Consider the following 72,089-nt stretch of genomic DNA (forward strand, 5'->3'; position numbering starts at 1 on the left):
TAAGAATTATAAATGGATATGTCATTTATTTCACATAAGAACTCTGTAAGATAGGTACTATTAATATTACTAATATATAAATGAGGAAACCAGGATTCGGAGGGGTTAGGATAGTTGCCCAAGCACACCTAGATAATAAATGGTGTGGCTAGGATATGAATCCACCCCGCTTGGTTGCTTGGACACTCTTTTAAATAGTCATAAACCCTTAAAGGGTTTTTAGTGTCAGAGAAAATAGGCATGGAAAAATTTCTTTAAGACTATTGCAGTAACGGAGAGAGATTGAACTCAACTCCACTCGGGGGAAAGCAGAGGATTTTTAAGTGCTGGTGTAAGTCAGTGAAAAAAATTTCTGAGGGATAATAGAGAGAATGTTGGTTAATGTGAGTAGGTAATCTGTGTTTTTAAATTGTTGCATATTGAAGTTATGCTCCACCTTCTCACTAAGGATGGGATATAGAGGTGCTACATCCTTTGATGCTTACATTTCGATGTGTTGGCTCTCAGGTCCTTGAGAAAGACATTCCTGTGTTGTAAAATTGGTAAAAGTCTGGAGGAAGTTTTATATCTTGAAAAGGCAGAAAAAGAACTGAGAATTTCGTTTGTGAAACTCAATGCTCTAAGAGAAAGGATGTCAGAAAACCTAGAGTCAAGAAGAAGCCTGTCTAAAGATCTATAGTCTGAAAACTATAGAACTCTTCTGAAAGAAGTTGAAGAAGACACAAAGAAATGGAAAAACATTCCATGCTCATGGATTGGAAGAGCAAATATTGTTAAAATGTCTATATTACCCAAAGCAATCTACACAATCAATGCAATCCCTATCAAAAATTTTCACAGAGCTAGAATAAATAATCCTAAAATTTGTATGGAACCAGAAAAGAGCCAAAGTAATGTTGACAAAGCAAAGCAGGAAGCATCACAATTCCAGACTTCAAGCTGTATTACAAAGCTGTAATCATCAAGACTGTATGGTACTGGCACAAAAACAGACACATAGATCAATGGAACAGAACAGAGAACCCAAAAATGGACCCACACCTGTATGGCCAACTCATCTTTAACCAAGCAAGAAAGAATATGAAATGGAAAAAAGTCTCTTCAACAAATGGTGCTGGGAAAACTGGATGGTGACATGGAAAAGAATGAAACTGGGCCACCTTCTTACACCACACACAAAAATAAATTCAAAATAGATGAAAGACCTAAGTGTGAGACAGGAAACCATCAAAATGCCAAAGGAAAACACAGGCAGCAACCTCTTTGACCTCAGCAGTAGCAACTTCTTACTAGACATGTCTCTGGAGGCAAGGGAAACAAAAACAAAATTGAACTATTGGGACCTCATCAAAATAAAAAGCTTCTGCAAAGTTGAAGGAAACAATCAACAAAAGTAAAAGGCAGCCTATGGAATAGAAGAAGATATGTGCAAATGGCATATTGGATAAAGGGCTACTATCTAAAATCTATAAAGATCTTACTAAACTCAACACCCAAAAATAAATAATCCAGTTAATAAATGGGCAGAAGACTTGAAAAGACATTTCTCCAAAGAAAACATACAAATGGGTTGACAGACATGAAAAAAATGCTCAACATCGTTCATCATTAGGGAAATACAAATCAAAACCACAATGAGATACTGCCTCACACCTGTCAGAATGGCTAAAATTAATAACTTGGCAAATTAAAGATGCTGGCAAGGATGTGGAGAAAGGGGAATCCTCTTACACTATTGATGGAAATGCAAACTGGTACAGACACTCTGGAAAACAGTATGGAGTTTCCTCAAAAAGTAAAAAAACAGGACTACCCTATGACTTAGCTATTTCATTATTACACATTTATCTAAAAGATACAAAAATACTGATTCAAAGGGGTACATGCACCACAATGTTTACAGTAGCTCTATCAACAATAGCCAAATTATGGAAAGAGTCCAAATATCCATCGGCTAATGAATGGATAAAGAAGATGTGGTATATATACACAATAGACTATTACTCAACCATCAAAAAGAATGAAATCTTGCCCTTTGCAATGATGTGGATAGAGCTAGAATGTATTATGCTAAGTGAAATAAGTCAGTCAGAGAAAGATAGCATATGATTTCACACATATGTGGAATTTAAGAAACAAAACAGATGAACTTTGGGGAAGGGAAGGAAAAATGAAGGTAAAATGAAGAAGGAAACAAACCATAAAAGACTTAACTATAGTGAACAAACTGAAGGTTACTGGAAGAGAGGTGGGCAAGGGTATGGGTTAAATGGGTGATGAGTATTAAGAGCAGCCCTTGTTGGGGTGGGCACTGGGTGTTACATGTTAAGTGAGGAATCACTAAACTCTACTCCTGCAACCAATATGACACTATATGTTATATCTTAACCAACTTGAATTTAAATACAATCTTGGAAGAAAAAAAAGATAAAAATGTGGGGTCCCCTGTTCAACAATTATTGAGCCTTCAAGAGGCAAAAGAAGAGCATTAAAACAAACATAGGACCCTCTAAGTGCAGGGCACTGTGTGACTGCATAGGTTGTCAGTGCTCATGAAGCTGGCCCTGCCCTTAAGTTCATGCTTTCAACCTTTAGGTGGGCTATATTCCCTCTCTCCTGAATACGTTATTAAATAAGGAGGTCCCTGGGGGTAGCCAGAGTTCTTAAGTGGTTATCAATTGACCTTTTTTAATGCTCGGAAAAAAGAAACTTTCTCACAGACAGGATTTGGATATTTAATCCTACCTGTATCACACAGCTTCTCAGTGGGATATCAAAGTATTAGAAGACTTGAAACTCCCTACTGAGTTTCTGTCTGAAAATAGTAAATGCTGGGAACAAAGCAGATTCTTACATACAAATGGGAACTACAGCTAAATACTAGCCTATGTAGTGTGGCTCCTTTCACAATGTATTTAATAGCAAGTATCACTGCATCCAATTAGAACTGAACTTGGGATGACCTAGTACAATATGTAGATGACAAAGAACATTAGCAATACAAACAAACAAAGTGTTTTTTTTTCATCATTAAAGAGAAAGATACATGATAGTACTGAAGCTACTACCGGAAAAGGGGTAGATTAGTACTGAATAAAAAAGTGTCCCCATTCTGAAGCACAGCATGGTTGAGCATTAAATGAAGACATTTTCTAGAGTACAATTCCATTGTTCATGGAGGTGAGTATGGTCCAAAGTGACTATTATCGCTACATGATGCCTTACCGGGGCTTGGGTAACTTAACACTGTAAACAGCAATGACTGAGAGTGGCAGATTCAGATTTCATTATAAAGGAGGTTAGTTTTCATTGTAAAAGTCCATTTTGCTTTTTAATAGAGGTAGAACTAAAATGAAGCTAACCATGGACCAAATATAATATCCAATGTGAACTGAGGTAAAGCTTATCAATGTAGTTTTTTTTTTCATTTGTATATCTCTAAGATCAGCTACCTGAAACAATTATATGAATTTTATAATTGAAATTTGGCATTAGGGGAGTGCCTGGGTGGCTCAGTTGGTTGAGCATCCGACTCTTGATTTGGTTCAGGTCATGATCCCAGCATCCTGGCATAAAGCCCCATGTTGGGCTCCATGCTGAGTGTGGAGCCTACTTGAGACTCTCTCTCTGTTTGTCTCAACCCCTAATCCCTCTCTCCCTCTCTCTCTTTGAAAAAAAAATGGTATTAGAGAAAGAGAAGAGAATATTGTCAGAGTGACATATATTCACATATTCAGTTGTTTGGCATTTTGCATCATTTTTTGAAAAGTAGTATTCTGAATATATTAACTAAATGCTAAGAAGACTTCTTGAATATTACTATGAGCCTTGACTTAAGTATAAATATTTTTGTTCAAAACGAAGCAGCTCTATTATGTAAGGTAGTTTGTTATTAACTTCATTAAGATATAATGGACATAGGGGAAGATGGAGGTGTAGGAGGATGCTGGGCTCACCGCGCATCCTGCTGATCACTTAGAGTCCACCTACACCTGCCTAAATAACCCAGAAAACCGCCAGAGGATTAGCAGAACGGAGTCTCCGGAGCCAAGCACAGACGAGAGGCCCACGGAAGAGGGTAGGAAGGGCAGAGAGGCGGTGCGCGATCCATGGACTGGCGGAAGGGAGCCGGGGCAGAGGGGCAGCCTGCTGGACAAGCAGAGCCCCCGAGTCTGGCTTGCAAAAGTGGAGGGGTCGGACGGAGTGTGTTCTGACAGCAAGCAGGACTTAGCATCTGGGAGGTCATAAGTGAACAGCTCTGCTAAGAAAGCAGGAAGGCTGGAGGACAAAGGGAGGGAGAGTTGCTGAACCCTGGGACGACAGAGCTCAGTTTGGTGGAGAACTTGCCAGGGAAGTTCCTGCCAGGGAACTTGCTTGCTCAGTGCAAACACCCAACGCTGTGCTTCTGCGGAGCCTCCCTTCCGGCAGCGGGTCTGACTCCCTCCCGCTGCCACAGGGCCCCTTCTGAAGTGGATCACCTAAGGAGAAGCGAGCTAAGCCTGCCCCTCCTGCCCCCGTGCACCTTGCCTACCCACCTTGCCTACCCCAGCTAATACGCCAGATCCCCAGCACCACAAGCCTGACAGTGTGCAAGTAGCCCAGACGGGCCACGCCACCCCACAGTGAATCCCGCCCCTAGGAGAGAAGAGAAGGCACATACCAGTCTGACTGTGGCCCAGTGGTGGGCTGGGGGCAGACATCAGGGCTGACTGCGGCTCCGCCCACCAACTCCAGTTATACACCACAGCACAGGGGAAGTGCCCTGCAGGCCTGCACCACTCCAGGGACTATCCAAAATGACCAAACGGAAGAATTCCCCTCAGAAGAATCTCCAGAAAATAACAACAGCTAATGAACTGATCAAAAAGGATTTAAATAATATAACAGAAAGTGAATTTAGAATAATAGTCATAAAATTAATCGCTGGGCTTGAAAACAGTATAGAGGACAGCAGAGAATCTCTTGCTACAGAGATCAAGGGACTAAGGAACAGTCATGAGGAGCTGAAAAACGCTTTAAACGAGATGCAAAATAAAATGGAAATGACCATGGCTCGGATTGAAGAGGCAGAGGAAAGAATAGGTGAACTAGAAGATAAAGTTATGGAAAAAGAGGAAGCTGAGAAAAAGAGAGATAAAAAAAATCCAGGAGTAGAGGGGAAAATTAGAGAACTAAGTGATACACTAAAGAGAAATAATATACGCATAATTGGTATCCCAGAGGAGGAAGAGAGAGGGAAAGGTGCTGAAGGTGTACTTGAAGAAATAATAGCTGAGAACTTCCCTGAACTGGGGAAGGAAAAAAGCATTGAAATCCAAGAGGCACAGAGAACTCCCTTCAGACGTAACTTGAATCGATCTTCTGCATGACATATCATAGTGAGACTGGCAAAATACAAGGATAAAGAGAAAATTCTGAAAGCAGCAAGGGATAAATGTACCCTAACATATAAAGGGAGACCTATAAGACTCGTGACTGATCTCTCTTTTGAAACTTGGCAGGCCAGAAATGATTGGCAGGAGATCTTCAATGTGATGAACAGAAAAAAATATGCAGTCGAGAATCCTTTATCCAGCAAGTCTGTCATTTAGAATAGAAGGAGAGATAAAGGTCTTCCCAAACAAAAACTGAAGGAATTTGTCACCACTAAACCAGCCCTACAAGAGATCCTAAGGGGGATCCTGTGAGACAAAGTACCAGAGACATCGCTACAAGCATAAAACATATAGACATCACAATGACTCTAAACCCGTATCTTTCTATAATAACACTGAATGTAAATGGATTAAATGCGCCAACCAAAAGACACAGGTATCAGAATGGATAAAAAAAACAAGACCCATCTATTTGCTGTCTACAAGAGACTCATTTTAGACCTGAGGACACCTTTAGATTGAGAGTGAGGAGATGGAGAAGTATTTATCATGCTACTGGAAGCCAAAAGAAAGCTGGAGTAGCCATACTTATATCAGACAAACTAGACTTTAAATTAAAGGCTGTAACAAGAGATGAAGAAGGGCATTATATAATAATTACAGGGTCTATCCATCAGGAAGAGCTAACAGTTATAAATGTCTATGTGCCGAATACGGGAGCCCCCAAATATATAAAACAATTACTCATAAACATAAGCAACCTTATTGATAAGAATGTGGTAATTTCAGGGGACTTTAACACTCCACTTACAGAAATGGATAGATCATCTAGACACATGGTCAATAAAGAAACAAGGGCCCTGAATGATACATTGGATCAGATGGACTTGACAGATAGATTTAGAACTCTGTATCCCAAAGCAACAGAATATACTTTCTTCTCGAGTGCACATGGAACATTCTCCAAGATAGATCATATACTGGGTCACAAAACAGCCCTTCATAAGTATACAAGAATTGAAATCATACCATGCATAGTTCCAGACCACAATGCTATGAAGCTTGAAATCAACCACAGGAAAAAGTCTGGAAAACCTCCAAAAGCATGGAGGTTAAAGAACACCCTACTAACGAATGAGTGGGTCAACCAGGCAATTAGAGAAGAAATTAAAAAATATATGGAAACAAACGAAAATGAAAATACAACAATCCAAACACTTTGGGACGCAGCGAAGGCAGTCCTGAGAGGAAAATACATTGCCATCCAGGCCTATCTCAAGAAACAAGAAAAATCCCAAATACAAAATCTAACAGCACACCTAAAGGAAATAGAAGCAGAACAGCAAAGACACCCCAAACCCAGCAGAAGAAGAGAAATAATAAAGATCAGAGCAGAAATAAACAATATAGAATCTAAAAAAACTGTAGAGCAGATCAACGAAACCAAGAGTTGGTTTTTTGAAAAAATAAACAAAATTGACAAACCTCTAGCCAGGCTTCTCAAAAAGAAAAGGGAGATGACCCAAATAGATAAAATCATGAATGAAAAGGGAATTATTACAACCAATCCCTCAGAGATACAAACAATTATCAGGAAATACTATGAAAAATTATATGCCAACAAATTGGACAACCTGGAAGAAATGGACAAATTCCTAAACACCCACACTCTTCCAAAACTCAATCAGGAGGGAATAGAAAGCTTGAACAGACCCATAACCAGCGAAGAAATTGAATCGGTTATCAAAAATCTCCCAACAAATAAGAGTCCAGGACCAGATGGCTTCCCAGGGGAGTTCTACCAGACGTTTAAAGCAGAGATAATACCTATCCTTCTCAAGCTATTCCAAGAAATGGAAAGGGAAGGAAAACTTCCAGACTCATTCTATGAAGCCAGTATTCCTTTGATTCCTAAACCAGACAGAGACCCAGTAAAAAAAGAGAACTACAGGCCAATATCCCTGATGAATATGGATGCAAAAATTCTCAATAAGATACTAGCAAATCGAATTCAACAGCATATAAAAAGAATTATTCACCATGATCAAGTGGGATTCATTCCTGGGATGCAGGGCTGGTTCAACATTCGAAAATCAATCACCGTGACACATCACATTAATAAAAGAAATGATAAGAACCATATGATCCTTTCAATTGATGCAGAAAAGGCCTTTGACAAAATTCAGCACCCTTTCTTGATAAAAACCCTTGAGAAAGTCGGGATAGAAGGAATATACTTAAACATCATAAAAGCCATTTATGAAAAGCCCACAGCTAACATCATCCTCAATGGGGAAAAACTGAGAGCTTTTTCCCTGAGATCAGGAACATGACAGGGATGTCCACTCTCACTGCTGTTGTTTAACATAGTGTTGGAAGTTCTAGCATCAGCAATCAGACAACAAAAGGGAATCAAAGGCATCAAAATTGGCAAAGATGAAGTCAAGCTTTCACTTTTTGCAGATGACATGATACTATACATGGAAAATCCGATAGACTCCACCAAAAGTCTGCTAGAACTGATACATGAATTCAGCAAAGTTGCAGGATACAAAATCAATGTACAGAAATCATTGCATTCTTATACACTAACAATGAAGCCACAGAAAGACAAATAAAGAAACTGATCCCATTCACAATTGCACCAAGAAGCATAAAATACCTAGGAATAAATCTAACCAAAGATGTAAAAGATCTGTATGCTGAAAACCATAGAAAGCTTATGAAGGTAATTGAAGAGGATATAAAGAAATGGAAAGACATTCCCTGCTCATGGATTGGAAGAATAAATATTGTCAAAATGTCACTACTACCCAAAGCTATCTACACATTCAATGCAATCCCAATCAAAATTGCACCAGCATTCTTCTCGAAACTAGAACAAGCAATCCTAAAATTCATATGGAACCACAAAAGGCCCCGAATAGCCAAAGTAATTTTGAAGAAGACCAAAGCAGGAGACATCACAATCCTAGACTTAAGCCTCTACTACAAAGCTGTCATTATCAAGACAGCATGGAATTGGCACAAAAACAGACACATAGACCAATGGAATAGAATAGAAACCCCAGAACTAGACCCACAAACGTATGGCCAACTAATCTTTGACAAAGCAGGAAGGAACATCCAATGGAAAAAAGACAGTCTCTTTAACAAATGGTGCTGGCGCCACTCAGAGTGGCCAAAATGAACAAATCAGGAGACTATAGATGCTGGAGAGGATGTGGAGAAACGGGAACCCTCTTGCACTGTTGGTGGGAATGCAAATTGGTGCAGCCACTCTGGAAAGCAGTGTGGAGGTTCCTCAGAAAATTAAAAATAGACCTACCCTATGACCCAGCAATAGCACTGCTAGGAATTTATCCAAGGGATACAGGAGTACTGATGCATAGGGGCACTTGTACCCCAATATTTATAGCAGCACTCTCAACAATAGCCAAATTATGGAAAGAGCCTAAATGTCCATCAACTGATGAATGGATAAAGAAATTGTGGTTTATATACACAATGGAATACTACGTGGCAATGAGAAAGAATGAAATATGGCCTTGTGTAGCAACATGGATGGAACTGGAGAGTGTGATGCTAAGTGAAATAAGGCATACAGAGAAAGACAGATACCATATGGTTTCACTCTTATGTGGATCCTGAGAAAGTTAACAGAAACCCATGAGGGAGGGGAAGGAAAAAAACAAAAGAGGTTAGAGTGGGAGAGAGCCAAAGCATAAGAGACTGTTAAAAACTGAGAACAAACTGAGGGTTGATGGGGGATGGGAGGGAGGGGAGGGTGGGTGATGGGTATTTAGGAGGGCACCTTTTGGGATGAGCACTGGGTGTTGTATGGAAACCAATTTGACAATAAATTTCATATATTGAAAAAAAAAATGAACATATAATAAACTGTACATATTAGAAGAGTAGAATATAAGTTTTGAAATATATATTAACCCATTAAAATATCACCAAAACGAAGATCATGAACATATCCCTCACTCCTCAAAATTTCCTTGGGTTACTTGGTAATCCCTCCTTTTCCCCACCTGGTTACCCAGGCAACCATTGATCTGCTTTCTGCCACTATAAATTAGTTTGCATATTTTTTCTCATTTCATAAAACTGTAATCCTACAGTATGTACTGCTTTCGCTAAGCATAATTTTGGGATTCACCCAGATTGTAGCACACATCAATAATTCATTCCTTTTAATTGTTGAATAGTATTTCATAATATGCATCTACCACATTTGTTTATCTCTTCACCTGTGGATGGACATTTGTGTTGTTTCCAGTTTGGGGCTATAAAAAATGAAGCTGCTATGAACACTTGCGTATAAATCTTTGACAGATGGGTATGTTTACACCCTGAGTGCATAGTCAGGGTGGAATGAATGGATCATTTGGTAGATGTATATTTAAAATTTTAAGAAACTTCAAAACTATTTACCAAAGTGGTTGAACCATTTTATATTTCTTCCAACAGTGTAAGCAAGTTCTAGTTCCTGCACATCCCTGCCAATGTTGGTAGTAAATGCAGTTTATATTTCTTCTGTAAATGCTCATATTTTAATATTCATGTCAGATAATATGCATTGATAATGAAGATATAAAGCACAATTTATCTGAAGTTGAAGGGCAGAGGCAAATATATTTCATAGCATCTTGAGATATATTTCAGATTTCTTTTAATTTTCTTGTCACTATCAGTAGCCATAATACCTGAAATTTAAGTAGATATTATTTAATGGTAGAACTATAGCTTCTATTTATGTATGAATGTAACAGTTACAAATAAATTGATCAGAACTATTGGCGAAGGTCAAAATGTAAACAAATTAGATAAAGTACAACTTCTCAAGAGATAGGAATATAACTGGTATGGTTCTAATGCATCAGCTGAATGAGAAGTATCTATGTGGTAAGGACATTTGTGGTTAGATTAGAGTAGCATTTTTTTTCTCTCTTAAATAAATTTGTATTGGATTCAAAATAATCCAGAGTACCTTGAGTCACTAGCCAGGCCAATTTTGTTTGGCTAATTACTAGCCAGGTAATTTCACATCAGTTTCCTTCAGAAGACAGAGTATGCTTTTGTGAAGATGCGAAGTAAATATCAGATCTCTATTTGAAAAGTTGGAGAAGATAAGGTTGGCAGTTGTGACCCCACAAAACTCTGGTGCATTTTTCTCTTACTGGTTGATGTGGACAAAACATGAATCAATCCATGTGTAGCTCCCTGTGGCTGGTACTCACAATCCGACTCTGGTGTCTTCCCTTATTGCCCTGCAAGGCAACTAAAGATGAACAGCATCCGTCTGGTGTAGTCGCACAGTGGTGAAGGGGTTACGGGCCCATCTTTCCTTGCCTTCCCTGGGTGCTGTTAAGAGTGATACATACCTACCTGAGTCTTTTGTTATAATACATTGAATTGCATGATAAAAATCCCATTCTTAATTTATTTTATCATGATTATAGAATATCATAGTAGACTCATATGATCTTGCAGCCGGAAGAGATCTCCTGAGAAAATCTGTTTTGCTTGAAGAGTGTTTAATAGATAGAAGGTGCTTCCTTCTTAGGAGCTGAAATTTACCTTCTAACCATTCCTTTCAGTCCAATGAAGATTCCCTACTGCAAGAAGGGTGTAGGAATACCACAAAAAGGGTGACTGTAAATCACTGTTCCAGCATTTACTTCTCTTTACAAGTCCCAGATAATATTTATCTTTTTGAATCTCTGTTTCTTTATCTTATGAAAAGGAGATAATAATCACATCTTAAAGTTGTTCAAATGCTAAATGAAATTATTATAATGCACAGTCCCTAATTGGTAACTACTAGTTCCAACGACAAGTTCCATTATTCTCTCCAGTGCACCTGATAACCTAGCTTAAGTTAGAAAGGTCAGGCTTTATCTTGGCAAAAACTGTTACTGCTGATATCATTTGATCTTGATTTACTTTTAGAAGTTTCCCACATTGAGACTTTTAATGAGAATTGAGTGTTAAAATTTGAGTGCTTCCAAAATGATTTCTATGAAGTTATTTTGTTCATCAGTTCCTTTTTGGTTTTTAATGTCTAAAATTGAAAAGACTGTCTAAGTAAGAGCCATTGTATAAAAATAAACTGAGAATTTTACACAAGGGCATAGAAAATATTTTCACCTTCTTTGGATACAACATTCTGACCACAATGGTCCCAGTGCCTGTCTACCTACCTACCTGCCTACCTATCCATCACCGGTGGATTCACCTCTCACTGTGATCTGTCACAAATCAGCTATATTCCAGATAGGTTGGATTCCAGATTCCCAGTGGAATCAACAATAAATACCGTTAAATCCTAGTAGTGTTGACTATAGCGGAAATGGAGTAAACTCATCAAACTCAGTGAGCAAAATAGTTGATTTGTGTTTATCTGTGTGGTGCAAAAGTGCCAGTGTGTGAAATACCCAAAGTCTCACTGCATGCCTACTGTCAGAAGCTATTGACAACACACTTAATCACCGAGTTCTCTACATTTGGGAGGTTTCACTCCTTTTCTCTGGTATTCTTTAAAACATATCTTTCTCCTACCTTTCAAGCCATTCGCAAAGCTGTCAATTTTCTGGTATGTGCTCCTTCCTCTGAATGTCTATCTTTTTGATGGTACCCTATAACTCAAAAATAAAATATACCTAGCATCCTACTGAGCACTTTCAACTTATCCAATCTGGTTTTATACATTTTTAAGTTGTCAATTTTTAAAAAAAATTTTCTTACTATAATTAAAATTGCCAGTTGCCAGAGGACAAAGTGAAGGTCTGAGGCAAAATAAAAGTAGCAATATTCGACATTTATAATTTAGAATCCAGATCGTTTACATTGTTTACAAAATAATGATCATCCTATAAGTTATCATTCTTTATTTTTTCTCCCTCTACCTCCTGATTAGCCACTTAAAAGAAATACTCGCCACCAATAAGAATTCTTAATAGTATTCTCTGACTCCCTTTATCCAGTGACAGTTGAAAGGCAAAATCTTTTAAGGAAAGCTTTGTTCTCTCTGGATGAAATGAGAACATTTTATTGAGTACCTCAGTGCGTTATATTGTCACTCTGGATTTCATCTGCTCTATATGTTGACTCTAACCAAAATATTGCCACCACATCGCCTACATCAGCAAGTCTTCTCAGTTCTCCTAGCTGAGTATTTGCTGAATGTCGCCCCTTTTGACTTCTCAACACTACTCTCCTTAGTCCACTCCACATTCTTTCTTCCTTCGTCATCTACTACCTGGTCTCTCAGTTTCCTTTCAGCATCTCAAACACTCTGCCCTTTATCTTGTAGCCAGAAGAACAATTTAATATGTAAATCTGATAATGCATTGCCCTGATTAAAACTTTCTGGTCACTTACCATTACCTTTGGAGTACAATGCAAACTCTTACTTTCACCCCCGAAATCTTGATCAATCTGTTCCCTGCCTCTCTCTGGGTGCCCCTCCCCTAGCACTACGCTTCACTCATGGCTGTCCAGACATACTATACTAGACTTCTGGCTATTTCTGGGATAAACCCAGGGCATCTCTAACTGGGGACCTGCAAGCCATTTTCCAGAGCTTCGTTTGGTTGGCTTTGCTACCTCCACGTGGAAAAATAGTTCTTCCTATCATTTTCTTTTCTAGCATTCTGCTTTAAATTATTTCGAGAACTTTTTGTTCTCATGATATAGAATTATATTATACATTCGAAATACTTGTTTGTAGTCTGCTTTTCCAGTTAGAATAGTTCTTTGTGATGCACTTTTTGCCTTACTACCATCCCACCCATCTCACCCCTCCCCTCCCCTCCAGGTTAGATCAATGCTTGTTGGGTAGAGGGTCCTCAAGAAAGATCTGCTGAATGAAAGAATGGAAGAGCAGCCTATTGACTATTATCACTAAACTTGTCACTGAGGTGTCCCCGCAAGACATTCTTCTAAAAATGCTCTTGTAGGTTGTAACAAGAGATGAAACTTTTATGTGTTTTCAGAAAACATTTATCTTGGGGCACCCGGGTGGCTCAGTGGGTTAAGTGTCTGACTTCAGCTGAGGTCATGATCTCACAGTTCATGTGTTCCAGCCCTGCATCGGGCTCTGTGCTGACAGCTCAGAGCCTGGAGCCTGCTTCAGGTTATGTGTCTCCCTCTCTCTCTGCCCCTGCCCTGCTCAGGCTCTGTCTCTGTCTCTCTCTCTCTCTCTCTAAAAAAGAAATAAATATTTTAAAAAAGAAAACATATGTCTTATAAGAAGTGCTCATATAAATACCTTTTAACATTTTTAAAAAGTTTATTTTATTTATTTTGAGAGAGAGGGATAGAGTGTGCACATGTGCATGTGTGGAGTGTGGGGGGAGAGAGAGAAAGAGAGAGAGAGAGAGAGAGAGAGAGAGAGAGAATCCCAAGCAGGCTTTGTACCACCAGTGTGGAACCAAGCACAAGGCCTGATCTCACAAACCATGAGATCATGACCTGAGCCGAAACCAAGAATCAGAGGCTTAACTGCCTGAGCCACCCAGGTTTTCCCCAAGCACCCTTTAAAAACAAAACAAAACAAAGAAACCTTAGATATTCCAAATCAAAATACCATGTTTCATTCACTAAACAAGGATCTCTGGGTCATACGATCACCTAGTTAATACTTGAATAGCTTGTCCTAGTCTCAGCCTGGTGGCTAACATAACATGAAGAGATACTGTTCTTCTTTGCAAGGGTAATTTTACTGAAGAGAGAAGATACCCATAAACAATGACAATTAACTAAAAGGTGGTTAATTCAACAATGAATTTGATGACATAGAAGATATTCTTTAAGAATTTAGAAAATGGTAGAACTGAAATCAAAGCAAATGTAGAAGATGTCATAACAGGAGTAGCTTGTCTTGAACTTCAGTGGGTAAGGGGCTCCTCCTCTTGACTAGTTTATCCCTTCTGAATACCAAAAATTGCATAGAATGGCCAACCAGTTTCTCTAGTGGGCATCTTTCCTCAAAACATTTCAAGCAGTCTTTCAACAGAAAAACTTTTAAAGCTGGAATGGCAGGGGTTTGTGGAAGTTTTGACTGAAAATAAACAAGTCCACATTTGGAATAACATCTCATTATATGTGTATAAATTTGTGTTTGTGTTAGAATTTATGTCTTTTGTACATATACATATATATACACATATACATATATATGTATATTTGGGTATCTATCATAATTAGAAAGAATGGCATATTTTTAAAAACTGAAATAATTTAAGTAAGAAGCACATACGACTTTATTTTTCATGTAGCGGAAATTCATAGGCAGGCTTTCCTGAACTTTGGCCCCTCTGAGATTTCACCCATAAATCAGGCTCCTTTGATTTTTTTCCCCTCTACATTTTTAGAATATTGTTTCCATGTTCAAGTTGTCTCATGGTTTTAAAATAACTGCTTCAGCTCCAGCTATCATATCCATGTTCCATATAGTAGGAAGGAAGAAGGACAAAGTGCACAAGGATGTAGCCCTCAGTTAAAGAAGTTTGCTGGGAAACTCATCCATTGACCTTTGCTTACATTTTGTTGGATAACTCTCTTTTAAAGGAAAGATGGGAAATGTTTTGTCTGTCTACATTGGCACCCTCAATAACAGAGATTTCTTTATGTAAAAAAAAATTTTAATGTTTATTTATTATTGAGAGACAGAGAGAGACAGCATGAGCAGGGGAGGGGCAGAGAGAGAGGGAGACACAGAATCCGAAGCAGGCTCCAGTCTCCGAGCTGTCAGCACAGAGCCCAATGCAGGGCTCGAACTCACAAACCGTGAGATCATGACCTGAGCTGAAGTCAGACACTCAACCGACTAAGCCACCCAGGCACCCCAAATTTCTTTAAAAGGAAAAAAGGGTTCAGTGGATATGGGGTAGGTAGCAAAGAGTCTCTACCTCTATACTAATATTACCAAACTATGAAAAATATACATAAATAACTAAGGTGTGAGTTCTGAGGAGGAGATTCTGTGGTTTTTGTTCACTGTTGTATCTCTAAAACCTATCACAGCGTATAGATATTAATAAATTATGCAATCCAAATGAGGGAAGGAAGGAAGGAAGGAAGGAAATAAGGAGGGAAAGAGGGAAGGAGTGCCTGGTGTAATAATCATCTTTAGTTAAGGTGTAACTAGGCACGATGTCTCTGGGGCTGTTCCGGTGTAACTGTTTCCTTTTTACTCATACGGCTCTGTGTCATTCCATGAGCATCATCCATGTCCCTTAGCACGTTGATCCAATCCAGTTCATGTCAACTGCTTACTCAAGTGAAACTTGATAAGCTAATAGCATGCTGTTCAAAGTTTTGATTTTAAAAGTTTAGAATATTCGCCAATTATAATTCTAGATAATAAGCTGTTTCTATTTCTGTGTTCTAATGCACAGAGATAGGCAAGTGCTGCAATTTCAGGCTAAGCTTTCCAATTCTGCAAGTAAGTCTACTACTAGGAACATGTTTTTAAACATGTTTTAAACATCTTTCTTTGATGCCGTGGCTCTGGCAAGAAGAAAACAACTCCAGCTCTTATACCCACAAGTCGTGGGATCAAAGTTTCCTTTCTGTGCCAATTACCCACAACCAGAAAAGGTTAAATAAATTCTGCTTTCTACCTAATAACAGTTTTTCTATTTTCATGCTCATCTGTGTTTACCTTAAAGAAAAAGCATTTATATAGCTTTCTTGGAAATTATCTCCCCCCCATTTTTTTTCTGAACTTCCTGCTTTCGACTAGGGTGGGTATAATATTTGTACTTTGTGGGGCAATGTCCTCTAATTTTCTGTACTTTTCCATCTTGTTAAACTGTTCAAGTAATCGGAGAATGAAGGCAACCGGTTTATATATGTAATGATGAATTTTAAGGACTGAGTGAAACTTGTAACAGATTAATATATATCCTGAAACATCACATTATTATATGATAGCATTGTAACCACAGAAACAAGTCTCCTTCACACACATAACAACTTTGAAACTTTTCATTCCATGCATTCAGATGCAAGAAAATAATGGAGAAACGGAGAAATGTCACTAGGAATAGAAAAAAAAAAGAATGAATGTAAGAAGGTACGAGATAACCCCCATATAAAGCGGGTGTGTTAGGCCTTAGGCATAGAGGTAAGGATAAGAAAGCAAAGGAATATAAGAGAGAGGACTGCCAAAAACAATTAAAAGAAGCTCAATAATATAGCCACCTACTCAGTCTCAGAATTTGCTGTTGATGTTATTTGTTGACTGAAGGGAAGTCTGTTTCAGGTAAACATATGAGCACTTTATTCTAATGATTTTCTTGAAATTAAAAAAAAAAAAAAGCCAAAGGAAGAAACTGTTTTACCAATTGGCAGATTAAGATACAATTTAAGTTTGATGTTTTGATGATCCTGAACTCTTGAATCAAACTAATGGTAGGTGAAGATTATCAAATAGGCATAGTACCTGTAACTAATATTTTTCCAGGTAGTGTATGAGTTGGTTCTAGAGATAAAATTCGGTAGAATGTAAGTTCTATAGGGGCAGATGTTTCTATTTCCATCTCCAGCACCTAGAAGGGTACCTGGCCTATTATATGTATGCAATGAAAATTTGGTAAGTAAATAAATCTAACAAAAAAAAGGGGGGGTCGCAATTATTGATATCTAAAAGCAAAACAGGGGCTTCTGGGTGACTCAGTCAGTTAAGCATCCAACTTCAGCTTAGGTCATGATCTAGCAGTTCATGAGTTTGAGCCCCACGCTGGGCTCTGTGCTGACAGCTCAGAGCCCAGAGCCTGCTTCAGATTCTGTGTCTACCTCTCTCTCTGTCCCTCCCCCACTCAAGCACGCACACTCTCTTGCTCTCTCTCTCAAAAATAAATAAACCTTAAAAATTTTTTTTTTAAAATAAAAGCAAAACATCCATTATCTATAATGTTTACCTGAGGTCGAAAAAAATCTATTATCCACCTAATTAAGAAAAATATGGATTATATTAACTAGAAATGAAGTCTAGAATTCATAATTCCAACCATACCTGTTATATTTACAATAGAAATAATCTAAGTTTTATTTTAGGGATTCAGTACAAAGCATTTGAAAGTATCTTACACAATGTTTATCACATAATAAAAAGTCAGAAAAAGTTTTTTTAAAAAACAGTTTTTCTTCCTTTTGCCTTTTCTTTTTAAAAAGCAAAGTGAATTTTTAATCTTTCCAATTTAAAAATAACTGTATTCATGTGAAGGGCTATGAAGGGCTGGAGTTCACATGATATAACACAAAACATCGGCTTTTGCGTTAGACTAACCCAAATCTCAATTTATAAGTGGGTGGTCTTGGATAAACTGTTTGGCCCTTCCTTTTTTTTTTTTTGTAATTTTTTATAAGTCTATTTATTTATTTTTTGAGAGAAAGAGAGAGGGAGAGGGGCAGAGTGAGAGGGAGAGAGTATGAAAACCCCAAGCAGGCTCTGCACTGTCAGCACAGAGCTTGATGTGGGGCTCAAACTCACACACTGTGAGATCCTGATCTGTGACTATCACCTTCTCAACTGTAAAATGTAGCTGATATGCATTCTCATAAATCAGTGTAATTGGGGAGATAAAGTGAGATGATATATGATATATCTGAAAATTTTAACATTGTCTCAGACACATAAATCTTCAGTAGATATTTTTTAACTGCATCTTGTGACCAGAGCAACATGAAGTCATCAAATCTCACCTGATATTTCAGCTCATCTGTTGTTAAAACCATAGAAAACATATACACTGTTGCTGCAATGCAAAGGTGTGATGTTTTGTAACTATACATAGTTCAACAAATAGTTGGTTCTTTATTTTAGAAAGAAGGAATTTTGAAGGCTAAAGCCCCAACTTTGACCCAGACTCCACAGTAATTCTCCCATAGGCAAATAATGAACAACTTGAGAAATTCAGCACTATTTTACACGGTCACAAAGCAAAGGATGATCAAATAGTGACAACAGAAAAAATGGTGTGTGGTGAATAGCTTTACTGCAGAAAATGTTCTCAAGGCATTTGACTTTCTAGAGAACGTATGACCTATCAGATTCGTTCAACCAGTCAATGACTGCCTTATTTCAGATCAATCAAAAGTGATGTGTTTATGGTGCCAGAAATTATACCTAGAAAGTATTAGGCATTTCATATTGAGTCATTCATGTTTTCCCTGGCATATATTCACATTGGTAAACCGATTACACGAAATACACACATATACTTAACGAAACTTTTTCAGAGACTGAATGGTTCAGTGAAGCATTTCTGTTAATTTGACACTTTACACTTAACCCGTGTTTTCCATTTTAAGCCAAAATAAGGCGAGAGAGTAATAAAATATTCATTAACTCCATTGAAGCCCATTTATAGCAGATGGTCTCTGGAGGGTAAATTTCAAAACATTTGCTAGAGAGCACTGTGGAAAATGTGCAGTTGTCCCGACACTGCAACTAGTGTGAAGAACAGCAAACGCGGTGGCAGCTACGTTTTGTCACGCGGACTGAGAAAAGGAGGAGTCACGTTTGCTGTTGCTTACCATTGGGGGATTTGATAGGTACGTACAAGATGTGTCCATAGTCTTATCAATATGATGGTAACTCCTAAAAATTCTTTGAGACCTTCCTTCAACATTCTTTAAGTTCTTAGAGAATTAAAATGTTTAGGCACATAGGGCCATGGTAAGCACCTACAGGTATTGCAGGGTGGAAGGAAGGCGAGGAAGGAGGAAAATTACATATGCGTGGATGGGTGAATGGATGGGTGCTTGGAAAGTTAAAGGCAGCTGGAGAGCTAGATAATTAAAAATACCAGAAGCACACGTGTGCTTACCGCCCACCTCGGCGTCTGCCAGGCATCAGTACACTTAGTCCACTTTTCACGCCTTTACGCCAGCCCTGCTTCCACGAGAGCCTGTTTGTTCTTAGGGTCCTGCACACACACCTTGCAGGCAAAGGTGCCATGAGTCTGACTTCTACGTACGAGTTGAATAGATCACAACAGGTACCGTTGCTCCTGACACAGCTGCGATTGATTATCTAGCCTACAAAAGGTTTAATGTTAGAAATCATCACAACAAATCTATGGTAAAACCTCACATCCAGAAAGACAGCCGCAAGATAGTAAACACGCTTTTGACATGGAGGCTTTGGGAGATAAAGCTGTGTTTTGCCATTGTTGGAGGTCCAAAAAGTTCCCGTCCTGTAATGGATCTCACACAAAACACGATGAGGAGGCAGGCGAAAACATGAGGCCTCTGATCATTAAGAAAAAGGACTTAAATGGACAGTTTTGATGCTGCAAACCAACTTGTCGTGATGTTACCTGATTGTTTGATTAGAATAATGACCACTTCTGTCTAATTCATTTGTTCTGGGTTCTAGATGTGGTATATTACAAACTGCAGCTTTTATAGTCGCAGCATTTGTCTTATTTATTGAACCATTGTGGGGCACATTTGTTTAAACAGAAACAAAAGCAAAAAAAAAAAAAAAACAGGAAAAAGTAAAAATATCAGAAACAAAAGATGATAAAAATTTTAATCAGACTGTACAACAAAAGATGACTGTGCTCTAACTCTCCAGGAACCAAATATAAGTAGATATATCTTAGAATAAAGTGGGCATTTTCCAGTTTGCTCAATTACCTATACCCAGATTTTTCAAACTTTAATTTCATGTATGTTACTGACTTCCTCTGTTAAACACTTTGAAATTATACTGTTCTTTCAGAAATTTGTTAATACTTAATTTTTTAACACATTTGAAACCATTTTTTAATGTTTATTTAGTTTTGAGAGAGAGAGATTGACAGAGCACAAGTGGGGGAGGTACAGAGAGAGAGGGCGACATAGAACTTGAAGCAGGCTCCAGGCTCTGAGCTCTCAGCACAGAGCCTGATGTGGGGCTTGAACTTGTGAACTGAGAGATCATGACCTGAGCTGAAGTCAGATGCTTAACTGAGTTACCCAGGCGCCCCAAACCATTCTTTCTTAATAATGAAAAGTTTGGCATAATTTGGGTTGAGTTATTAAAACTCTTGAAAATTTTTAATTGCAGTAAAAACAAAAAACAAAAAACACGTGACATAAAATTGACCATCTTAACCATTTTTAAGTGTACAGCTCAGTAGTGTTAAGTCTATTCACATTACTGCGCAGTGCAACGGAGCTCTAGAACCCTATCCTCTTGCAAAACTGACACTATTCCTGTTGAACAAAAATGCCCGTTTCTTCCTCTCCATAGCCACAGAGGACTACCATTCTACTTTTTGTTTCTATGAATTTGATGACTTTAGATGCCTTGTATTAGTGGAGTCGTGTAGTATAGTCTTTTTTTGTGATTAGCTTATTTCACGTAGTGTAATGTCCTCAAGGTTTATCCATGTTGCAACATGTAAAAGGGTATCTATTCTTTTTAAGTCTAAATAACATTCCATTGTGTATGTATATACATAGGTTATATGTATAGATGTGTGTGGGTACATATATATGTGTATATACCACATTTTGTCTGTCTCTTCATCCAGTGATAGAGTTTGGATTTGGATTGCTTCTGTGAATAACGTTGCTATGAACGTAGATATACAAATATCTCTTTGTGACCCTGCTTTCACTTCTTTTAGAAATGTAAGGATTTCTGGATCACATGGTAATTTTAATTTTTTAAGAAACTGCCTTATTGTTTTCTATAGAGGTTGCACTTTTTACAATCCTACCAACAGTGCACAAGTGCTCCTCTATTTCCACATCTTCTCCAGAATTTGTTATTTTCTGTTCTTCTGATATTAGCCATCCTAATGGGTGTGAGGTATTATCTTATTGTCAATTTGGTTGGCATTTCTTCAATGATTAGTGATATTAAGGATCCCTTCATACGTTTGTTAACCATTTGTTTATTTTATGTAAAGAAATGTCTATTCAAGTTTTTTGTCCATTTTAAAATCAGATTATTTGTTTTTTGTTTTTGAGTTGTAGCGGCTTTTTATATATTCTGGGTATTAAATCCTTATAAGATATCTGATCTCAAATATTTTCTCCCATTCCATAGGTTTCTTTTTCAGTTGGTTGATTATCCTCCGATGTGCATGAAGGTTTTAAGGTTGATGTAGTGTTGTTTATGTTGAATTTGTTACCTGTGCTTTTGGTGTCATATCAAAGAAATATTTGTAAAATCCAATGTCATCAAGTTTTATCCCTATGTTTTCTTCTAAGAGTTTTATAGTTTTTGGTCTTACATTTAGGTTTTTAATCCATTTGAGTTAATTTTTGTAAGATAATATCCACTTCATTATTTTGCATGTAGATAATGCAATATTCTTTCCTTTCTCTCTCCCCACACCCTCCCCTAGGCATTTAGATGAAAGGGATGTTTTTTGATTTTTTAAAAATTCATCATCTGCTATTGCTTCATATTCTCTTCTCATGCTTGCATCTATTTTTTCGCATATTATAATCAGCCTCAGTAAAATTTATTTTATACAATTATCAAAGACTAACCTATTAGGTGGACAAGAACAGAAGAAGCAGATGAACGCTTAATACAAGATTCTTCTATGTTTCTGGTAACATAAAGAGAAAAAACCTACAAATTTTGACATAAAGAGGAAAGTATTTCTAAGCAATGTTTTTATTATTATTTTTTTTATTGTGACTGCCCTTTAACAGATTGCCTCACGTGAGGCTCAGTACTTAGAGAAAGTTATTTATTGTTTATTTTTCAAAGAAAAAAACCAGGAAGATAGAAGACATTCTATGCTTTATTTATAAAATATAAATACTGGTAATATAATACTGCATTGTACTTATAAAAGAATGAGAACTCTTTTCCAGGAGAGTCCTTATATAATTGCAAGATTTGGTATGGGATTTGACTCTCTTCCCAGCTTGTTCCACTATGTCACACAAATCTGCCATCAAGTAAAAATCCTATCAGGTTGCACAAAGGTATGGTAAGTTAATTATAAGTAAAAACTCCCAAAATCTTGATATTACTACTTTTAAAACATCATTTATTGTCTCAGAGATATCAAGAAACAACCACTATTGAGACTTTATTCTCTGTTCTGTGTGAAATCAGATTCTCTCCAGGGTACTTTATGTGACTTATTAAAATAGTCTGTTGGTAGGCAAAATTCTTCTCACTGTAACCAGAAGACTTCAAAATTGGTGGCAAAGGAATTTGGGTAGTCTCAGAGAAAAAGAATCACTGAGTTGGGTATTTGAAGTTAGGTTTAATGGTCTAATTTAATGTGAAAATATAGGTGCAAGCTCAGACATATTTTGATACAAATATCTGGGAACGAGATATTGAACTAAACAATTTACAGACCTTGAAATAAGTAGAAAGTTGCTCTTGAAATCATGTTAAGAAGGAAATGTAAAATTGATCACATTGGAATGAAAATAATCATGGCTAAAACATATCTCAGTAATGTATGATTTGTATTTAAAATAAAGTTTTTCCTACATGTTTGACCACTTGTATATAGCACTAGCATTTGAATAATTATTTTCCTCTCCTCAAATTTACTTACATTTTAAAAGCAGATAAATTAATCAGAGCCTTTTTAAAAAATTAACTAAAGTAGGTCAAATTCATATACTATAAATTTTAAAAAGTGTAAGGAGGCTATAACTGATGACAAAATTCTAATGTCATAGCTGTCAGTCAAGGTTACCATATTCCACAAGGTTACTATATTCTATAAAACACCTTTTCTCCAGAAAGTTCTTATTTTCTTTTTGGAATTTATTTCATTATATTTCTGTAGTTGGGGCACCTGGGTGGCTCAGTCCGTTAAGTATCTGCCTTCGGCTCAGGTCATGATCTTAATGGTTTGTGAGTTCAAGCCCCACACTGGGCTCTCTGCTGATAGTACAGGGCCTGCTTCCAATTCTCTGTCCCCCTTTCTCTCTTCCCTTGCCTCTCTCTCTTAAAAATAAATAAACTTAAAAATTAAAAAATAAATGGGTATGGAACTTAAAATATTTCCAACATGTAGCTTTGACTGCAGCATTTGTTTAGACCAAATGACTTATCATGTTACCAGGCTTAGAGGGAAGAATAAACGTTGGTATTCATACCAGTTCATTCTAGAAGAATTTTTGAACAGGCAACTAAACAATCACATAAGCGAACAAAACCAACTCTTGAAACAAGTAAAAATTCAGTCTGTGATTTTTATGTGTGTCTATTTATTAACTGAGAATTTAACTTAACTTAATGTTAAAATACCAAGGGCATGAATTGGATTTTACTAAGAAAATACTATCAAAGCAAGCAGAGTAGAATACTGATGCACTTTTTCATTAGCTTTATCTGATTTTAAGATAATTTTGTGTTAGTGGTCCACTCACAAAATGGAGAAAGTAAAACACAAAATCCCAAGTAGATTAGTGATCTCTGTGAGTCTAAAACAATTGTGTGTTGCAAGGGCGCCTGGATGACTCAGTTGGTTGGGTGTCCAACTTCAGCTTGGGTCGTGAACTCACAGTTTGTGGGTTCGAGGCTCGCATCACATTGGGCTCTGTGCTGACAGCTCAGAGCCTGGAGCCTGCTTCAGATTCTGTGTTTCCCTTCTCTCTGCCCCTCCCCTGCTCATACTCTGTCTCTTTCTCTCTCTCAAAACTAAATAAATGTTATTGTAAAAATTAAAAATAAATAAAATGTGTATTGCATTGTGAACTTTTCACAAATACTTTCTAAGAAATTAGGGTAATTGTGTTTAATTGTGAGCACAACATATTTCAAATACTATTTTGTGGACTATTTGAGCTCTTGTCAAAATGAAATGATACAGTTTTTAAAAAGTCACTAAGAAAAATCATGTTATCAGGATAGCAGAATAGGCGTCTTTCCAAGTAGATTGCCTCCAAGGCTAAAGTCTACTGATAGCCCTATGAAATGGTCTGGTTGTGATTATTTAGGATAAAAGGTTTCTACATAAAAAATAAGTTCACCAAATTAATAATAGCATCCCACTCCATTTTCTGTTTATATGAGTGTTCCATTGGCTTCTAAACATAGGATAACTTTTTATAGAACCACAGAATTTTGAAGCTAGAGCAAAGCTTTGCAACAATTTCTCAGGAACTAAAGGCCACACAGCTATAAAAATAGAAATGAATGAAATTAAAGAGAAGGAAATGATATAGATGACCCCAAACTACTTCTTGAAAGTATTGATAACAGATAAACCGCTTACTTGCAAGAGTGACCAAGGGAAAAAAATAGAATATCACAAATAGATAAAATACAAAATGTAAAAAGGGACATGTCACACATATAGTAGACATTTTATAAATCATAAGAAAATGCAATGAAAAAGTTCATGTTAATGAAGTTGAAAGTTAGGTGCAAAGAACCTTTTTCTAGAAAAAATATAAATGATCGAAATACACACAGGAAGAAATAACCCAATTGATCACTACCACTCCAGAACTTGAATCAAGAAGAAAAAAACATTCCCCTCAAAAGATGCCTGGCCCAGTTAGATTTATAGGCATTTTTGCAAAATTTGAAGAAAGAGATAATTCATATACAACCTGTGTCAGAGAAAAGAGGAAATCTGCTCAACACATTTTACAAGGTTAATATAATTTTGATACTAAAACTTGACAAAAAAAAACAGTTTTTTTTAACCAGCCTCACTTAAAATTAGAAATGCAAGAACACTGCATATAGTACTCTTTGAATCCAGAGTAATTTGTTCAAGAGTCACGATAAAAAAAAATTTATAAATGTAATACACTATGCTAACAAATAAGAGAACACATGATAATCCTAAAAGAGCCTCTTGTTAAAATTTCTCCTTACAGCTCTATTTTAAGTAGTCATCCCAGGAAGATTCTCAATATATCATATATGTCCTTCATAAATGGTATGATAGAAGACTGAAAATGTTTTAGTTCCCTCAAAAATAACCTTTAAAATAGAATTTTAGTTATAAATACTTTTTGCTCTCCTCACCACTAAGTTCAGAGTGCCACTGGGTCAGTGGTACTTAGGAAATTGCAAACAAAGTCTGAACTTAAAATTTAATAAAAATATATACTACCTAAGCCAGTAGCATCTTTACTGATATTGGCTGATAACCTAAATATGACAAGGACTATATTGTAAGAATAGCTATGAATTCATTACCCAATAACTTTGCAAACGCTACCCATTAAAATATTGAGTATACAAATTCTAACCAATAGAGTCAAGCCCCCAGAGTAGTTGAGGGGAACTCCAATCAGAATAAGAGAACTCAAAAGTAAGCCAATCTGTCATCTCCTTTCCTCCTCCTTGGCCTCCTCTATACTAAGAAACTTAATGGGATAACTCACACACAGTGTTATTAAACAAGACTTGGTCTCTTCTGTCTAGATTTAAACAGTATTATTTCAGGAAAATGAAAAGAAAATTTCAAGTATATTTGCCAATGTGAATGATTGGGTTCCTTGGAGAAGAGTGACACTGGGTGGAGAGATTTGTATATGGGTCATGTCAATTAGACTAAGAACTCCTAAAGGACATCCTAGATTTATTGAGAACATTCAGTCTTTTATAAGGATGCATGAACTTGCTAGGGGATCTGTAAAAGATAATTGATATCTCTTGCCTTAAGGTGATATTCAGTTCTAAAACTTGTGTATAGCCAAGTGTTCCTTGTACAGATAAGTTTAAGGCTTCAACTTAAGTAGACCAATCCAGGTTTTATTTTATATAGATCAAAGCACTGGTTGGTTGCAATTTTCCTTAACTACCAATTGATTTAGTAATGACATATACACAGCTTTAATAGCTTAAATCCCATGAAAACAATCTTTGGACAATTTTCTGACAATTTTAATCAGAAGATTACATTGAGGATGGAAACATTACAGATAATAGTATCTGAATGTTTATTTTTTATCCACCAAATACAGAGTGATCAGATGTTAAAAAATCTTTTTTTAATGAAAAATGTCTTTTAAATGACAGTATAAACATATACCTAACTGCTTTTCTTCTTAGATGTCTAAAAATATAAAAGCACTACATGAAATGAGACTATTTGAAAGATACAAATTATTTTTCTTCCTTAGGAATGTAATGTGTCATAATTTTAATTATATTTTTGTGATGATTACTTTCCAAAATTTAAAACAAATGCTTTGTTTTCTTTATACAAAGCTTATGCAATACAAGATGACTGCTGCCCTTCTAGGAAGAATCTCTTACTGAAATGAAAGGTAAATTTTGTGGTCATTCACTATCTTGGTGGTTTCCAACTTCATTTAAAATATGTTGTCTTCAAAAGAGCTTCAGTTATTATTCCAAATAATATAAAGGGTAAAAGCACAAAATTATATGTACCTAAAATAGAATTATAAACATGCTGTCATAGATCTAAAGAAGGGTAAGATCTCTTCTGAAATTATAACTATTAATTTCTTGTTTAGAAAATACTTTTGACTGTTTTGAAACAAGTGAAAGGACTAAATATTGAAGAAATGTAAGTTTAGCTGATTTCACATGAAAAGTATTCGGTAGAATGAGCATCACTTGAATGAGAATGTTTGGTTAATTAGTTCCAAATCTATAATCTCTATATAGTATAGTAAAGATTGCTTGCTCTTTATTATAGCTGTAAACATTTAATGGCTGATAATTAAATAAACAGCATCCATACTGAATCCTGCAAGATTTAATTAAATATAGCACACTGTAGATGTGAGATTAATATTATTATTTATAATTAAATGTAAAACAAAATTGCTAATATAAGTACATGGAATTCTGAGAGATATTTGCAATTTTATCTCATTTTAAACAATTTTTGTTTTGAATTCCTTTTTCCATATCATTTATTATAAAGTATTTTGTCAACAGGTAAAATAATAAATATGTCAAATTTGCTTATGAAAGTTGATTCTGATTGAAGGAATATTATCTCAAAAATATTTTTTTAGTGTATTGATTCTAAAGATATAGAGAAGGAAAGAAAGAGAGAGAAAGGGAGGGAGGAAGGGAGAGAAAAAAAGGAAGGAAGAGAGAGAGGAAAGAAGAAGGGAAGGAAGCAGGGAGTGAAGGAAGGAAAGAAGGAAGGAAGAGAGAGAGAGAAAAGAAAGAAAGACCCTCATCTAACTACAAATAATTCAAATAAAGGGAAATGGAAACTAGTCCAACACTATCATTAGCTTTATAGAGAGCTAGAAAAGGAAATGAAAAGGTTTTCATTTTTCTTCAGCTTCAGCATCATATGAAGCTCATATTTGAATACTGTTTATAAAAAGACTGAAAAATAATACAGTGTAATATTGATTTAGAGTAAACTTAAAAAATTATGTGGCAAACCTATGAAATACTGAGAAATTATCAGCCTTTTTTGTTAGTTGTTAAGGATGCCTTTGGTATTTTTATCCATATAATATATAGAAAATACAATGAACTTGAAGTACTTTTTAGTTGATTACACAGACTGATTTTACATGTCATTCACTATACCTTTCATAACAGTAATTGTTCAACATCTTATTTGTGATACATTCCTGTATGAAGTAGGAAAACAAAAATGGAATGTGCCAAAGAGCAAATTCAATTTATACCATCCCCCAATCCCCTATTTCTGTAATGTTTCAAGATCACAAATGCTTACAGTGAGAATCTTGTCAGTGAGGACTCTGAGACCAGAAATGCAAATGGCTAATGTTCAAGTAACTAACAAAGAATGGTGTAAACCTGCGTGTTCCTCATCTCCACAAGCATAAAGGCATAATTTATTTTTAGTAAATCGTGGGAGTGAGTTACACCCTAATATCTTAATTAATTAGCTGGTCATTCTTAATTAACAGTTTTCCTGTCACTATCGTATGGCAAGGAACTACTAAATTTAAAAATCTGTAGGTGGGCTGAGAGGAAACTATAAATTAAATATTACACAAGAAATAATTTGTCAGATCATATATGCATACTATATGCATATACAGTGCCATAATTGTCCATGGCATTTTAAAATTGATAAAAGAGCCTCAAAGTTATCTATTCAGAGAATATTCTGATAAAGAGAAATAGATGGATCCTAGTGATGGAGCTGTTCAGGGCTCCATATGCATGTGACAGTTTCTTATTTACATGTCGCTCATGTTTATGCATGTTTAGAAGAATACAGCTGCTACCCCATTCTCCAGAAATCATAGATACCGGTCAAGTCTACAAACGGTAGCCACATTTGAGCTTGTAATGTATTATCATGAAAAGCTACAAGTTCTAATGTTAGGGAGGGAGAGAAGAGCACAATTTGCTTTGAAAAGATAACAGACATTTTTCAAAAAACAAATACTGTATATTCAATTCAGCCCCTTTAGGTGCTTTCATGTTATAGGAATTCTGCTGGTGATGAAAACAGCATTCAGCCAATCAAATGGCGGTACCCTAGTGCCATCCAAAGTAGAAGCCTAGTGTTTAAAATAACCCTGATGAATTATTCATAGATCTGATGTTTATGCAAATTAGAGAATCATGCACCCACCTGACCACCAAGGGAAGAAAAAAACACAGGGAAAAAAAACCCCACCATGCTTTTAGCATTCTCCAGAACCTATGTAATCAAATGATAATATTCTTTCATTAAATGCATCAAGGAATTACAATCCTTACCTGGTTAGTTTGTAGGGCCTTCAGATTTTCTGGATGAAATAACTGACTGTGCGTGCAACCAATAAAACTGAACTGAAAAGCTGATTAAGGGCACTTACTTAATGCAAAGCCACTCACTGAATATTCATATGATGCCTGTGTTTATGCAAATTAAAGCAAAAGCAAGCCCAAGGGGATTGGTTGCCATAGCCCACAAATAGTGTGTACAGCAGAAAATATAGAGAGTAGTGACAAATAAATCTTAAAATTCATAGCTTTGGAGCAACAAAGAAGAAATAGTAAAATATTAAAAAGGCTAGGTGAATTACAGTTTTAAAGTGCTTTATTTAATCATATTACTTTGGGGCTATTGACTATTCCTACCATGTAATGATCTATAATTATCTTAATGCCAAAAGATACAGTCACTTGTGTTTGTCAGCTTTATTTATCTTGCAGTCATTTATATGAGCATATCCCTTAAGCATAGAAGAGTAAAGAAGAAACAATTAGAATAAAAACATAATTCAGTACATTAATAACTAAACCCAGGGCCATATGTGGCCCTTTGTTAAGTCTCATGTGATCATCCTTCAGTGGTTATATCTTACTAGGGAGTGACGTGTCAGTGGGAGATCTCCAACATTAGGCTCAGCTCTTTGCTTTCTTAATATTGATATGTATCTGCTTTATTTGAAATGGAGATTATTTTATATTAAACATATTTTATATATTTCACAATGGATATTGTGAATCTTTTGACCAAGATGATTTTGGCATATGCAGTTTCAAATTCCAAGGATTTTCACTTTTGGAGCCCAAATGCAATAATGTTTTCCGAAATGCATGCTAATATGTAGTGTTCTAATCATGAAACGATGTGAATCCTCACGTATGTATGTGAGAACTGATTACAGGCATTGACAGGATTCATAATATTTAAGTGATACAATGCATGTCAGGCATAAAATGCTTTCTGTTGTCAAGGATATTCTCCACTTTTCACTTTTTTTAATAAGTAAGAATGGAGATGGCTAAAAATGCTGGAATACATCTGATAGGCATTTTTGTTTGCTTTTGATTTTCTCTTTGTTTTCTGGAACATACTTTGCAAACTTCACAAATAAGAGGTCAATGTTCTTCACTGCACTTGCCACTGACTGAAGAGTATTTATCATTTCCAATATTTTCCTAATAATTGTCACATCTTCACTCTGGTCACTCTGATCTCCCTCACATAATGTAATAAATTTTCCAATACTCTTAAGACATAAAAATATTTAAAGCAACTTAAGCTTTTCTACAAAGCTGCCTATCCTTATCAAAGATGCTACAAACACTAGATCCAATGGTTATTATCTTTATTGTGGTGATGGTATCACAAGTGTATGCATGTGTCTAAACTCATAAAATTGTATGCCTTAAATGTGCGTGCAGTTTTTTTATCTGTTAGTTAGACCTCAAGAAAGCCAGGGCAGGGAAAGAAGATCGGATCTAATTCCTGGACACTGTTTTCCTAGAAGGCATGTAGAAAAAAAGAGATTTCTTTGTGGTGCCTTATGGTTGCCTAAGTATGGCTTTCATGCTTTCAAATAATTTCCTTTCTTTCATAGTTGCTCATTGGCTTTCCATGAAAGTAATCCTCATAAGTGTACATTTATCAACATCCACATGGATTTTCCATAAGTGATATTATATGTATATGTTAATTCTAATCAATGTCTCCTTAAAATTCCCCTAAGTTTCAGAACTGTCTTGGGAAATGATGCAATTGGCATATCAAATATTTAGAATAAAGTTGGTGAAATTTTGGAAGCCATGACCTTCCATTATTTGTTTATTGGCAACTCCTTTCCTTTAATTTATTAATTTTTAATTTCATATCTGTTCCAAAGTACAGAATAAAAATTAATGGATAACTGATAGTACACTTGCTTTTGATATCATGCAATTCTTTTTCTTCTACTGATTTAAGAATATATTGTTCAGAAGGTAGACCGGTAATTTCTTAGCTTCTAATTAAAGAATCCTAAATTTAAAACTTCTACTAAGAATATTTAGGTTAATCAGTAACAGTTGCCTTTTATTAAGCTTCTCTATCTCCATAAAGATTATTTTTAAAAAATCAGAGCACATAGTTAATTAACTGGTACCAGATCTTTCTCTAAAAAACATTTCTTCATGTAACTTAATCCCAATAGAAACATTTGCAGACAAAATACTTCATTGGTTAATAATAATAACGATTGCAGTAATAATTATTGTTTTCAATATAAGAACCCCAATTTGAAGTTCTGGAAGAAGTCCTCATGTTGGTAAATTCATATTTTTCTTTTAAACATCAGAATTTTCCAACTTTCTAATTAAAATTCAAACACGTTTTTACCAACACCAATTATTGCTTATTTAAGCTGCATTAGCTATGCTTTGGTCGTAAAAAAACTAAGCCTTCCTTCAGAAAGATATTTCTATTTTCAAATAAATACATTACACACACACACACACACACACACACACACACACATCTCAAATGAACTGTCAGAGCAAAATATAAGTGGGTATCATTAATGTCATCCTTTGTCCAATTCCTCATATCATTAGTGGGATTTCTTTTTTCTTTTCTTAGATTGAATCTCTTAATCTCTGGCCCTTGCACAACTCTGGGGTATTTCTGACATCTTTAAAATATTTGTAAACCAAATCCAAACTGCCCTAGGCCACGGTCTCTTCAGACCTTTATCTTGTACCTATGTAGAGCAAGAGTAGTTTATATTCAGTGAACTAGGTTCTACAGAAAACCAAAATAGTGTGTTCCACATGAAATAATCAGATGCTTTTGAGACTAAGTTAACTGGTTTAAATGATGGATTCACAATGTCCAGTTTCATAATTCACTCCATTGTTTACTCTGTGAACAAAATTAAATCCTAAATTACCTATTTAAAGTTCTTCTAAAGGTTCCATAAAGAGATAAAGTTCAGCTCATTTGCCGATTACCTAAAAATTCTGAGCCTCTCTTTTGAAGCCACCCGTTGGGCTTTATATAATGAATCCAAAGAAAGTAAATGAATATATGGATGCAACTAAATCTCAATCAGTAAATCAATCAGATGAAATTGATAGTCCATTGGCCCAGATATAAAATTGGGCCAGAGACTGGCTTCTCCCTGAAAAACATAAACACATAAAACTTGTTTGGTCTATAAATGTTTTAAAATTAAAATAAGCCGACAAGATTAAAAATTACATGATTTTACATACAAACCTAATTTCCTGATTTTCTTGGAAAATCAGAAAGTGTGTCGTTCTGGGCTGACATCCCCCTGAAGTAATGAACCTCTGGAGCCAGGTAGAACTGCTTCTTCCAAGCAGGTCCCAGTTATCCATCTGCCAGGAGTTCTTGCCAAGATAGTTTGTTCTTTTATACTATCCCTGGAGGCATGAATTTGTGACCTGAGGCATTTGAGTTGAGTTGTGAATTTGGGGTAGCACTGTTTTCAATCTACACATGTCTTATTTTTATATTTTTGATAGTTGTATGTTTATACATTTGTTGTCCAAGGAGTCATTTAGAAGAAAAATAATCCACATGAAGGGTAGGTTACCACTGGCTTGCCAGGCTGTTTCCATGGCTACACATTGACATTTCTGCTTATGTTAGATATGATCATGCTATCCTTTTTATAACACCATCATCAAGAACATCTGTAATAGAAAAATAAAATAAAACATCAATGCTATTTTACAGATCTCTATTTATCGTGGGGAATCAATCTCTCTGCTCTATAATCTCACCTACAGTAACAAACAACCTTTAGGTTTTGGTTGAGGTTAATCGAAAGCAACATTTCTTTCCTGCTTGACTCCTTAGTAAGCATTGCCGGCATTATGAGCAAGTCCACCAAAGTTAGATATGTACCATGCTTTAGTAAGATCATTTGGTAGACTTTTTTTTTCCTAAAAAAATGTTCTGTCTCCACACGGGAAAATATTTTAAATCAATTCAGGGAGCTTAACTGCTTACTGAACATTATAGTTTTGTTATACATAAGATGGGAAGCTCATACATAGACAACTGGGTCTTCTCTGCCTGAAATTGCTTGGTTTGTATGAACCCTACATCATGATTATAGAGATGCTGACTACATTCAGCTCTTGATTTTGCTTTATCCCAACATTTCAAAATTCCTTTTACTGCTTTCTCTTTTTAAGGGCTCTGACTGGCATCTAGTTCGTTGAAATTAACTTGATAAATTAGGTTGATAAACAGTTTACTAGAAGGGCCAGTGGCAGAGAAAATCCTGTTCAAATGAATCTTTCACATCACTCTGTATATGCAAGAATCAGCCAAAACAATATCGGCTCTCGTGGCACCTAAATTCATTGATGGCTTGATTTAACCTGTGGCTCAATACATGTGTAGGTGCTATTGTGGCAGCCCACAGTCTCATTTCCTAAGGTGATTTCTGACCTTGCATATTTTGGGAGAGATTGGTGTTTTGATAAGAATATTTTCAGAATAGAACAGTTACTGTCCTCTGGTTACTTCACTCCTGTGATACATCTGTTGAAGTCCCCCGTATCTGTTTGCATCATGACCATCCCATCTTCACGGCCATAACTTACAGGCTTCCCGTCTATTCTTTAATCTTATTTCAAATATTTAATTACTTCACTTAAAGGTTGGCAGATTGAACTTCCACTTCATATATCTTCCAAAATTATGGATTCGGCATGCTTACTCTAAGTATCTCAATTCTGTTTCTATAGATTTGAACCTTGTCATCACCCATGGCATGCCTGTACCTTTCTTTCCCCTGTACCTACAGCTCACCTATTTCTTCTTTTTCATTTAACCTTCTTCTCATTTTCAATGCATCTAGTATATCTCTGTTTTTATTTTGCTCTGTACCAATTTGAATTCTCTGAGTAGCCAGAGTAAATATGTTCTCACCCCCTGCACTATCCACCCTCAGAGGCTTCCTATCCAGAAATAAACCCCACATTTATTTCCTTTACTCCAGTTTCCATATAGTCGGGCATATGAATGTTGAGGTTTTTTTGTTTTTGTTTTTGTTTTTTTTTTTTGAGTGCACTATGAACTCATGTTATCATCCTTGATCTCAGCAGTGAGATGGACATCTCATTTCTTCACATGCTCTACTTCCTGCCCAGGAGGGATGGGATATGACATTGAAAAGGGTATGCCAAGTGCCAGGCGTATATTTGACATTATGTACGTGCAGAAAGCTACCACTGCAAAGCAGATACAGGATATCATTACTATCCCAAATTACTCCTTTCTGGTCAATCTCCACCCCTCATGCCTGGTACCAGGCAACCATAAGCCTGCTTGCTGGCACTGTGACATATTATGTTTTTCTTGTTCTACATAAAATTCTTTATAATTTCATTTAAATAGAATGTAGTCTTTGTGTATGGCTTCACTTACTTAGCACAGATGTTTGAGGTTCATTCATGTTGTTGCATGTGTCAGTGGCTTATTCCCTGTTAGTACTGAAAAACATTCCATTGTATATACCTCATAATTTCACCAGTGACTAGACATTAGAATTGTTTCCAGTTTGGGGCTATTATAAATATATTTTCTATGAACATTCGCATACAGATCTTTATGCAGACATACGCATTAATTTTTCTCTGGCAAATATGATTAGAAGTGGTAGTGGGGTTATAGTGTAGACTTACCTTTATAAGAAACTACCAGAAAAATTTTCAGCCTGACTATGGAAGAGAATTTATGTCAACCCTCATGATTGCTGTCTCTTGGTGTTCATACTTTTTATAACTCCATGCCTTGAGTGTGTGCAAACTCTGTGACTGGCCCCTAACCAGTTAAATGTGGCAAATGTGAGTAGATATCATTCTTGTCAACACATTACCTTGCATACAAATCTGTGCTGAAATCACTTTAGAGTTGCTGTTGCCCTTGCTCATTCAAGTGAGCTTCCATGAATTCCACCATCAAATTAATTCTGCCAAAAAACCCGAGGGAGGTGGAAAAGGACCCCAAGCCTCAAATGAGAACCTAGCCCTGGCCACACTTTAATGGAAATTTTGTGAGACCCTAAGCAGAGGACCTCCCTATTTCTGCTCTGTAAAGACCATGAATTAATACTAAATGGGTTTTTTAAGCTGCTGCTGATGGTAATTTGTTACGCAGCAAGAGAAGATTAATATGTTAGCTGTATCACTTTGTATTTCCACCAATGATGTGCATTCCAGTTGCTCCATATCCTTGATTTGGTATTATCAATCTTTTCTATTTTAACCCAAAAACCTTGCTTGGATTTAATTCAAATGGCATTGAATCTACAGATGAATTTAAGAAGAATTGACTCTTAATATTGAGTATTCTGATGAATGAACATAGTAGATATCTCCATTTATTAAAATCTCCTTTAATTTCTCACAACAATTTTTGTGATTTTTCAATACCTAGGTCTCACATCTGGATATATTATGTGAAGTTTATCTCTAAATAATCCATGATTTTAATGCTAGCTTCAATGGTATTTAAAAATTTTAATTTGTAATCATTTATTTGCCAGTATATACACATAAAAATGGTTTTGTACATTGACCTTGTATTCTGCTATCTTGCTGGGCTTTAGATTTTACTTGTGGTTTCCCTGGCATTTTCAACACTTGTTGGGGTGGGCTGAAAATTTTGCTCTCCTTTACTGTAGGGATAGTTTAGTCTTACATGGTTCTTCTGAGGTTTTTACCAAATTCCCTGAGTGAACATCACGGGCTCTCACATCTCTGTGCGCTCTGGAAAGTGTTCAGCTTAAAGCCCCCGCCCCCTCTTTGCCCTTGCGTACATAGTTGAGTATTCAGCAAAGATTCAAGAGAATTCTCGTGCTGAATTTTGAAGCTCCTTTTCTGCTTATCTCCCCTTCTCCACAACTCTAGCCTGCAACCCCTGGCTACCTTAGCCTCCCTGAACTCCAGTCTCTGGGTCGTCACTTCAACAAGAGCAACATTCTGCTCTCCCAGTTTCACAGTTTGCAAAGCGGATGTGCCTCCAGGCAGAAAGCCAGGCAATTGTAGAGTTTTCCCATTTTCTTTACCTTAATGGTCCTAAGCCGCCTATTGGCCAATGTCTTAACACAGTTCTTTTAGAAATTTAATCCAGTTTTGTAATTATTTCCTATGGAAATCTAAATCCAAACCCTGTTACTATGTCATGGCAGGAAATGTACACCTCGGCTGTGTACACATCAATTCTTAATGTGTTCATGTTTTGTCCATTCTGTTAGCATGCAGAAAATGGTAGCTGGTGGACCAGAAATTCCAAATAATCTGTGAAACAAGGTAAAAAAATTAGGATCTAACTGGAGAATTTAAAAAGTCTGAAACACACGCAATTAGGCATTTTATGTGGATATCAACAAATAAAATAGACAAAAAATAAATAAGGGTACAGAGAATTTTAGTAACACATTTGATAGCTTTAATCAAGTTGATTTATAGAGGATTTCTTACCAATAACAGAAAATATACGTTCTTTTAGTGCATACACAAAACATTAAAAAGTTAACTGTTTGGTCTGAGCATAATCTCAAAAATTCCAAAAAACATAAACCATGCAGATTATAATACTAGCAATAGTGTGATAAAGTTTGTGATGAACAATAAAAAAATAGCTAAAAATATGCATTCATCTGAAATTAGAACATGCACTTTGAAGCAGCTTTTGTGTTAAAGAAGCCCTCGAAAGAAAAATTACAGATAATAATGGAGTTGCATCACATGCAAATTTAGCTTCTGCAGATTCAAATATGCTTACTTATATGAGGAAAAAAGAGTGAGAGTGAGATATAAATAACTATCTAAATAATGGGGTTGATTCTTACTGCCATTCCATTCAAAGAGCAGATGCATGTGAAAAGAGAGAGATGTTCTGATCTGTTAGCTCTGCTCCTCTTCATGATGTGAGTATCACACCACACTGAATAGCGTACATTCCTTTAAGGATCCAGGAAAGTGCCTTGAACTTGTAGTAATTGGTGACCAGGTAATTTGGACCAAACCACCAAGTGAAGCCTAGCAGAGGAGGATTTACCATGAAGCTTAGGTTCCAGGGTTTTTCACTTGTATGCTTCCTTTCAAGACTCTGTGTCTGATTTTGTGTCCTTTTCCAAAAGATGGGTCCATAAATCATATAAATTTCTGGGCCCACAAAACATGATCATCAACCAAAAGAAATATTGGAGTTCAAAATGATAGGAGTAACCATGTCAATATCCAGGAGAACATAGAAATCCAAAGATCTTTGGAGTTCCTTCTGTGCAGGGGACATTTTCAGATCTAGAAAGAACTCTGAGGAGTTGAGCAGTATCTTTGACGATTTCTTTGATCTAGAGCAACAAAAGCTGAGCCCAAGGCTTAGCAAAGGAGGGTAGCCCTGGTAAACAACCCCTAAGGGTCACCCACGCCTTAGGAGTAGGGACCAATAGAAAGTAATGCAATCCTTTCAAGCACTGAACAAGCTCTAAGGTATCTGGTTTCCACAGAAAACCTCAAATCTTGAAATTAACTTCAGATCACCTGTTTTGCTTGTGTCCCAAGATGCCTGACAAAAGTAATTGGAAATTCTTTCTGAAGGAAGATAACTTCATTTCAGCCTTCAAATTGTTTCTGCAATTTTTTTTCAAAAACATTAAGCACACAGCCAAAGATGAGGGGAAAAGACAACATAAGCAACAAGCAACACAATAGACAATGAAATAGATCCACAGGCACACTAGGCAATGAAATTACTGGTCACGGATTGTAAAATAACTGTATTTACTATGCCCTTAGAATTACAAACATAATTTTCAAATGTAAATTAAGAACTGGAAATTATGGGGTTCCTGGGTGGCTCAGTCGGTTAAGCGTCCGACTCCGGCTCAGGTCATGATCTCGCGGTTCGTGGGCTCGAGCCCCACATCGGGCTCTGTGCTGACAGCTCGGAGCCTGGAGCCTGCTTCAGATTCTGTGTTTCCCTCTCTCTCCGCCCCACCCCTGCTTGTGCTCTCTCTATGTCTCTCAAAAAATGAATAAATGTTAAAAAAAAATTTAAAAAAAGAACTGGAAATTATGAATAGTGATATAGCCTGGAAATTCTGGAGCTGAAGTACACATTGAAAAACAGGTAGTTTCTGGATATTACAGTGGCAAATAAAACATACACAGGGAGAGAATTAAATCAATGAGAGACAGAGATCGGAACAAGTGTCCTCTTTCAGAGAAGATGGCTTTCTGGCCTATACAAACCACACTGGAGACAAAATGGTCTTCAAGTTCTTTTGTTATGATTATAATCTCACAAAGAAGTCGACACTCCTCTCTTACTCTCAATTCTAATTTGGACTTGAGAAAGGACTCTGACTGAGCTGTGTAATATCAAAGATCTACCCTTGGTCTAATCACAGTTGATTAGGAGATATCCACGTTCTGAAATATTCCTCAAACACAGGTTAAGGCATGTATACTATAATTGTAAATGCAGAACCTGAAGTCACTACTCTAGGTATAGACTCCTTTCCATGATTGCAATTTTGCCTTACATTCAATTGAAAATTGTAATTAAGAATCTTAAAAGATATTGCATTATCTTTATTAGAATTCCCCAGCATGTCACCCTTCTTTTGAAAAACTGCAATATGGCCATACTTGGTGAGTTTTGTTTCATATTTAAAGAGGGACCTTTACATCATGTATCTAAGAAACACTTATTTTTCTTGATCTTTCTATAGCATTTGATAACCCCAACTACTCCTTACAAGAAATACTCTAGCACTGGCTTATGTAATACTATACTTTCATGGTTTTTCCTATGTTTTTGGCCATTATTCTCTCTCTATTTACTTTGTAGTCTCATTCCCCCCTCTATCTAGCCATTAAGCATTGGGTTTCCTTAAGGTTTTCCCCTAGATTGTCCTTGTAAATTTACTGCCTAGGCAGCCTTATCCATGGTGAGAGCTTCAAAATCTATATATTACCATAATCCCACATTTAATCTCTAGTCAGAATCACTCCTCTCATTTTGGAAATATTTAAGTCTTCTAACTCAATGTAATGTGAGATGTTAGTAACAGAGGAAAATGAGTACAGAGTATATGGGAAGTGTCTTTGACCTTCAAAGTTTTTCTATAAATCTAAAAAAAATTTAAACAAACTTTATATTAAAAAAACTTAGAACCAAATTACTTAGTGGTTAAATGGAAAAACTGTACTAAGGAAGCTAATTAAATGTTCAGTGCCAGAAAATGGACTATCAACTCCTACACAGGTGTGAGGGAAAGGACGTGTGACCCGTGAATTTTATGCTTGGCTAAATTATCATTTGATTTAAAGGTCAAAACAAATATTTAACTCTTCTGGAAAAGACAAATGAAAAAACAAAATCCAGTGTTGAAGATATAATAATTTTTTTTAATTTATGTATTTAAATTCAAGTTGGTTAACATACAGTGTAGTATTCGTTTCAGGAGTAGAATCCAGTGACTCATCACTTACATATAACACCCAGTGCTCCTTCCAAGAAGTGCCCTCCTTAATGCCCATCACCCATTTAGCCCCTCCCCCCACACACTTCCCTCCAGCAACCCTCAGTTTGTTTTCTATAGTTAAGAGTGTCTTATGGTTTGCCTCCTTCTCTGTTTCTACCTAATTTTTCCTTCCCTTTCCCTATGTTGATCTGTTTTATTTATTAAATTCCACATATGAGTGAAAGTGTATACTATTTGTCTTTCTCTGACTGACTTATTTCACTTAGCATGATATACTCTGGTTCCATGAACATTGTGGCAAATGGCAAGATTTGATTCTTTTTGAGTACTGAGTAATTGAATCAAAATTTTTATAATTTAGGAATAAAAGGCTGTTTTAGCTATCTATTGCTACATACCTTTGTAAGTCATAGTTTCTGTGGGTTAGGAATTTGGGGGTGGTTTAGTGAGATGGTTCTGATTCAGTGTTTCTCATGAGTCAAGATGTTGGCTAGGACTGAGTCCTGAGAAAGCTTTATTGGGGCTGGAGGGGCAGCTGGAGGATCACCAATGGCTACTGGCAAAGGACTCAGTCCCTAGCTAATGTTCCCAAGGAGCCCCAGTGGCTCACGAAGTAGATGTCTCCCTAGAGCTGTTTGAGTGTCTTTATGATATAGTATATGGCTTCCCTCAGAATGAGGGGTCCAAGGAAGAAAGAAAAATAAAAGTCACAACACCCTTCATGTCCTAGTCTCAGAGGTTACTCTTTCCCATTCTCCAGGTGAGTTAGTTTTATCTTTTGTCAAAGAATTTGTGGACATATTTTTAAAAATTTCTGGTGTAAACAAGTGCCAAGTGAATTACTTTTATTTAATACCTGGGAGTTAATTGGCATCTAGAAATTTTTAATGCAGTTAAGATTTTATTTTAATGCCTAAAGAATTTGCAGTCTTTCTCCCCCCTCAACCTTATAGGTATATTTTAGAAACTAACATATCTTGTGGTGAAGAAATGTTTATGTGAAGTTAGCAGTTATTCCAGTGTCACTTCATTTCCTTTTTCTTTTGTTGCATTTAAATAAAACTAATTTAATACTTTATTTTAGAGTGACATGTGCAGTGCATTTCTGTTTATGAAATTGTTTCTCTTATTTCTACATTTCTCTCTCCTCCGTCTAGAGATGTGACTAAAGAGATGTCTATAATGATATGTGCCTAATATTTCTTCTATATCTAGGTGATGTTATTATTATTTTTTACTTTCTAATTTTCACTGTTCTGTATTGTGAAATTCGGACCATGTGTATTTGTTTTTTGTGTTTTGACCATGTGCGTCTTGCCTTCTCAGAGGTTACATAATCTTAAATTCACAGGATTCTTGTTAGGTAGTGATATAAAATGCCTTATAAATTTTTGTTCACAGAAACAAGACCAACCAGATGACATTGCCTGCTGGTGGAGGGAGGATGCAGACTAGCAGGGAGAAAACCATACTAGCTCTCCTAGGGTGATGTCCATCTCCAAAAAATGAACATTTCATGTGATGTCCCATAACTGCTCCTTGCTCTGGTCTATCTTCGTTTTAATTAAAACTCAGGTACATGGAATAAATAAAAAAGCTTACTATCATCATCAGTCCATTTATGACCCTGCTTCTATTTCATTTATTTTGTTTTACTTTTTGTTCCTTTATCCCTGCTGCCTAGTCCCATTCCCCACCCACTCTATTCTGAGATAACTATTAATCAACTACGATTGTTTTATTTTAAAAATATGCTGTAGAATTAGGTTATACAACATTTCAATTCAGGATTTTATGTATTTTTTTTAAGTGGAATTAGCACGCATTTTATTTTCTTTTACGGTTACAATTCTGTTTTGTATTAAGGTAGTGTTCATTTAATAAAATGGGATTTTTTCTATCTATTGAAACAGCTTGCATGAAATATTAATTATTAATTCTAAAAAGTTTGCTCCAGTTTTTATGTATACCTGGTGAGGTCTTTGGAGAAGACTTGGTGAGTAAGTATGAATCCTCCCTGTGTCTGTTCTTCTAGATGTTCACTATCCTCACATTAGCCCATATTTGGCCTCTACCAATTGGTTGAAATTTTTGGCTAAATCATTCTTACTGGACTGTGTGGTGTTAAGACAGTAAGTGCTCATATCTTGTCTTTCCTTGAAGGTTCCTGTGTTTCCTTAGATTTCAGGTTAGTTACCCTGAGACCTTAACTTCAAAAGTAGTTGTGGGTTCAAAAGTAGTTGTGATTCTATTGAGTATCTGAATGTTTTTATTATTTTAAGGCTGGGAGTGATGTGCTTTTTTGCTTTGTATACCCTCAACAGAACCCAAAACTTCACTCTTCTGTTATGAAGAAGGTCAAAGCCAAATTCTAGACTACAATGTAATTATCCTATAGAAATCTGTGGTGTGCATTATAGGTTTCACTTTTATATTTGGCCTCATTTTATTGTGTTGCATATATTTGTTTAAAATAACCTCAAACCTTTTAAGAAATTTCTGCCTAATAAAAAGATAGGTAGGAAGGTCTATCTGCTTTTCTGTCACCTCCCTTTTAAGAGAATTCTAGCTTTCCCACTTAGTTTCTCTTCTTTTCTTTTTTCCTTTTGCCTATGCTTTTATTTGAAATGGGGACCCAAGAAGAAAAGGAAAGTGAAGAGAGACAGTAGCATCCAGATTAGAATTAAAGTAGAGGTTTTTAATAGTCATTAAAAATGAAACACAGAAACATCTTGAATGTGCGAATAAAAAAAAGTGAGAAAAAGGAGAACTTAAATGAGTACCGCTGTGGAACGTGTATTCTTGCATGAGGTATAATGAGAGACAAATAAAGACATTATTTTAAAGGTTCTTTTTGGCTGAGAGATTTTTTTCTCTTACGTGAGATGAGGCCATGCACGTCATGCAATGGCTTTATCGTATCATATAAAAAATGTTTGGGGATTTTGTGAAAGATTGTTAAAACAATTCAAAGATTTCTTTCATCTTTAACATATATTGTTCTGCATTGTTTTATAAAATATATAATATTCCCTCCCACTAAGTTATATATTCCCTCCCACTAAGTTATATATATATATATATATATATATATATATATATATATATTTTGTAAAATCTGTGTTTTAGAGACTTTTCATTATTTTTGAAAACTGCTGTAATGATGATATATATTAAATAAAAAAATAAACACACTTGACATGAAGTCCTGTTTGGGGGAATATATTCCCCCAAAGCAATAGTATAATATCAGTAAAAAAGTGTTTATTTCAGTATTATTTCTGAAGCAATGCATAGAAATAATCTAATGTACAGTAAGACAGAATGGGTGAATAAATTATGATGTGTCGTATAAAGTGCAAATTATACAAGAATTAAACAGAATGTGATAATTGACATATATATATATATATAGATTTGGAAATTTGTGCATATTATATTTTTAACCAGAAAAAGCATTGCATTGAGCAATAAACATATTTTTCTAAAACCATATCTATACAAATACATATATATATCAGATATATATAGGAAAATAGGGAAAATGAATACCAAGCCAATTATTTCTAGAAGTTGCATCTGAAGAGAAGGAGGACAGAGAAACTTGCCCTTTATTCATATACTTTTTTAAAGCGATGACAGAATCAGGAATGATCTGGGTATTTCAATAAACAGTTACAGATACAACTTCAGTCAATGGTCTAAAAGAGGTACATACTAAATAATTAATAATGATCATACCTGTGGGTTAAGGTGGGGAAATCAAAGGGAGGATTTTCATCAGATCATTATATACCTGTTTAATTTTTTTCAATAAATACAAATCATGTTTGACTAAAAATAAAAACAATCTGAACCAATCTGAACCACTGTCTTTTCCACTGTAGAAGCTCAAATTGAGTAGTCATGGTGTTGGGTTGGCAATTATGCAAAGACCCAATAGCACAGGCTTCTCAAAGAGGTTGAACGTCCGATGCATCAGAAGTGGAATCTGATGTTATTTACTCAATATTTTATTAACTCTTGAGGAGACCTATCAGCTATTTGGTGACAACTTAATTTAAGCAAGTTATGTCTTCTCTGAGGTGCATTTATGTAACTGGGATAAACTAAGGCATAACTAACACTTCAAACTTCTCTTTGGATCAGGCTGACACCACCTTCCAGGGCCTTTGCCTGAAATAGCGCCTGATTAGCTTCAACCTCTTCCTTGTCTTGGATCCTGCACTCCTGTATTGATTTCTCCTGGAAGCACTTTCCTATTAAACCACTTACACCTGAATCCTCGGGTTAGGATCTACTTCCGGGGAATCCAGCCCGAGACCCTGGCAAACCCAAGGCTTTTCCACCAGCCCCGTCTCCTCAGGATTTGCCTGCTGCCTTCTGTGTCAATCTCCAGCACTGCAGCGCGAGAATTCTGGGTAAGTGTCTGGAATTAACTTCTACCTAATGCTATAGTTCATTACATGTAGAACTGCAAATATTCCTACAAAGGTATCCTTGTGCCTTGGCATGTTCCCGCCAAGTCCAATAATGGTGACTTACAGAAGGATTTATTTTCAAAGGTCACGTTAATTTCTCCTGATGTGTTTGGCACAAGAGGTATGAGAAAATCACTCATCAGGCCTTTACTATTATGCAGTCTACTTAAACGTTATGCAATGTACTTAAAACTGAAATTTTAATTTAAAAAAATAATTAAAAAGTATACAAAGCTGAATACAATGAGTTTCTGGCACTGCTGATATCTAGCCAACAGTCTAAATATGGGGAATTACCATCTAAAAATAAATGCTAGTATTGAGTAATTGCTCTGGTTAAGATTGTTTTGAACAATCACTACATGTCATTCTCAGTTGTACCTTATTTGCTGAAAGAATATTCAGATTTCATTCTTCCTAATTCAAATCTTCGTTTAAGAACAAGCATAATTGGGAAGTGAACTGAAATAACTTTGGATTCACTTTCTCAGCTAAACTGATTTTTTTTCATGTTTTAATTGCTCCCTAATTTCTGTATTATTGCTACATGTCCTAAAATAAATTTTCCATCTGCTTTCCATGTTTGATTGTCATGTTGCCTCCCTTTGAAACTGCTAAACAAGCAGCTTTTCTAATCGCAATTTGTGGCTGTAGTGCATTTCAATGCTCACTATGCATATGGAAAATGCACTTGCCATTCAAAAATACAGAATAGATTGAATATAACTAGATAATTTCATTTGTGGATATAGATTGTACTCTGCAGCAGTTTAATTCCCATATTTAGTAAATTCTAGTGAAAGGAACAATTTCTGGGAAAAAGTGATTAAAAGGGAATAGCAAACATCTGTGCATCTTTCTTCCAATTTTTTTCTCTAACTTTTTCTCTAAATTTTTCTCTCACCAGACCCTCAAAAGTTTTTAGTTTAATTTGAAAAGGATAGCATATGTTTTTTTTTAAAGAGCATAATGACATATTCCATAATTAGACACCTTTCTTAAAAGATAAGGAAACATGTAGTTATGTGAATACATTCCATATTTCTAAGGCATGAATTTACACTGAAGTGATTGAAATAGCAATGAGTTATTTCAGAGGCTTACCGGTATACAAGATTAAAAGATAATTAAAAGTATAAAATTAAGTTTATTTCCTTTCTAAGATTATGCTGGAAAAGTACAAGAATAAAAATAAAGGAGTATACCTTCTTCCATAGTAAATTTAGTTTTCTATATAAGCTAATAGAAAAATCCAATAGCTGGAGCCTGAGTCAAGGCAGTCCATTGTCCAATGGTAGTTATGGTGTTAATTTCACCATTCAAAGATATGAATATAAAGTAAAACTAACTCTACTTTGAGGGTAGTAAATTTGGAAAAGGTGATTTGGCCATATACTGTGTATAAACCTTAAAATTTTCAGTATCTTTTGGTAATCCACTACAAACAAGTTAATCTAAGAAGATAGAGATACTTACAGAGACATGTTCAATGATACTCATTTCAATGTTATTTGTGGTCATACATAGTGTAAATTGGCTGTCCAATAGAAAGGGAATGGCTTAATAAACTAGATGTGTTCATTTATGGGCAATAATTTAGGAATCATTTTAGGGGAATATTTGATCTCTTATAAATGTTCACAAATAAAAAAAATGAAGTTATAATATATTCATAGGATTACAATTTGTTAACATGAGTATAGGAAAATTATGACAAGATTATATAAAAATGTTAATGGTGATTTTCTCTGGTATGAAATTATGGATAATTTTTATTTTCTTCTTTCCATGGTACATATTTTCCCAACTTCTGCAGAGTAATACTCCTTTTAAGTAGAGGAAAATTACAGAAATGGTATTTTAAGCTTTTTATGTTGTAATGCTAAATAACTACTTTCTATATGTACCAAAGAGATGATTGAGGGCTAGCTTAATTAATAGGATTGGTGTGGAAAGAAAAATGCAGACGGGTAACTATTTTCAGGTGAAATGTGCATGAAGGAAGTCAGAAGTTTTTAGTATTGTTTAATTTTTAGAGTAGTTTGTTACATGAAGAGACTAAAAAACTCTTACCTTTTCACCTCTAGTTTCAAATAGAAATGTGTGTGTGCAGCCTGAATCTCTGGGATGATATTTCTGTACTTCAAGCCTGTCAATCCCTCACCTTTCCAGAACACTAAACCAATAAAGTGAATTATTTTCAAGAACAACGAAACAGAGAAAATGTGATCCATAAATTGACTTCTTTGTTCTCCCAATTGACTAAGTGACACTTAGTCATCTCTAAGTGCCTGGAGAAAATAAAAGGCATTTCTTTAGTGACGCTGATGAACAATTAGGCAATTGTAAAGCATTGAACGACAAAGTGCAGAATGCAGCGTAATATTGTTTTAGGCGTCTTCCTTCCCTTTCTCTTTTTATTTTTATTTTTGGAGGAAAAATGCTTGAGGCCCATATTTTACTCCCCCTCCTACTCTCTACCTTTTAAAATAATGAAGAACATTTGCTATGGCTAACTTAGAGGGATGCAAGCCACGGTTCAAATATAGAAGTTGTTTTCTAAGTCAGCCAACACATTGTTTAGTGGGATAAACTGTTGCCAGGCTTTCTAACTTTGTTCAAAGTTCAGAAGGTCTGGTAGGTACTTCCATATCTCATTCCCTGCAACAAATACAAGGGTTTCTTATTAGGGATTATAATACACTGCTGTTTGCAATATTCCTTATCAAACTGAGCTGAGATGGTTAAAGAGCGTCCTCTCTACAACTACAGAGGCTTTGAAAGGTGTCATTTGTAAAGGATTATTTGGTTTAGACAAAATAACCTAGCTCTCTTTATAAGGTTAGTGCTAACAAAAATTATATTATGTGGAATCATAAAACCATGCACTTGTTTTATTTCACTGGATAACTTCAAATACCTACACCAGTGCAAAATTTTTTAAAAAGCAGCAAAAACACAAAAAGCAAAAACAAACAAACAAAAAAAGCAAATGTGTGGTTCATTTGGTTAAGCCTCCAACTTTGTCTTAGGTCATGATCTCATGGTTTATGGGTTCAAGCCCTGCGTGGGGCTCTGTGCTGACAGAGCCTGGAGGCTGCTTCAGATTCTGTGGCTCTCTCTTTCTGCTCCTCCCCCATGTGTGCTCTGTCTGTCTGTCTCTCTCTCAACAATAAATATTTTAAAAAATTAAAAAAAAATACCTACATGTATGTGTGAACATATTTTTATATTTGATGACAATCGCTATGGGTAGACTACTCTGTAAAGCAACATAACAGATTGAACTCTGCAATATGACCCTACTTGGTAGAAATAGAAATGCTGGATAAATACAGACAAACAGACCCACTAACAAATGTTCTTTTGGTCACAAATGGATCAAAGTCAAAGGATAGCAGTAAGCATTAGGTAGCCACAAAGTGTTAGATAGTGAATATAGACTAAAGAGAGTCGATCTGGGGTTCTAACATTCACAGAGATATAGAAAATAAGACCTTAAGGCTAAATCACAATGAAAGATACAGAAATGTACAAATTTCAGAACAATAACAAGAATTAAAGAATGAAATTTCTAATTCAATAGTTAAAAAAACAGGGATAAGAGGAATCTGGAATATTATAAATGTACAACTAAAAGTATATAAGTTCAAATAACAGTAATGTCAAATATCAACTTAACTGATAGAATAGGTTCTCACATAAGCCTAGATATTAGAACAAAAGGAGACAGAGAAACCAAAAATTGAAAGGAAGAAATCTTTATTGAGTGAATTGAAGTATTTTTCCAAGAACTGAAGGAAAGACCTCTTTCTAAATGAAAATGGGTCATAAAAATGGAGTAGAATATATACATGCCAATTTACATTATGAAATTTTGAATAACTGAGAGAAAAGAGAACATCCTAAGAGTTTTCAGAGGTGGGCGGAAAAGGTTTCATACAAAGGATCAAGAGGGCAGACCTCTTGATCAATAGTGATACTGGAAGCTAAAAGAAAATGGAGGTCTGCATATGGAATGGGAGAAAATATTTATGTTATATATCTTCTAAGAAACTAATCAGAATAAAGAACTCCTACAACTCAACAAAAAATAAATAACTCCAATTAAAAACTGGTCAGAAGATTGAGTGGACATTTCTCCAAAGATGATATATAAATGGGTAACAAGCACCTGAAAAGATGTTCAACATCATTATTAGAAAAATGCAAATCAAAGCCACATGAGCTCATCACCGTTAGAATGGCTACTATATAAAAAAGTTAAAAGGTTTTGGTGATAAGGAGAAGTTAGAAGTCTTGTGCATTGTTAGTGGAAATGTAAAATGGTACAACTATGGATAACAGTATTGGGATTTCTCAAAAAATTAGAATTACCATGTGATACAGTAATCTCACTTGTGGGTATGTGTATCCAAAAAACTGAAGGCAGAGTCTCAAAGTGATTAGCATACCCATGTTCATAACATGTTCATAATAGCATTGTTCACAATAGCCAAGAGGTGAAAGCAATGAAACTTCTATCAGTGGATGAACTGAACAAAAATGTGACATATATATATATAATGGAATATTACTCAGCCTTAAAAGAAGGAATTTCTGTCATGTGCTGAAACATGGGTAAACTTTGAAGAGAATATGTTCAATGAAAGGAACCAGTTACAAAAAGACCTATACTGTGTGATTCCAGTTGGGTGAAGTACCTGAAGGAGTCAAACATAGAAACAAAAAGCAGAATGGTGACTGGAGGGAAGGGAGAAATGAGGTGTTGTTAAATGGGCAGAGAATGTTAGTTTTGCAAGATGAGAAAGTTCTGGGGATCTATTAAACAACAAAGTGAATATGCTTAACACTATCAAACTGTATACTTAAAAATGGTTAATATGATAAACTGTAAGGTTTCTTTCCACAATTAAATTTTTAAAATTATTTTTAAAAAGTAGAAATACTTTTCTTGTCAAGATGGAATAAGCATCCTCTACCCTTGTTTTAGCAAATGAATGCAACCAACATTTCTGGACAGAAGGCATGGGATGGCTGAGAACTGAAAAATAAATGTTATTTCCCTTTTTGAATTTCCTACCCTGAATGAATTGTAGCCTGAAACCCAACACAGCACGTCAAGTACAGACAGAAAGAGTTCCAACAGACTCTCTCTATTTACTTTATGAGGATTGGGAAAGTGGGCTCCTATGTGTCAAAAGAGTAATTTTATGCCTTTAATTTTGTTTTTCAGTTCCTTTCTTCCATCCTATCCCCACCCCCCCCTCCAGGTCACCCCCACAGTGGCAGTAGTGAAAACAGCAGTGATAGTTGGGCAAATGTGTAAAACTTGAATGTACAAACCTCTTCAGGAGGTCCAGTGGTTGCAAGAGCATAGGGAAAATCCCCTCTGCCTTTTTTCCCCCTCTGTTCTTTTTACCACTTTGCCCTGCTGGCATCTATAATAATGGGAAGTACATAGCAGAGCCATGGAACCAAAACTCCAGCTTTACAGCCAAAGAATCAGGAAGAGAGGGCTTCTGGGAACTGCAGAGGGTTGGAGAGATAGTAGAAAGGAGTGCGCTCAGGGAAACAATCCCACAAAACTGTATGAATCCCCAGGTTCACTCCTGAACTGCACATGCATGGACATCACACTTAATAGCATACACAAAGCTTTGAGAACTGACTGTAGGTGAGGCATGCCCCAGGTCCTAGACTGGCCACTGGACAGTGGACATGCAGGAAATGGCACTGCAGAGGTTTTGAAAACAGACATTGAAGCCACAACAAAAAATGTGGAAATAATCAACATTTTGTATAGGATTTGAACAAGACTCCAAGTTTCATAACATGATATTCAAAACAGCTGAGATCTTGTAGAGAATTATTTGGTATACAAAGAACCATAAACATTTGCATATTACAAGGAAAAAATATTAGTGTGTACACAAAGATAAGACAGGGGAATCATAGATATTAAAGAAAAAAGCTATTAAAACCATGTTCTTGAAAGTAAGGGTCAAACACATGTATAACATATGGAAAGACAGTATTAACAGAGAAATAAACATGGAGATAAAAAACAAGTGGAAATTTTAGAACTGAAAACAACATAAGCAAGGTAATTTCCTTGGATGGGTTCAACAGCGCAGTGAAGATAAGAGGAGAAAGATGAGTGAACTTGAATATAGATCAATAGCAATGATCCTATCTGAATGACAGAAAAATAGATTCAGGGATCACTGGCAAAACATTTTTAGAAGGTCTAATACTATATTTACAGATGTACAGAAAGAGCATACAGAACAAAACGTTTAAAAATATAACAGCTGTTCCTCTCTGGGTTCAGACCTAGTATGCACGGACATGGCTAAATGCACCAAGAAAGTCAGAATCGTCAGTAAATATGGGACCTGTTATGGTGCCTGCCTCGGAAAATGGTGTAGAAGATTGAAAAAAAGCTAGCACACCAAGTACACTTGCTCTTTCTGTGACAAAACCAAGACAAAAAGGGAGAGATGGGCATCTGGCATTGAGGTTACTGCATGAAAATGGTAGCAGGTGTTGCCTGAACCTGCAACACCACTTCTGCCATCACAGTAAAGTCTGCCATCAGAAGACTGAAGGAGATGAAAGACACCATTGGAAACATTGCTAGCTTAGAATAAATGGGTTAATTTATGAACCAACACAACAAAAATATAATGACTGAAAACTTGCCAAATTTGGTGAAAAATGTAAATGTAGAGTTTGAAAATGCTAAGCAAATAACAAAGATTATACCGCCAAAGGAATGTATTAAATGTACGTTATAAGCAAAATACTGAAACCTAAGGGCAAAAATTCTTGAAAGCAGCCATATGAAAATGACCTATTGAGATTATAAATTTTGTATCATAACCCATGAACACTAGAAACAGAGTAACATTTTAAAGTGCTGAAATAGAACTATAAACTCGGAATTCTATATCCAGTGAAAATACCACTCAGGAATGAGGGTGAAGTGAATACATTTTCAGATTTAAAAAAAAATAAGAGAATTTGTTGTAAGGACATATAATCCAAAAGAATTGCTAAATTAAGTACTTAAAACTTAGCATATTTGTATATATTCAGAAGGTGAAAAAATCTCAAAAACTAGAAAACATTCTGAACTATAAAAATATGAAAATACAACACATGAAAGTTAGTGGGATGCAGCTAAAACAGTGATGAGATGGAAATTTATAGCATTAAATGTTGTCTATTAGAAAAGAAAGGTTTCAAGCCACAGTCTAAGCTCTCATGTTAATAAACAAAACAATTTGGAAAAGATCTTAGAAAAGATCTAATTGATAAACCTGCACCTAGACTAACAAAGGCACAGAGAGAGAGAGAGAGAGAGAGAGAGAGAGAGAGAGAGAGAGAAAGAACACAAATGACCAAAATCAGGAAAGAAAGATGCATAAGAATTCATATTCCAAAATGATTAAAAGAGTTACAAGGGAATACTACGAATAGTTCCATGCACATAAACTTGACAAATGACATAAACCAATTGCTTGAAAGCCACAAACTGTAAACATTTATACATAAAGAAATAAATGACTGGATTTGTCCTATGTATAGAAATTTCAGGGGGAGAACATCTTTCCAAACCCAAATTGTACTTGAAGAAGAAAAAGAACAGAAAGTAACAAATTCTATACAATTACTTTCAGAAAGTAAAAGAAGTATGAGAACTTGCCAACTCATTTGGTGAAGTCAGCGCTATTCTGATGCCAACACCAGACAAAAACAGAACAAAGCATAACTATAATACTTCTCACAAATGCACAAAAAATTCTCAAAATATTTGTAAATGGAATTCAGCAATATGTAAAAAGAGACAGCATGATGCAAGGTTGGCTCAATATTTGAGAGTAAGTTGATTTGGTCTATCATATTAACAGACTGAGAACATAAATTATATGATCACATTCAGTGATGCTCAATAGCATTTGAAAATAATTCAACATCTCTTCGTAAGCCAGAGAAAACTAGGAATAGAAAGTAATTCCCTTAATCTGGCAAAGAGAATCTCCAAATAAATTCATAACCAGCCTCATAGTTAGTGGTGAAAGACTGAACACATCCTTTTAAGATTATAAACAAGGCAATGGTGTCCACTGTCATCACTCTTACTCAATATTTAATAGCAAATATTATCGGGGCACCTGGGTGGCTCAGTCGTTTGAGCGGCTGACTTCAGCTCAGGTCATGATTTCACGGTCTGTGAGTTCAAGCCCCACGTTGGGCTCTGTGTTAACAGCCCAGAGCCTGGAGCCTGCTTCTGATTCTGTGTCTCCCTCTCTTTCTGTGCCTCCCCCCACTAAGTTTGCAATAATTTTTTTGGAGCAGCAATTTAAAATAAGTTAGAGTATAAATCTAATAATCTAACAGAATATGTAAAGAATCTATATGTTGAAAAAATTTAAATGCTGATGAAAAATTTTAAGAAATCTTTTGAAAAATGGGGAGACATACCCTGTTCATAAATTGGAAGACTTAGCATAGTAAAGATGTAAATTCTCCCCAAATTGATCTATGGATATGATTCAGTTTTAGTGGGAACCTCAGTAGAAATTATTGTAGATATAGATCAGCCAATTCTAAATTACAGATGAAAAAGAAAATGAATTAGAATAACTAAGACAATTTTGAAAAACAAAGTTGAAAGAATCAGAGTACTCAATTTTAAGACCTATTATGATACTATAATAACTCACACACTGGTTTTGGTGAAGGGGTAGACACATTGATCAATAAAGCAGCAGAGAGAGTCTAGATTTAAACCCATGCCAATATGACCAGATATTTCTGGCAAATGTGCAAAGGTAATTAAATGGGTAAAGAATAGTCTCTTCAAATGGTGTGAACAATTAGTCTTCCATTGGCCAAACAAACAAAAACCCAAAGCAAAATATCATCCTAAACTTCTCATCTTCTGCAAAGTAAACTCAGTAGATCAGTGAGCTAAATGAAAAATACAAAATCTAAAACTGTAGAACGTGGAATAAAACCCTTTTTTAACCCTTTAACCCTTTTTACTTATTTTTGAGAAAGTGAGAGAGATCGTTAGCAAGGGTGGGGCAGAGAGACGAGACACAGAATGTGAAACAGGCTCTGGGCTCTAAGCTGTCAGGACAGAGCCTGATGTTGGACTCGAACCCACAAACTGTGAGATTATGACCTGAGCTGAATTGGACACTTAACCGACTGAGCCACTCAGGCACCCAGGAATGTGGAGTGAAATCTTAATGATATAGCATTAGGAAAGAAGTCTCCGATCTGACCTTGAAAGTTCAATTCATAAGAGAAAAATATGATCAATTGAACTTCATCAAAATTAAACCTGTGTTTTGTGAAAGACATTAAGAGATTGGATTGAGAAGCTACAGACAGAAAGCATTGGAAGAGTTAAAGAACTTGTATTGAAAGGATTCTTAAAACTCAATTCTTAAAACTTAATAAAAAATGGATAAAACATTTGAACACATACTTCACAAAAGACTGTCTCTGGATAGCAAATTATCACTTGAAAAGAGGCTTCATATTTGCTGTTAGGGAAATGCAAATTCAAATCACATTTGGACACCATTGGTCCCCTATTTAAATGGCTCAAATTAAAAACTGACACAACCAAGTGCTGATGAGGATGTAGAGCCACTGGAACACTCACACATTGATGGTGAGAGTGCAGAATAGTATAGCTACTCTGAAGAAGAATTTAGAAGTTTCTCATAAATTTTTTAATGTTTATTTATTTGAGAAACAGAGGGATTGCATAGTCAATGAAAAGAGAAAAGATACGTATCTCATCTGTCTTGTAAATTAGCATTTTAGGTGTATAAGGAAGGCTCATTTTCATTCATTTGTAATTACTAGAAATTTAAAAAAAATGATATTTTCCATTAAATCATGAATCCTGTCAACTTAGTTTCAAATCAGACTCAAAATAGTTAACAGACCTATTATGAGCTTTTAAAAAGGCCAAGGTTAGTAAATACTATTTTCCACAACACCATAAATATTCTTACACAAAATAGAGATAAATTCTCATAACAAACAAAAAACCCACTCACCTCTACTTTCCTTTGGTGGGGAAAAAATTCTTCTCTTAATTTTAAGGGGCACTTTGGTTTTTATTTTCCTATCTTTAAAATAAAACCTTTTAAAAATATGTGGTTCATCTGCCGGAGCTGAGTATGAAGGACCAATTTACAGTTGAGGCCATGTAGTGCTGATGAAAATCTTACTTGGTCTTTACACTGGGCATCACACTGCATCTGTTTTTATGACAGCATTGGATTCATAAATTAAGCACAGCAGGAAGAAAAGTCTTGTATAGATTCAAAATATATTGCATGTCTTGACATTGTAACCTACTTCTACAGGGGAAAGGCCAAAACACCCCTCTTCTGTATTTAGAGGAAGCTAAATCAGGGGCCAGCTGTAGTCTTCCTTGTAAAGAACATTCACCAGCAGTTAATCCCAGTGTATCTTTCTGACAGGAACATGTACAATCACACAATTATTTCCAGTGTTGCAAACAACCTAAATTATGTGATTGAGAAAAACAGTAACCTGTATGTTGAAAAAATATTCTATAGTACTATATGACACATATAGAAACACATGTATCTCAGGGAAATAACATGAAGTGAACATCCAGTTTAGAACACTGAAATAGATCAAGTAACAGAACACTGCCAGCACTCAGAAATATCCTCATGCCCCTTCAAAATTAATACCTGTGTCTCTAAACGCTTAGTATTGAATATTTTAAAAATTGTATACAGATAAAATCTTAGAATGCATTTTATTTTATTTCTGGTTTCTTTTACCCCAAGTTATGTTTGTGAAATGTATTCGTGGGTGAATATAACTAAAATACCTTACTTTTGTTGCCTTTTTGGTGGTCCCTTAGACAAATGCACACAACCTATTTATCCAGTCTACTGCTATTGGGATTTATGGATTGTTTCCAGTTCTTAGGTATTAGGAATAACGTTGCCACAAACATTGATGTACACCTTTTTTGGTGCATATGTATGTGCATTTTTATATACCCGGAAATAAAATTGTAAGATCACATTGTAGATTCAATTTTAGAAGATAATCCTAAAAGATACCCAATGTGTTGAAAGAAATTTGCATTTTCCAACAGATTATGAGAATTCCTATTCCTCCATTTACTTAGTGACTCACCACTATTTGGTAACATCAGTCTTTTTCCTTTAAGCCTAGCCATTTTGGTGATATGAGGTGTGCAGCACTCTAGTTTTAGCTTTAATTTTCCTTAATGATGTTGAACATCTTTTCATAGGTTTATTGGTCACTTACATATCCTCTATTGTAAAGTTCCTGCTCAAATATATTTTCTATTGTTCAATTGGATTATCTATCTTAATGACTTGAAAATGTTTTTACATGTTTGATACATAAGCTCTTTGAATATTATATGTGATGATTATATTCTTCCCCTTCAGAGATTACATTTGCACTTAAAAAAATTAATATATTTTTAAAATGCCAGTATAATTAATGTACGATGTTAGTTTCAGGTGTAAATACAGTGCTTCAACAATTCTCTACTTAGTGCTCATCACAATAAGAGGACTCTTAATCCCCTTCATCTGTTTGACCTGTCCCCCTACCACCTCTCCTCTGGTAACCATCAGTTTGTTTTCTGTAAGGCCTGTTTTTTTGGGTTTGTCTGTCTCTTTTTTTATTCATCTGTTTTGTTTCTTAAATTCCACACATAAGTGAAGTCACATGGTATTTGTCTTTCTCTGATTCCATCCATGTCATTGCAAATGGCAAGAGTTCATTCATTCATTCATTCTTTCTTTTTTTTGCAGCTGAATAATATTCCTGCGTGTGTGTGTGTGTGTGAGTGTATACCACATATTCTTTATCCGTTCATTTATCGATGGAAACTTGGGCTGCTTCCATATTTTGGTTATTGTAAATAATGCTGCAGTAACCTGGGGGTTTATCTTTTTGACTTAGTATTTTTGTATTCTTTAAATAAATAATCAGACTGGATCATAAAGTAGTTCTATTTTTAATTTTTGAGTAACCTCCATACTGTCTTCCACAGTGGTTGTATCAGTTTGCATTCCTACCAACAGCACACAAGCGTTCCTTTTTCTCCACATACTGGCCAACACTTGTTGTTTCTCATGTTACTGATTTTAACCACCCTGACAGGTGTGAGGTGCTATCTCATTGTGGTTTTGATTTTCATTTCCCTGATGATGTGTGATGTTGAGCATCTTTTCATGTGTCTATTAGCCATCTTTATGTCTTCTTTGGAGAAATGTCTGTTCATGTCTTCTGCCCATTTTTAATTGGATTATTTGGGGGGCTTTATTTTGGTGTTGAGTTGTATCAGTTCTTTATATATTTTGGATTCTAACCCTTTACTGGATATGTCATTTACAAAAATCTCCCATTCACTGGTTGCAATTTAGATATGTTGATTGTTTCCTTTGCTGTGAAGAAGCTTTTTATTTTGATGTGATCCCAGTAGTTGATTTTTGCTTTTATTTCCCTTGCTTCAGGAGACATTCTTTGTTATACGACTGAATAATATCTAGACATATCTAGAAAAATGTTGCTATGGCCAGTATCAGAAAAACTAATGCCTATGCTCTTTCCAGGTGTTTTATGGTTTCAAGTCTCACATTTAGGTCTTTAATCCATTTTGAATTTATTTTTGTGTATGTGTATAGGGTTTAGGAAATTGTTCCATTATCATTCTTTTGCCCGTAGCTTTCCAGTTTTCTCAACCAACTGTTTAACAGATGGTCTTTTCCCCATTACATATTCTTACCTCCCTTGTCAAAGATTAATTGACCATATAATCCTTGGTTTATTTCTAGGTTCTCTATTCTGTTCCATTGATCTATGTATCTATCTTGTGCCAGTACCATACTGTTTTTGAATACTACAGTTTTGTAGTATATCTTGAAATTTTGGATTGTGGTACTTCCAGTTTTGTTCTTCTGTGTCAAGATTGCTTTGGCTATTTGGGGTTTTCTTATGGTTTCATATAAATTTTAAGATTATTCTAGTACTTTGAAAAATGCTACTGGTATTTTGAGAGGGATTGCATTAAATCTTTAGATTGCTTTGGGTAGCATGGACATTTTAATAATATTCTTGCAATTCAACAAGCATGGAATATTCATTTCTTTGTGTCATCTTCAATTTATTTTATCAATTTTTTATAGTTTTCTGAGTACAGGTCTTTCACCTTGGTTATGTTTATTCCTAGGTTTGCTGAAATTGTAAATGGGATTGTTTTCTTAATTTATCTTTCTGCCATTTCATTAGTGTATAGAAATGCAACAGATTTCTCTATATTGACTTTATATCCTGCAACCTTACTAAATCCATTTATCTGTTCTAGTAGTTTTTTTGTTGTGTCTTTAGCATTTTCTACATATATAGTATCAATGTCATCTCCAAATAGTGAAAGTGTTATTTCTTCCTTACCAATTGGATTCTTTTTTATTTCTTGTGTAATTACTATGGCTAGGACTTCCAGTACCATGTTGAATGGAAGTGGTGAGAGTAGACATCCTTGTCTTGTTCCTGACCTTAGGGGAAGAGCTCTCAGTTTTTCCCCATTGAAGATGATTTTTTTTTTTCCATCTTCAATGAAATATATGTTTTTCATGTATGGTCTATTATATTGAGGTATGTTCCTGTAAACCTACTTTGTTGAGGGTTTTTATCATGAATGGTTGTTGTACTTTGTCAGATGTTTTTTTTTGCATATACTGAAATAATCATATGGTTTTTATACTTATTAATGTGATGTATCATGTTAGTTTGTGAATGTTGAACCACCCTTGCATCCCTGGAATAAATCCCACTTCACTGTGATAAATGATTTTTTAATGTGTTGTTGAATTCTGTTTCCTAATATTTTGTTGAGAATTTTTCTATCTATGCTAATCAGAGATATTGGCCTATAGTTCTAATTTTTTAGTGTCCTTATCTGCTTTTGGTATCAGGGTAATGCTGACCTCATGGAATGAAAGTTTTCCTTTCTCTTCTATTTTTTGAAATAGTTTGAGAAGAATAGGTATTAACTCTTCTTTAAATGTTTGGTAGAATTTACCTGTGAAGCCATCTGGTCCTTGACTTTGTTTGTTGTAAGTTGTGTGTGTGTGTGTGTGTGTGTGTGTTTAAATTACTGATCCAATTTCATTGCTGGTAATCAGTTTGTTCAAATTTTCTATTTCTTTCTGGTTGACTTTTGGGAGATTTTATGTTTCTAGGCATCTACCCAATTCTTCTAGGTTTTCCAATTTATTGCCATATAATTTTTCATAGTATTCTCTTATATCCTTTGTAATTCTGTGGTGTTGGTTATTTCCCTTCATTTCTATTTTTGATTGAGTTCTCTCTCTCTCTCTCTGTCTCTGTCTCTGTCTCTGTCTCTCTTTGATTAGTCTGGATGAAATTTTATCTTTTTTGTTGATCTTTTTCAAAGAACTGGCTCCTGGTTTCATTGATGTGTTCTATTGTGGTTTTTTGTTTTGTTCTGTTTTTGGGTATTTTTTTGGTTTGTTTGCTTGTTTAGTTTATATTTCATTTATTTCTGCTCTAATCTATATTTCTTTCCTTTTACTGGTTTTGGATTTTTTTGTTCTTTTTCTAGCTCCTTTAAGTGTAAGGTTAAGTTGTTCATTTGAAATCTTTCTTGCTTCTTGAAGTAGATCTGTATTCCTATAAACTTCCCTCTTAGAATAGATTTTACTGCATCCCAAAGATTTTGGACCATTGTGTGTTTCATTTTTATTTATCTCCATGTATTTTTGTATTTCTTCTTTGATTTCTTGGTTGGCTCATTCATTGTTTAGTAGCATTTTACTTAACCTCCATATATCTATGTTCTTTCCAGATTTTTTCCTGTAGTTGAGTTCTAGTTTCATAGTGTTGTGGTTGGAAAAGATACATTATGTGATTTCAGTATTTGTGAATATGTTAGGACTTGTTTTGTGACCTAACATGATCTATTCTGGAGAATATCCCATGTATACTTGAGAAGAATATGTATTCTACTGTTTTAGGATAAAATGTTGTGAATATACATGTAAGATTCATCTAGTCTAATGTGTCACTCAAAGCCATTGTTTCCTTGTTGATTTTATGTTTCAATGATCTATCCATGGATGTGAGTGGGGAGTTAAAGTCCCCTACTTTTGTATTACTATCAGTTATTTCCTTAATGTTTGTCAGTAGCTGCTTTATGTGTTTGGGTTCTCCCATGTTGTGTACGTAAATATTTGCCATTGTTATATCTTCTTGTTTGACTGTTCCCTTTTTGAGTATGTAGTGTGCTTCTTTGTCTCTTGTTAAAGACTTTGTTTTCATGTCTGTTTTTTTCCTATACAACTATTGCTACCCCAGCTTTCTTTTCACTTGTATTTGTATAATAAGTTTTTCCAACTCTTCACTTTTCATCTGCATGTGCCTTTAGGTCTAAAATTAGTCTGTTGTAGGCAGCATATAGATGAGATTTGCTTTTTCATCCATTCTATCAACATGTGTCTTTGGAGTGTTTAGTACATCACATTAAAAGTAATATTGGTAAGATGTGTATTTAGTGCCATTTTACTTGTTTCATGGTTGTTGGGTTTGTTTGTTTTTTTTTAGCTCTTCTCTGTTCCTTTCTTCTCTTGCTCATTTCTTTCAGTTTTCTGGCTTTCTTTAGTGATATATTGGATTCTTTTCTCTTTATTATTTGTGTATCCATTATTGGTTACCATTAGGTTTGTACATAGCATCTTAGGCCTATAACAGTGTATATTAAGTTGATGTTTAAGTTGGAATCCATCCTAAAAGCACTAAATTTATACTCCTGTCTCCATATTTTAAGTATATAGTATCATTCTTTGCATCCTTTTATGTTGTGAATCCCTTGACTGATTTTTATAGATATACTTAATTTTACTGCTTTTGTACTTCCTACTTTTCTTACTCCTGCTTATATTCTCTCTAGTCAAAGAATCCCCTTTAACTTTCTTGTAAGGCTGGTTTAGTGGTGATGAACTCCTTTCACTTAAGTTTGGGAAACTCTTTATCTATCCTCCTATTCTAAATGGTAGCCTTGCTGGATAGAGTATTTTGGTTTCAGGGTTGTTGATTTTTTTCCTCAGCACTTTGAATGTATCATCCCACTCCCTTCTGGCCTGCAAAGTTTCTGCTGAAAAATCAGCTGATAGCCTTTACTGGGTTTCCCTTATATGTAATTGTTTTCTCTTGTTTTTAAAATTCTCTGTCACTTTTTGCTATTTTAATCGCTATGTGCTTTGGTATTGACCCTCTTGCATGGATTGTGTGTGTGTGTGTGTGTGTGTGTGTGTGTTTATGGGGGGGGGGCTCTCTGTTCCCCTGGATCTAAATTTCTGTTCTTTTCCTCAGATTCAAGAAATTTGCAGCTATTTCTTCAAATAAATTTTCTGACCCATTTTCTCTTCTCCTTCTGGGATCATTGTAATGTGAATGTTATTACATTTGATGGTGTCACAGAGTTCCCTTAGTCTATACTCATTTATTATTATTTTTTTCTCCCTGCTGTTCAGCCTGATTGCTTTCCATTACTCCATCCTCCAGGTTACTAAACCATTCCTCTGCTTTCTCTAGTCTAGTGTTCATTCTATCTAGAATGTTTTAATATGAATTAGTGAGTTCTTCATCTCTGATAGGTTTTTTTAAAATCGTTTCTCTCCATTGAGAGTCTCAATGAGATCCTCCACTCTTTACTCAAGTCCAGTGAGTATCTGTATTATAATTATTTTAATATCTCTATCAGGCATATTACTTTTTTTCTGTTTTATTTAGTTCTCTTGGTATGATTTTGTCCTGTTCTTTGAAATGTATTCCTCTGTATCCTCATTTTACAACTCTGTTTCTATGTGTTAGGCAAGTCAGCTATGTCTCCTGCTCTTAAAAGTAGTGGCCTTATTGTAAAGGAGCTCCTAAGTGTCCCGTAGTGAAATGTCCTCTGTTCACCAGAACCTGGTGTTTCAGGAGTGTCTCCTATGCATGTTGGGTGTGCCCTATTATTATGGCTGAGCCACATTAGCCTTCAGTCCAGTTGTATGTAGTGGCTGTCTTTGCCTGTTGTGGGCAAGGTTTGATTTTATTAATGGGCCAGTCTGGGCTGCCTTGGGCTTAAGTTGGGTCAGACCAGGCATTTGTCAGAAATGTAGTAGCACTGACCTACCTATAGGGTACTCTCCCTAGGTTGTCCCCCTGGGAGATTTTCACTGGTGGGCTAGACCTGCCATCAGACCAGGTGTCTGTCTGCCCCCAGCCCACTGCTTGGACTTCAGTCAAACTGATGTGTGTGAGTATCTTCCCCTCTCCCAGGGACAGTCACTTTAGAATGATCTGGCCCCTATTGAGGCTCCTTGCGCAATTCTAAACTTTTAGCACATTTTTGGATATATTTATTTTGAGGCCAGGTTGGAGGTGGCAACTCTGTAGAACAGTATGGTGGCAGAATACATGACATTGGCATGGTTTGTACAGGTCTGTGGTGGGAGGACACCTGGTATCAGATTTGGAAAACTGTGGAGGTTTTGTTGGAGGTGCTGGGTCCACTGAAGAGTGTGGGAGCAGGGTGCTCTGTTAGCAAACTAGGTAGAGAGTGTGCTGTGCTGGTTCCCACAGGTATCTATCTAGACTGGGTTGGTGAGGGAAATGGGGGAGGAAAATAGGGCTCACCAGCTCTTTTGTTTTTGAAGAAGTCTCCCAAAGATCCATGCCCCCCCAGCACATACTCCAAAATTAGTAAATATGTTTCCTTCCTATAAGCCCTACGTGTTTTTCAAATTGCTGCTCTATGCTGTCTTTTAGGTGAGCTGTTGATTGGGTTATCTCTGTGGGGACAGGGACTCAGTTCCTTTTTACTCTGTGGCTCTCCTGAGTCACTTATTTTTAAAGTACCAGGTGTTAATTCCCACTGATGGTAAGAACTCATGAAATTATGCCCTTTGGATTTTCAAAGACAAATCTTATGGGGATTCACCTTCTCAGTGCAGGTGCCCCATGCCTGGGGTGTCTGGGGTTGGAGCCTGTTGGTCTTCCTTCTCTGTGCTTGCAGTGGTACATCCTCCTGTGGACCGTCTTGTGGTGCAGCTTGGTTCCTGACTGCATCTCCACCCTACCTACTGTTTTCAGTATGGCTTTTTCTCTATGGTTAGCTGTGGAGAGTCAGTTCTGCCAGTCTTCTGGCAGTTTTCTGGGTTACTTACACTGATGTGGATGGTATCTATGTGTATCCATGAAAGGAAGGGAGTTTAGGATCCTCCTATTCCACCATCTTCCTGGAAGATTTTTTCTACATTTTTGCCTTCTTAAAATTGTCTTTGATTGAAGCTTTAAATTTTAATAGAGTAAAAAGCTACCAGCATTTTGACTGTAAAAATACTTGAAAATATGGTAAAAATACATTTCTGATGGTAAACATACTTGTCTTGAAAACAACTTCAGGTGGAAAATTTTCAGTATTTCTCACTGAAGTGTGACATTTGTTATAGGTCCTTTACAAATAAACTTTTTCTTATGGAAGTTCCATGCCATTCCTAGCCTATTAAGAGGTTTTATTGTGAATGGATGTGGAATATTGTTTTATTGAATACATTCTGTGTGTAATGAAATGATTATGTGTCTTGTGTTTTTTGCCCTATTAATTTGATTGATGTATTAAATTGGTTGATTTCAGAACATGAAATCAACTTTACATCCCATAAATAAATAGATATATCATGATTTATTTTTTTAATTATTGGATTCTCTTTGATAAATTGGGAGGGTTGCATTTAGTTTTATGAGGGATTGGCCTGTAATAGTTCTTTCTGGCATCATCCTTGTCTGCTCACATAAAATGAGAAGTCACATTCCTTTCTGTTCTATTTTGTTATATTTGGATAAGATTGGTGGTATATCTTCTTAAAATCTTTTGAGAATTCACAAGTGAAGCCATCTGGGCCTAGAATTTTTCTTATGGGTATATTGTAAATTACAGATTCAATTTAATATGTGTTGGCCTATTTAGATTTTCTTTTCTGTTTTGGTAAGATCTGTGTTTTTAGAAATTGACTCATTTATCTAAATTTTAAAATGCCTTAGCATAAAGTTATTCAAAATATTCTTATTACCTTTTAAAGGCTGTAAAATCAGTAGTAATGTCTCCTTTTAGGTTCAATTTTCCCCATCAGTCATCAACGGCATTCCTATCGCTAAATGCATCATCAGTTCTTAGTTCTTCTTGTGTAAAAGTACATATCACACACTCTTTCTTCTTTTATAGTCTCTTCACTTGACTCCCAGATGTACTTTCCTGGTTTTCCTCCTACCTCACTGACTGCCTTTCTTTATATCTTTTGCTGGTTTCTTCTTATCCCTCCCACTCTTGACAGTAGTATGCTTCTTGTACCTCTTCTTCTGTCTTTGTCCCTGACTACCTTGGTTACCACATCAGTCTGTGGTTTTAAATGCTATCTGTAAAAGGATGACTGCCAAATAAATAATTTCATTCATCATCTTACCTCCGATCTCCATACTCAGTACATCCAGTGGTCTCTGTGACTTTTAAATGTAACATGATATTTAAACTTAACATGTCAGAAACTTAGCTCCTGATATCCTTCCCAAATCTGACTTCCCACTGTTTTTCCCATCTCAGTAAATAGAAACTCCATTTTCCGATTGCTCAGGTGGAAACCTTAGACTAATTTTGACTTGTGTCTTTTTCTCATACCCCACAGTTATTGATCAGATTATGTTGTTGGCTCTAATTTCAAAATACATTTATCATTCACTTCTCATCATCTTCTCTGCTACAATTTTTGTCCTAACACTATTATTTGCCACCTGGTTTTTTTGCAATAATCTCCTAAAGTCCACTGCTTTTGTCCTTGCTACTATTCAATTTTTTCTTAACACAGCAGAGTGTGTGACCCATTAAAGCTTAAGTTAGATCATGAAATTCCATTGCTCAAAAATTTCCAGATTTTTCACCCCATTGAGAATAAAAGTCAAAGGCATTGCAACAATCATAATTCTACCTTTTCTAGCCCCACTACCTCTCTAACTTCCATTTCTTATATTTCTTTCTCTTCATTGAGTCATACTTTGCTTTACTGCAATACATCAGACATGCTTCTATCAAGGCCTTTGAATTGCTCTTCTCTTTACTTGAACTTTTCTTTCTACAGCCATTTATATGGCACACTCTCTCATTTTCTTCATGTATTTATTCCAGTGTAAACTTCTTAATGCAGTTTTCCTTGGCCACCTATCTAAAATTGCAACTTCATCCTTCAAAAAACTTTTTACTTTCATACTTACATACAGTCTGCAATGTAGAATTTAATCTTAGCTGTCCTATATAAAATATGTGAAGTCTCATTAAAGTGTAAGAGCTTTCAGGTTGTGCTATTATGGCAGAAATAAAATTTTCTCTATTGTTGGGATGTTGGGGTTTTTTTGTGAGTTTTTGTTTTATTTGGTAGCTATCATTATAACAACAGTTATTTCTTAAGTAAAAAGAAGCAGAGGAGTGTATTGGGGGAATGATTGCTTTATCTGTCAAACTTCTTAAACTTACCTAATTCAACACCCTCTGTCATGTAAGGTTGAAGCCCCTTCTACCACTCCTTGATGCTGAAGTTAGCCATGGGACTTTCTTTGGCCAGTTGGATGTTAGCAGATGTGATACAACCAGAAGCTTCTCTGCCTTTGCCATGGATCATAACTGGCTAGTCTGTTGAATGAGGCAAGAGAAGAAGAACTGAGTTATCCTAGTTGTCCCAGTTGTGGTGGTCGTAGATCAGAAAAACCATAGATACTTGAGTCACAGGTGTCATCATCAAAGTCTTCTAACCAAGTGGTTCACATATGTGGCAATAAGTGATTACTGTTGGAGATTCTGTGGTTGTGACATCATTTGTAACCATAAATAACTGGCAGAGAATGATTTACGATTCTGGAGAGAAAAGTCTTTTAGAATTTTTGTTTAAAGTGACCAAATATATTTTGGTAGATTTAGTCAATCAGACAACAATTTAAGATGAAATTCCAGCATTTTTGAAGAACAATTCTTATATACACTAAGTTTTGGAAAAAGAAGCATCATTGATTTTAAACATCTTTTTCCATCAAAATCTTAAAATGGACTAGACTTTACCTATACAAGTTAAATCACAAAGAGTCTTACTACTAATTTCCAGGAAAAAAAATAGTGATTTTCCTGATCTGGTTTCAGGTATTTTGTTTTGAAGAATACTACCATTAGGTTAAATATTTTATTTAATATCTGATAGAACATTAAGCATTTCAGATAAACAAAGAGTTGATTTCTTTTGATGAATCATATTGCCAACATATGAGTCCTATTCTAAGATGAATTTACATAAGAAAAACTAACGTTTTGATCAAAGATTTCAGTAGAATAACATCTACAGTGATAGATAATTGATTATACAGCTTATTAGTATACGTGACATTGTTCAACTGCATGCTGAAGTTTTACAAGCCTCTATATTCCACTTTTAGAGAACAGATTTTTATGTAGTTAATAATGTCAACCCCATGATGAAGATCAAAACCAAAGCAATACCCAAATGACCAGAAGGTCACAATGTAAATTTGCACCAGTATGAAGAATCTCAGGAAACTTGGTTTGATCTTAATTTTATAAAGCAACTCTACAGACTTTGGGGAAATTTCAGAATCCATTATACCTGCAGTTTTCCAAGTATGCAAGTATCTCAAAGTCCGTGCTATTTTATATCAGCTATACTGTAGATTAAATGGTGAGTTTTTTAGTTTCTGATGTTTTGATATTTGTTTAAATGGATCTTAAAGAACAACTATGTTAGAAGATTATGAACAATGCATTATGTTATAGCATAGAAATATGCATTATCTCTCAGAATTTCTAAGCACTTCATACATAAATGAGTATTATTATTAAATACTAAATAAATATTATGTGTTAAGTGCAACATTTATATTTAGGAGACTTTGGCTAAAATATGTAAGTAGTGAATATTCTTCAAATAGAATGTGATCTTGGGGCGCCTGGGTGGCTCAGTCAGTTAAGCCGCCAACTTCGGCTCAGGTCATGATCTTGCGGTCCGTGAGTTCAAGCCCCGCGTCGGGCTCTGTACTGACAGCTCAGAGCCTGGAGCCTGTTTCAGATTCTGTGTCTCCCTCTCTCTGACCCTCCCCCATTCATGCTCTGTCTCTCTCTGTCTCAAAAATAAATAAACGTTAAAAAAAATTTTTTCAAATAGAATGTGATCTTTAGAGTTACAGAATGGGATTAAGTGTTGGAAGGGAAACACATGGAAACACTTTACAACCACATTGCCCTAATACTTTTTTTTTTTTAAATTACCTAGTTTTTTTCTATTTATGCATATAAAAATACATTTATAATTCTTTGCAACATGCTCATACTTACTGGAAAAAGTTTTAAGTTTCATGAAAAATACATGACATTTCCATATACATGCAATTGAAGGTTGTAACGTGGTGCATTATTTTCAGCTGGCACTGCAATTAACATAAATTGGCAGGTTAAAGGTTATTTAAATGTATAAAATACTACATAATATCAACTGCTTGGGTACATAGTGAATAAACATCACGAATTTTTAGCAGACTCCTGAAGCAGTATGTTAAAGACAAATTCTTTTCTTAATTGTTTAAATTTTACTTAAAGAGACAGACAAGTAAAAGTAACTGTCCCCGTTTTTTAATTTAATAATGCTAGTAAAGGGACTTGGTAGGAAAAAATCTATTTCTTACTAGACTAGTTGGGAGTTTGGCATCAGAAAATCTAGGACTGTACATTGAGGGGAGGAAAAATATATATCTCTTATATGCTAAGGCCAACATGAATAAGACAGATTGGAGAAGAAAAAGATCATGGAAACGTCATGGTTGTATGAAAACTATGATTAAGGTTTATAACATGTGTGTACAGATTATATCTCAAGAAATTCTGCCACCTATCACAAAGGGCAAAGCTGGGTCCAGGCTCTACGGATGCTCAGAAATTATTATGAACCATGGTGCCTGAGAAGAACAAGTCTTTCCTTGATCTCTATTTGTCTCCAGCAAATGCTACTTGACATATTTGATGAAGTGCTAGAGTATATTAAGGCAAATAGGATAGAAAAATTACAGTGGTGCTGGTATTTATTCCATCTTAATGAAACTGCCTGTTCACCACATGCAGGCTTGGTCTGGCCGTAGTAATTTTCTCAGCTTAGCCACGTTCAAGCGGAAAGTCCAGTTGGTCACTTCGTAGAGTTATAATGAAAACTCCAGTGAAAGTGTTGAAAGAGATAAATAAAAAGGTGATAGCAATTATCTTGAATCATTTGAACCCCTTTCAGAAGATAAGAAGTAGGGCAACTCATATACACATTCCTTAAGGATTTACACCAGTGATGACACATAGAAAGTACAAAGTAAAACGAATGTTGTATTTGTAATTTTACATAGTTCTCTCATTGCTTCCATGTAGTTGTACTTCATGTAAAACCTCTTTGGCAAACAAATTCCTACACATCATATAAGTATCTTTACATCTATACATCTATACTTCATTTATATCAGGTAAAGACTATATGCATCAAAAAGATAGACCACATTTTCCACCCTATACCTAGGACATATATTGAGTAGTTTAGATTAGTTGAGGGTCTCTTTTTATAGAACTATTGGTTTCCTAATGCCCCTACTAAAATAAAAAGTTTTGCTGGCAGAACTCTATTTCCCCTTGCCCTTCTCTGGGTCTGCTTGGCATGTGACAGTGTTATAGTCAGGCAACTCATTTACAAATACTGTAATTGAGTACATTATGAAACTTCTAAAGCACTGATGGTATATCTGCACTGCCAGCTGCTCTAATGATGGATAAGCTGCTTTATTCTAAGCCTTAAAACACTCCTTGTGGCAGGACTCTGTGTGTATGTGTGTATACATGTACATGCATTTGCACTTGTACATGTGCATAAGCCCATGCCTTTAACTGAATTTGAGTTTTTACATTTTTAAATTGAAGTGTAAGTGACATACAATATCCAATTAGTTTCAGGTGTACATCATAGTGATTTGATATTTTTATATATTTGCAGTGATCCCCATGATAAGTCTAGTTACCATCTGTCACCATACAAAGTTATTAAAATATTATTGACTACATTGCCTATACTGTGCATTATGTCCCTATGAATTATTCATTTTATAACTGGAAGTTTATACCTCTAATCCTCTTCACCTATTTTATCTGCCCCCAATCCCTTCCTCCTCTGGTAACGAATAGTTTATTTCCTATCTCTAACAGTGTTTCTGTTTTTTTTTTTTATTCTACATCGAAGTGAAATCATACAGTGTTTGTCTTTGTCCGTGAGAGTTATTTCACTTAACATAATTTCCTCTAAGTCCACCTATGTTGCCACAACTGTTAAGATTTCATTCTTCTTTATGGGTAAGCAACAGTCCAGTATTTGTGTGTGTGTGTGTGTGTGTGTGTGTGTGTGTGTGTGTGTGTGTATGTGTATGTGTGTGTAACCCCCACACCTTTTTATTAATTTATCACTGGCTACCTAGATTGCTTCCATATCTTGGCTATTGTAAATAATGCCACAGTGCACATAAGTATGTATATATCTCTTTGGATAAATACCCAGAAGTAGAATTGCAGATCATATGGTAGCTATCTTTTTATTTATTTGAGGAACTTCCGTACTCTTTTCCATAGTGGCTCTACCAATTTACATTCCTGCCAAAAGTGTATGAGGGTTTTCTGTTCTCCACATCCTTGCCAACACTTGTTATTTTTTTTCATCTTTTTGATAATAACTAACTTGCCAGAATAAAGTGGTGGTTTTTTGTAGTTTTGATTTGCATATCCCTGATGATTGGTGATGATGAGTATCTTGTCACAGCTCTTTGGGCATCTGTATGTCTTCTTTGGAAAAAATGTTGATTCAAGGTCTCTGCCCATTTCTCAATCAGCTATTTGGAGGTATTTTTGATATTAACCTGTGTAAATATATATTTTGAATATTAGTGCCTCATAGCAGATGTATGTTTGGCAAATACCTTCTTCCTTTCTCTTGGTTACCTTTTCATTTTTTTGATGGCTTCCTTCACTATGCAAAAGCTTTTTAGCTTAATGTAGTTGCATTTATTTTAGTTTTTGTTGCCCTTGCTTGAGGAGACTGGTCAAATATATGTATATATTGCTAAGATCGATGTTAAAGAACTTACTGCCTGTGGTTTTTTCAATGAGTTTATGATTTCAGATCTTACATTTAAGTCTTTAATCCATTTGGAATTTATTTTGTATGTCGTATAAGATCGTGGTCCAGTTTCTTTTTTTTTTTTTTTTTTTTTTTTGCTTGTAGCTATTCAGTCTTCTCAGCACCATTTATTGAAAAGACTGCATTTTCCTCGTTGTATATTTTTGCTTCCTTTAGCATAGATTAATTTACCATATATACCAGGGATTTTTCTGGGTTCTCTATCTATGTGTCTGTTTTTATGCCAGTACCATCCTGTTTTGATTCCTATCCAAAGCTTTGTAGTACAGTTTGAAATCAGCGAGTGTGTATGTGAGTTTTGATTGAACCCAGTTAGGACTTATACTCTGATTCTTTTAAATAGGAGCCTACCAGGATAGAGGAAGGTAATTGTGATACTGAGGGTGTCCGCCTTCACAAGAGAATAAAGATAAGAAGTAAGGATTGGAAAATAGCTCTGTGTTAAATTGAAATGTATTTATACTTTCTCCTCCATTCTCCTCAAAAGAGGAAGAAATGTGAGATTGTAGAACTCATTTCATGCAAGGAATACAGGAATTGCTTCTACTGTTTTGAGAGTTTATTTTTGCTGTTATTGTTTTTTGTTCTTCTGAGTTTTTCCTCCTTTCCTCTCTACCTCCCTTTCTCTTACCCAATTTTCCTCCCTTCCTCCTTCTCTCTTTCTGTTTTGTTCATGTTTTGAAAGTCAGAACTCTAAAGACGGAAGTAAAAAAATCTAGGGAGGGACCATCGCATCTTTACCACAGTCTAAAGTAAAACATTAATACACTATAAGCTGGATCTGTGACAAATCAACATTATTCACATTTCAAAGTCAACCTTAATATCCCATTCTGGACCAGATTTTAGTGGTCCTGAGCATAATTAAATTAGTTGCAGAGACTGTGGTGCCAACATGTAATTTCAAGTGTCTCTCAGTGCCAATTACCCTGAGGCTGTGATTCGAGCTACTACTAGGACTCTTTGAGGACAGTAATGTTGCCTGTGTCTAGTGATTCTACAGTTAAGTTTATCTAATTTCTAATTCACCTCCTCTGTGACTGAATGGAGAAAATTTTACCATACATAAACCCTGAAGCATGACACCCAACAGTCTCACATATGTGCTGATCTATCCTTGCCTACTTTGCTAGCAAGTCTGATTTTTAAAATATTTTTCCTCCAATATTTTTAACCCACTTAGAACTAAAAAATATTGAGGGGTACCTGGGTGGCTCAGCGGGTTAAGTGTTCTACTCTTGGTTTCAGCTCAGGTCATGATCTCATGGTTTGTGAGATCAAGCCCCACCTTGGGCTCTGTGCTGACAGTGCAGAGCCTGCTTGCGATTCTCTCCTCTTTCTCTGCCACTCTTCTGTTTTCACACATACACACACTCTCTCTCTCTCTGTCTCTCTCTCTGTCTCTCTCTCTCTCTCAAAAATAAAGAAACTTAAAAAAACACTATAAAATAAATTTATATACTTTTATTCTCACTTAAAGCTTTCTTACCAAGTTCAAAGTCTATTTTAAAGAAGAACAGATAATCTAAAAGAAAAGGAAGGACATGATGTGTTAATATTTAAGACGTAGGTTTCTGCATGGCATTGCCCACAAAGAAAAGATACAATGTCGATTAATTTATTAATATTTTAACATTAAATTCTTGACAAATGTCCAAAATGACTAATACAATTTATATATTAGTAATAAAATGTAATTTCCATATTTACTAGAATAATATTCTAGGTAAATAATGATTTAACAGAGACCACTGAGTGTGCAATACAAATACTTAATAAGTTTTATAGATAAATACCTCTAGTGTTTACTACAAAATATACATGAAAGAAAAAAGACAAGGGAAGTGGAAAATATGCGCAAAATAATAATAGTGAAAAATTATGTAATTCAAGAAAAAATAATAGAACTAGAATACAAGTCAGGTATATCATTTTACATTTTCTAGTAGCCACATTTTAAAAGTAAAAAGAAACATTATCTTAATTTTAGTGTATATTTTATGTGATCCAGTATATCTAAAATAATTATTTCAATATGTAATAAACATAAAACTGTTAATGAGATTTTATATTTTCTTTTGTATTGTTTTCAAAATCCATGATGTATTTTGTACTTAAACCATATCTGTTTCAAAATTTCATTGGAAGCACTTAATATAGATTTTAGAAAATAAAAAGTTGAAGTCATAGGTTCATATACAAAACTGGATCCAAAGATAATTGAAATTTCAAATAACTAAATTCAGTAACAAAGGAAACCATTTCCTCTAATATTTTCTTTAAAAAAATTTTTTTAATGTTTTTATTTATTTTTGAAGGAGAGAGAGAAGGAGAGAGAGAAACAGAGCATTAGTGAAGGAGGAGCAGACAGAGAGGAGACACAGAATCCGAATCAGGCTCCAGGCTCTGTGCTTTTAGCACAGAGCCTGATGTGGGGCTTGAGCTCACGAACTGTGAGATCATGACGCTTAACTGACTGAGCCACCCAGGTGCCCCCATTTCCTCTAACATCTTCACCCATGTTAAAGAAACTGGTTCATCTTTTATGGAAAAATTTGTTAATCTTTGACAAAGAACATTCACCATCTCTTATGTCAACTAAGTGCGTTGTCATTAAATTATAAAGGGTCTTGAAAATGAAAAGCAACTGTAAGTGTATCACAAAAAGTTTTTCAAAATTTTTTCTTACAGTTTTTTTGCAGCCAATT

At 35.4% G+C, this 72,089-nt stretch overlaps 1 long non-coding RNA gene across 1 annotated transcript; it reads left to right on the plus strand.

The window, feature by feature from the left end:
* Positions 1-10,881: 10,881 nt before the first annotated feature.
* On the plus strand, positions 10,882-41,210 carry LOC109275073 (uncharacterized). The gene is made up of 3 exons (XR_002083963.2): positions 10,882-11,035; positions 26,554-26,612; positions 40,923-41,210. It is a non-coding gene; the product is annotated as an uncharacterized LOC109275073 (long non-coding RNA).
* The last annotated feature ends 30,879 nt before the right edge of the window (positions 41,211-72,089 follow it).

Source organism: Panthera pardus, unplaced genomic scaffold (assembly GCF_024362965.1).
Source record: "Panthera pardus isolate Hobbes unplaced genomic scaffold, ASM2436296v1 HiC_scaffold_2, whole genome shotgun sequence".
Classification (NCBI taxonomy): domain Eukaryota; kingdom Metazoa; phylum Chordata; class Mammalia; order Carnivora; family Felidae; genus Panthera; species Panthera pardus.